This window comes from Manis javanica, chromosome 1 (assembly GCF_040802235.1).
Source record: "Manis javanica isolate MJ-LG chromosome 1, MJ_LKY, whole genome shotgun sequence".
In the NCBI taxonomy this organism is placed as follows: domain Eukaryota; kingdom Metazoa; phylum Chordata; class Mammalia; order Pholidota; family Manidae; genus Manis; species Manis javanica.
Window position 1 is genome coordinate 118,639,623 of NC_133156.1, and position 72,089 is coordinate 118,711,711.

Here is a 72,089-nt window from a genome sequence, read left to right on the forward strand (position 1 = left end):
CAAAGCTCTCTAGCCACTCTTTCAGAGCATGCTTCTCCTTTTTAGGATCCATAAACTAAAAATCTATAAGCATTAAAGAGGTGTATTCTCTTTAAAGATCTGGTTGTATTACAGGATCAAACCACATGTACTGTTTTAACTGGAATTCACCCATTACAATTACCGAGTTCCTATAATTTGGACATGTAGAATTTTGGTCACCTGAAAACACATCTAGCATGTGCAAGATCATTTTTTCCCACAAGAAAACTCGAAGACAAAAATACTGCCTCTGTGAGAACATTCCAATAAGGATAATCTACTAAAAAACAAAGAAATTCCCAAATCTTTGGAAATGATGGAGTCAGTTATGATAACTGTTTCCTGGTGCAGAGAAAGGGCTAAAGTTCAAATTATATTTAGGAAATTTCTCCATGCATTATGTATCAAGTCATTGCATTTCTTTGTGTTTAACAAATTAGAAACTTCCTTTTTCAGTTAATAAAATCTGGCTTTTGTTCTTAAGGTTTATTTTACAAAAAGTTAAATTTTAGTGTGTCATACTTAAAATTTTAACCAAAAAATGGCAAGCTTTCTTCCCACCACTCCTCTCTAGGGTATCCTGATGTCGGCATCAGGAAGAATGAGGTCATGTGCATTTAATAAAGCCAAGCGCCATCAAATATAGGAAATTATTTGGTTATTTCCTTTACTGGATACAAAATCTTATATTTATTAGTCATTTAATTATGAGTTCAGAAATGAATTTGTGATGTGGAAGAACAATATTCATTAAAATTAGGGAAATGAGCAATGCACAAAATTTGCTAATAGGTCCAACCCTTCTTTTTCCTGCATGGTGAAGGAAATATTTATGAAGGAAATATGTTTTAATAAGATAAGAGGTTTCAGTAGAGGCATATTTGTAACTTTTCCCTGAATAGATTCTGCATGAGACTGGCAACTGAAATATATTTAATCCTAGCTTATTATTATAATGTACTGGTTAGAACATGATCCTTGGCTTATGTTTCACAGCATTAAATTATGGGGCTCACTATAACTAAGACCCACTTGAGGAAATGATGAAGTCAGAAACCCAGAGAAACCTGTTTGTAGATCTGAGGGTAAAAAATAGTTCTCTTGATTTGTAAAGCAATGATCTTTCCCATAAAACTTTTTAGCATTTGATTTGTATCTGAACAATACATTTGTAAAAAGAAACTGGGATTTATGAAGAGTAAAGCTTTAAATATGCATGTGCTTCTGGTTCAGTGGTCCCATGTCAAGGCTTTTATCCTAAGGAAATACTCAATAATGTGTATAAAGATGTAGGTATAAGACTATTGCACTGCTGTAAAACATGAAAAAAATTAACCTCTAACTCTGACTTCGGTGTGGATCACATTAAATAATGAAAGATTTAGAAGGAAATCGAGCCCATTGTTTATATAAATTCACATACAAAAATGTCAAAAAGTCTAAGTTAGCCATTAATGATTTATGTCACAATACTGATTCTGGAAAATTCAAAAAGGTAAATCTAATATTGAGGAAAAGCCTCATAGCCTAGTGATGGGGAAACAGATGCTACCTTAAAACTGGAAGTCCCTGGTTATTTCATGAAATCTTGGCTCTTTCAGGCTGTAGAAATAGTGTCTTCAAGAAAACCAGTCTAAATCTTCGAGGATAAGAAGTTCTATTAAGTATCCGGTGTATGTGAATATTAGTAAAATATTCAGAGCAACTTAAACATTCAAATGTAGGTCATCAAACTGTGGTATAACTATTCAGTGGAATAGTGTTAGCCATTAAATTTCTTTTAGAAGAATGTTTAAAAACATGAGAATATTAGGTTTGGAAGAAAAAGATGTTAAACCTAACAGCATGAATTTAGGTTTGGAAGAAATGATGTTAAAAATAGTATCTAAAATTTATACCAATATATCTAGATATACATCCAAAGAAGGATAAAAGGACATACACTCAAATGCTTATAGTGATTATCCTTGAATGGCAGGTTTGGAAAGTCTTTATTTTATTGGGAGGTAGAATAGTATATTCATTGTCTCTGTTAGTATAACAAATTACTTCATGTTTACCAGCTTAACACAACAGAGGTTTATCATCTTACAGTTCCATAGGTCAGAAGCCCAACTGATTTCTCTGCTCTGGGTCCCACAAGGCCAAAATGAAGATGTCAGCCAGCCAGGCCTCTTACCTGAAGGCTTTGGAAGACAATGATCTTTCCGGTTGTTAAAAGAATTCAGCTGCATGTGGTTGGTTATAGGACTTGAAGTCCCCATTTCTTTGCTGGCTCTTTCCAGGAGTTCTTCTCATCCTCTAGATTCTGTCAGCATTTTCAGGTTTATGGTCCCCTTCATCTTCAAAGTCAGTAATATGCTTTACATTTCTCCTGCCTTTTTATTCCATGGCATCCCTCTGACTGGCTCCAGCTGGATAAACTTCTCTGCTTTTAAGTTATTGAGGGATTAGATAGGACCTACTTGGATAATCTTAGATTTTCTAAAATTTGACTGATTACCAACCTTAATTCCATCTTGAAAGTTCCTTTTTCCATTTAGCATAACATTCACAGGATTCATGGATTAGGGTATAGAGATCTTTGAGTGGCAATTTTCTGAACTGCAACAAAGAGTATGGTGGTTATTGGCACGGGAGCTGGAGACAAGGCGGTCATACCTTGTTTATATTTCAAAAGCTGACACTCAATATATGTAGACTATGGAAAAGTTAATCTATTCATATTCTAATTTTCTCATGTACAAAATGGGGATAATAATTATACCAATTTCATTGGACATTTATGAAGATTAAATGACACACTGCCGTGGTACACTTCTCAATATAGATTAACCATGATATTATCATTGTTACTCCTGATTCATTTCTATCTTTATTTAATTTATTGATTTATTTAAATAAGTAAACTTGGCTCTCAGTATGTGTGATGGGACTGGAGAGTTATGTTTCAATGTGTGATATGAATCCATCCAAAGCTGTTCATGAGCCCACCTCTGTCTAAAACTTCCCTATCTGCTTTCTTGTACCTGGAATTGCACAGTTGCATTTCCCTTAGTAGGAGTATTCACATTTTAACAGTGGATAATTTAGAGTGATGGAGTGTTATAAAGCCATGCTAGATGCATTTAATAAAATGGGAGAGAGAGGTAGAGAAAGGAGAAAAGGTGAAGAAGGGTGCTGTATGGAGAAGGGAGGGCTGGGACCATTAAGCAGAGGAAAGAGGTGAGAACAGGGCTGAAGGACTGTGCACTCTCAAAGACTCAATTCCCACTTTCATGTGTCTGGAGTTGTTCTTTTCTTAAGAAATCCATGAGTTAAAACTTGGAAATCTTAGTTTATACAAAATCCCACTCTGTCAATTGAGCCCAGAGCACAATAAAAGGATAGGTAATGAGACTGGTGTTTGGTGAAATTAAATGGTTGTGGGGAAATTCAAATGCCCTCTGTTAAGACTACCTATATGTGCTCTCTCAGGCTGGTTCACAGTGGGGAACAACCATGGAATAGCTGGAGATTCTGTTTCATGTGGTAGGTGATTATGGGAAATGTGTGACTAATGCACATTTAGTGATACAAATCACATTTAGGCAGCTAACAGCTTGGCTGAAGTGTCTACTCTGCATGTGTCTGATGACCTGAGTTGGGGATGTTGTATTATAAGCTTTGACTCAATCTTTACCAAGCCAAAGACTCATGAAAATAAAATAACCATTGAATACGTTTTTACAGATGAATGCAACAGACATGAAAGCCTGTCATTACAGTAAAAAGACGAAAATTCTAATAGTTTTGTAAAAAAAAAAAAAAACCATGATACATGGAAGAAGAAACTTGTTTTTAAAGAAAAACATGAAGCTGAATCATCTCTACTAGACCAGTGTTTTCAAACTTCATATATTCCCTTGGTAAATTGTGAAATAAATTTAGTGTGTTCCAACTAGAATTTTAAAAAAATGAACCGGGATAGAATGGAAAACAGACTGTGTTACATATAGGAAGGATAAGCATTGAAGCTTTAAACATTTTTTTCTTCTTTGTGTGTAATGTCAAAAGTGTATCTTATAGCAGGCAATGATCACAAATGTTTCAAATGCACCAGAAGACCAGGGGTCCTGAACCTGAGACCACAGAATATGTTCACAAACTTGAATGCAAAAAAAAAAATGCATGTTTATTTTTACTAAAATTTAGCACTGCCTTTAATTATGATTGCAGGCAGCAAACCACAGTAGTATTACTGTACTTATGACTTGTCACCAATACGTATGGTATTTTTATATCATATTATGATTATAATAGTATCTGAACATATTATTTGGGCCTCAACAGCACTCCTAAATTATAGTAGTTACTCTAATTGCCCCAAACCTTGTTATTTAATGTGATTATTAAGAAGCACATATATTACTATATCACAGTAGGTTCCTTTGTTATGTTGTTTGCTTTATTTTTTTGTAATTATAAAAATAATGTTTTAAGAAGGAAGTCATAGATTCACTGACTGTCCAAAGGTCCAGGGACCAAAAATGAAAAAAGAAAGAAACCTTGAAGTGGGTTATGAATGCTAAGGTGACAGCTGCAATTTATTCTTTGTAAATCCAGAATTTAATCTAATGCCCAGAATATATATTTTTTTCTAAATAATCATTGCTGGATGATTTCCTCCTGTAAAAATCTATAAAAACCTTAGGCAAGCCTGAAGCAATAAATTAAAACTCAGTGGAAAGATTGACCAGTGAGGTAATGTTTGAAAGAACTCGTAAAATGAGTAACAAGGGGACGTAGCAAATAGTACATATACACTGATCAGGAGAGAACATGACTGTTGTAAAAAAATAAATTTTGTATGGGTGAAAGATATATGTGAAAGGCAGAGCATAATGTGTTTATGGGACCATATAGGATAATATTTTCATGGATTTTTAGGGATGGATTTCTAAAACAAGACAAAAAAAGTACTAATAATAGGAAAAGTTTGGGAAATTTGGTTATATTAAATCTAAAACCATTTCCATCAAAAGTATTATTAGAAAGTAAAAAAGCAAGCCATAATGTGAGGACATTATTTTCAATGCATGTAACTAAACCAGAATATATAAAAAAATTATTAAAAAGCAATAGGAAAAAGAAAATCAACCCATATTAAGAAATAAGTAATACATTTTCCAATGGTAAAATAAGAATGGGTCTTGAATAGGAGCTTCATATAAAGATAAACCCAGGCGACCAATAAACAAATACAAGATACTGAAACTCATTAGTAATCAGGAAGATGGAAATTAAGATAAAAATGAGATACCAATTTATGCAACAAGCTTGGCAAAAATTAAAAAGTCTGGCAATACCAAGCATTGGTAAGGATGAGAAGTCTTGGGGAAGTCTCATCCACTCTTTGTAAAAGCACAAACTTGTACAACCACTTTGGAAAATAGTTTGGCATTTTCTATTTAAGTTTCTGGAGATAGGAGACTTGCAGTGCTCCATTATTTGATCTGGAAGAGAGCAGGCAAAAATAGGGACTACTGGTAAAAATTACTAAGGTAGAATTCACTTAAAATGTAGAAAGCTGCAAAGAGCACAACTCCCCAATTTATGACATGAAAAGCCCAGGGAATCTACAAATTATAACCTTTCTTGAATCCAGTTAGGAAGTAAGTTCATAGGGGAATCAATTAGCTTGAAATGTAAGAAAAGACACACATCTCCAAGCAGAAAGGGAATGCGAACAGTTGCTTACCAAAGCATAGCAGAGAAGAAAGGGACACCAGAAACCACACAAACATATTAGAATAATTCAGCTGAAGTTTTTATGAGTTGTTAAAAGCTGAATGTGAGCTAATGTGAGAGAGTAGTACCTCTGCGGCTGTAGACTCAAGAGACTTCTCCTTGGATGTTCACTTAGTGATTACAGAAGGTTTGAAATGGAGGTGGGGAGTATAGAAAAGCCTCCTTTATAGTGCAGGCCTAGGGGTGTGGAGCAGCAGCCATTATAGGAATGCATGAAACACCATATTATCTTTCACTCCTATCTCCACTAGGAAATAAAAGCCTTAAACCTCTAAGGGGAGATAGCAAACACTGTCTATCTCAGGCCACAGATAAGGACTATGGCTTCTGGGGGAAGAGAATAAGGAAAAAAATACAAATCAAGCTTGACACTCCTTCTTCTGGGAGTGAAGGAGGAATGAACCATAGGCATAAGCCACAGGAAATCACCCACCACTGGAAGAAGTGCAAAATTACTAAGAAGGCTGGTACCCCAGACTCAGGCACAGCATCTAAGATGAGGCTGACCCAGGACCACAGAGAAGAGAACTCCCAACCCCCTCACTCCTGCTAGGGGTGAGTCAAGAGCACGGAGAAAGAATTTCTCTGAGGTACACACTCACAGGAAAAGCCTAAACTATAAGAGCAACATTGAGAAAACTTTGGAAACTGGCCCTCACTTACAGGTAATGCTAAAGGAATCTGAAATTGGGTGGGTACTGAAGGTATTTATAGAAATAACAAAATTAAGATCAAGCTCATCTTCTGCGTAGATTTGAATCAACTCGCAAAACTAACAGCCAACCAAAGGGAAGTATGCCCATTTTTAGGCATAAGCCCTATCTACCTCAGGCTCTGCTGTCCTACACAAAACATCTAGGTTTCAACCCCAAATTGCAAAACACAAAGAAGAAAAATACTAATGCCCCTCTGACTGGCTCCGGCTGGATAAACACAAAGAAGAAAAATACAAACATTGTAAAGAGGTGAAACTATCAACTGAACCAAACATAGATATGACCCAGATGTTGAAGCTGTAGATGGGGAATTTAAAATACTCATGCTTAATCTGGAAAAGGACTCTAGTGTAAAAGGTGGACAGCATATTAGAATGGAGAGGAATTTCAGGAAAGAGATGGAAACCCAAAGAAAATCAAATAGAAAGGCTAGAAATGAAAAGCATAAACAAAGATGAAGATCAGTGTCAATGGACTTAGTAGAATGAACACTGCTGAGGAAAGAATCAGCAAACTTGAAGATGGGTCACTAGAAATTACTCAAACTGATATACAAAGAGAAAAAAAGTGAAGAAAACAAAATATAGTTTCCAAGAGTTGTGATATAATATCAAATGATCTAACACACATTTAATTGACATCCTAGGAGGAGAAGAAGGTAAAGCTTGGGCAGCAGAAATATTTGAAATCATAATGGCAAATAATTTTCCAAAAATAGTAAAAGTGTCAAACAGTAGATCCAAGAAAAATAGCACCGAACAGGCTAAATACCTAATTAATTAAAAAACACAACTAAACACATTATATATGTGTCTCTATATAATACATGTACACACATACACACACACACATATACAGGCATTTTAAATGCATTTCTCAAAAAATTAAAAGTAAATAAATTATGGGAAATGATTAACAATCTCAATGATAGATACATGAGTTTTGTTATGTTATTCTCTAAGTTTCTATGTTTGAAATATTTCGTGAACTTTTTTTAGAGAAAAAAGAGCTTGAAGTATCTGGGGACCTATATTCAGTTTTGATTACCAGAGCTTTAGGCACAAGAGGAGGGCTGGCAGAAGCACCTCGGAGCAGTGACAGTCTTATACGTAAAAGGGATGAGACCATGTCTGTCTTTCAGAAAATTAACTCTGATAAAAGTGGGACCAGTGAGACTAGAGCCAAGTCAAACCTTTACAGAATTTGTGGCAGGCATTCATTCAGCTGTTTAAAAGGTCCTGTTTTTTTTTTTCTTCCAATAGGGTTGCAATTTATGGCATCATTTAGTAGGCCTTGTTGTTTGGCAGAACTATATTGGAATTTTAGTAATGCCACTTCCTAAGTACGTAGTTTTGTGGCAGTCACTCTGAGCACTAAATTTCTCATCTTTAAAATAGTAATTCTGAATTCTAGAAAAACAGGCATTGAACTTACACCTGAGAAGTCAAAAATCTCCATGCTACCAATTTACACCATAATCTACAGTAAGGTCAGCTAAATAAGCTATTGGGCCCATACCCCGAAAATGTTGGATTATAACCTTCCCGTACTAATAAACCTCAGTTGGTTTGAGGTTTAGAAGGCTACGATCTTTTTTATCTCATAGATCACAAAGATTAAATGAAATAATGGACATGAAAGTATAGCCATGTCTGGTACATAGAAGGCATGCATTAAATATTAGCTGTCTTCATTATTCTTTGGTAAAGAATCAAACAAGGTTTAGTGTGCTGGGATGACATCTCCATTTGATCAACTCTGAAGGTTTTCCTTCTGGAAAAATCAAACAAGGACAGAGCTCTGTTTTTTCCTCTGCCTCTTCTTCATTATGAATTTGACTTTATCTCCTTGTGTAAGTTGGTTTTTGCTGCTTAACAAACTGCTCCAAAATTTAATGCCTTAAAACAACAGCTGTTTATTTAGTTCACAGTTCTACATATAGTAGCAATTTGGGCTGGGTTTATCTGTGATCACCCATGCTTCTGCACCCCAGTGGCAGCTGATGACCTTATACTTAGCAGCTGTCTCTGTCAGCTTGGATGACAGGTTGGGTGATGAGGGTAACTGGGCCATGTGTCTCTCCTTATCCATTGGGCCATTCCAGGCTTCTCTCCACATGGTGGCAGTTTCAGGGTTGACAAGATAGCAAAAGAGAGCGAAGCCCAATGTACAGCATTTTTGATGGCCCTGTTGCAACAGGGTTACCTATGTCTCATTGGTCAGTAAAGTTCATTTGACCAACTCGGACTCAAGGGGTAAGAAACGGATTTCACCTTTTGATGGGAGATGCTCAGTGTCAAATAACAAGGGCTTATGGAGGAAGGGAAGAACTTGGGGGCATTTTTACAATCTATCACACTGTTGAAATCATAAACAAAAGAAAGCAATAATTCTTTTTTATCTACTACTTCACAGGTAGATCCATTTTAATCCTCCAGAAGAGTCTAGTAATAGTCTTAAATGAGATTCTCCCCTAGACGATTAAAAAAGATGCTTCATAAGGAGAGATTATTGACTATTACATGTATCTTGGAAGTAATAGGACTCAGGGTTATGTGAGTATTGGGAATCCTTCAACTTCCATGTTTTAGTGCTTAGAAGTAACTTCTAGAATAAAACTGTTTCATTTTAACTAATTCTTTTTTTCTTGGAGTTCTTCTTGTTCAGACCCTTAAGCAATTAATTATTAAAAAAACATATTCCAGATTTCATGCTTACATGGTGAATAAAATTAATATTTATAAAACTCAACACATATTCTTTAAGAGAGAATGAGTTTAACCTTAGAGAAATGGTAAATCTTAAAATCTCTCTAAGAATAAAAAAACCATAAAGTTGCTCTAATGACCTAAAAAAAAGAAATAAAAAGAAAAAAATATATAGTATACATATAAGCCTATTAGATTATGGGAAGAAGATTAAGATATTTAACAAATATGTGTCTTAAATGACTAAAACTAATGTACTACAGTTCATATTTGACTTCTATCCTTCTTTCAGTAATTTATGAACCTAATTAAGTTGTTTCAGTATTAGAGAAGAGGGATTAAGTCACTTCAAACTAGAAATTATGTGCTTGAATCACTTTTTAATGGTCAGGAGGACCAGAAATAGAAATGGGGCATTTTAACTAAGTTTGTCTCCAGAGCACCATTCTGTAAGTGAAATTATGTGACTCAATTTATGGCAGTCACTGTTCCTCAAATAGTGGATTTTGATTTTAGATGGATTAAAGAATTTAACTTTTCCCAATGCATTTTTGATTGACTTTATTCACAGACTGCATCCTTTCTCACATTGTCTGCAAGTTTTATTCTCTCAGACAATAAATGTATATGATTTTTCCATGGATCCAGATATTTTCCTTTTTAATTGTTTCAATGGAAGAGAACTGCAGAAAAGTTTGAGTAGCTGTGGAAATTCAGTTGTTTAGATAACAATAGGAGATGTAGTCAGCCAGTTGTGCCACTCATTTTCCCTTTCTTATATTACTCTGACTTTTGGTCTTAAATAATGTTTGGATAAAATGCAGTAGAATTCAGTCTTTGTGCATTGAAGGCTTCATTAAGTAAGCACCATGTCCCACACATCATGCTATGGGATGGTCCTACCCAGCTGAAAAAATTAATCCTTCACAGCTACTTAATATGAAGAGATATATAGTATCTCAAATTTGGGAATCAAATCTGTAGCTACATGTTCATTATCAAGTCTGGTATCCCAAGTTCCTACCAAAGCTGGCTTGATATCAGAATAACCTCAGAAACTTTAAACACTACTTAGATTCCCGAGTTCCATATCCAGAGGTTATGATTCAATAACTCAGCAGCATAGTTGAGGATTTAGTCATTTTTTCAAAGCTCCCAAGATGATTCTGATGCAACTGGCCTCCTGCTGGTTCCAGGAAAGGCAGTTGGGGACCACCTGCCTTGATGAAGTGTCTTAGAATAAATATGATAGAAATAGCTTTGATGTGTATATTATTGTTGTGAATATTCTTCATTACTTAAAGAATGCATCTTTAAAAGATGTTTATACCTTGGTTTCTAAATCCCAAATTTGTTCTAATTGACCTCTGTGAATCCTACTGATTAGTAGGCCAGTAACATGCAATGGTTTTCATAGTTCTTGAGAAAAAAAGTCTAGATCACTAATTGCTGGATCATTACTTCATAACTTAAAGGAATCCACCCTCCCCTTGCTCCATATTTATTTGTGACAAAGGCTGGACAAGGAGTTCCAAGAAAATTAAAATATCAGGAAGGATTCAAAGACAGAAATTATGTCCCAGTGATGGAAGGAATGGATCATGAAACTGAAAGAGATGAGATTAGGTCTTGAAATCTATGAAAAGAACAGTGGGTTGAGAACACTAAGGAACAAATAGAATTCACTACCTTATTTTCTCTGATAGGAATTTAGGGACCAGCTGTAGCATGTCACTTGTATAGGGTGAACAAAGGCAATAGGCCAAGGATAGCAGGAAAGCAATCCAATAGTAAGTATTCATGCAGAAGGAGTTCCACTTTTCGAGAAATTGAAATCCAGTGATAAGAATAATCATTCATATGTTTGCATGATATTTACAGTTGAAAAATCCTTTATAAATGGGTTAACTCAACTTAATACACCCAAAAAAATCTATAAGGCAGAAACCATCTCTTCCTTTCATAAATTTAAGACGGAAGCTCATAGAAGTGAAGTGATTTTTCTGAGCTCACACAACTAATGAGTTGGGATTTGAATTAAAAAAAAAGGTTTCTAAATAAAGTATCTTTTTCATTCTTTTCCCCTAGAATGCATCTGCCACATAAAACATAAAATTTCACTCTAACAAAGTTTCTGTAAAGATTGACCAATACATGATTATGAGCTTTGGGCAAGGCTTTATAAGCCCCCCTTACTCATGGTGGTCCATCACCTGCCATTGCCAGCCCAACTTACCCAGACTCTGGTTTCTGCCCTTGAGCCCCAAAACTTGATACCTTTAGAATGTCATTTCATGTGAACTGTTTCTTTAGTTGTCAACTGTTGACTTCCTCCTTAACACCTTTTACAGTTTCCTTATTTACATATTCCACAGTCAGAAGACCTGGCTGGCCCCTACCCCAGTGTCTCTGAGCTCTTGCACAAATACAGAGGACACCTTCGAATTATACACCGAATTCATCTTCCACAAAGTTCATTGCAAATAATCCTAAAATGCCATATTAGGGATTCTTTTTTTCTTATCGCCTCATTTCATGTGAATGATCTTGAGTAACATCCTTGTAAATAGAGGAAGGAGAAGGCACTGATCCATTTACACCAGCCCATTGGCTCATAGAGCTTAGTAGAGTTGGAACTGAGGGCTTGTTTGCATTCTTGCTGTGATGTTTATGATGGCTGAGATGATTAGGTGGGTTCAGAGTCATAGGTTCAGTAGTTATCAAACTGGGTAACTGAAATCTAAATAAATGAATCAGGAAACCTAGAGACGTGTTACTGAATTTTAATACTGAGAGAGCTTTCAGGGGTAACTTAGGTAAATTTCTGCATTTTATGTGAGCAAATGGAGTTCCAGGGGCACAAATCCACATATTAATCTCAGGTCAATGATTCCTTGACAGAGATTTACTTTAGTGTCCTTAAATGCTCATGGTTTTTCCCAAGTATTGTATCTTAACTGACACCAACTGTTCTCAGATCTTTATATTTATGACTTTGATAAGATTTTTCATTTGTTTCTAAGCCAAGACAACAGGTGGGCTTAAGCCATGGAGGTAGGATTAGAATCCTGGAGTAGGGGAAACAGGGCTAAACTGAAAACAAAGAGTTGGGATACAGTCAAGGGAACAATTTGCCCACCCAACTATGGTATCAGGGAGAAGCATTTAACCTGATAATTGGCTGGTAATTAGGGGTCTAAGCGTGCCCAGAACAAAGCAGAGAGGAATTTTAAAATTTTGGACCTCCACCAAAAGCAAAAGCACTTAGAGGCAGTGAAATGCAGTGGTTAAGAGTTTTGGTTTTGGATTCAGCTGAGTTTGAATTCCACCTCTGTCCTTTAATAGCTATATGAGAAAATGGCTTTCTCTGCGACTCCATTAAAAAAATTTTTGAAACAAATGATAATAATAGAATTCAAATTCTTGTTAGGAGGATTGAGTAATGAGAGTACTTGTAATAGCAACAGGAAGAGAACAAATACTATATAAATGATTGCTAATAAATACCATGCAGAAATATATGTTTAAAGATGTTCATTGCAGCACATTTATATATTAAAGGATTGGAAACAGTGAAAATATTCCTTATGAGGGGTTGGTTAAATAGATTACATTATAGCCATACACAGGAATCTTAATTGCTGTTCAAGAGTATGGGGTGGTCCCATAGGCACCCCCACCCCCATTGATATATGGTTAAGTAGTTTAAGATATACAGCAGGATTATATGATTTTTATTGAAATGTTTAAAAATACATGTTCTGTGTGTGTGTGTCCTAAAGGACTTGGTGTTTTTATACTAATCTGTTGCGTGGTTTTCTCTGAGGACTGGTATTGTGGCAGCAGGGAGCCATGGGAAGAACTTACTATTTTCCTTTATTCACTTCTATAATGTTTGAATTATTTACCAACCAGAAAAAATATTTTAAAAAATAATTGTATATGTATAATAAAATCTGGGGTGAAAAGAACACAGGAGTTAGTAGGGTAAAGTTATGAGGAGTTAGAGGCAGGACACCAATTGCCTGCAGGAGCTTGTAGGTAATGAAGAGGGACTTTAATATTAACTGCTACCCATAGTATCTTGGATCTTTATCAAATGGGTCTTGGGAGCCCATGTACTTTCATCCTTAAGAAACAAAAGGACTCATGTTTCTTTCAGGCCACGAGCACATTTAAGTGACATTAAATAACCTGTAAGAGTAACCTTATCAGGAAATAAACATTATGTAAAAGGGAAGAAATCTGCCCTTATGTGTCACGTGCATTTGTAAAATGCCTTCTTTAACTGACTCTGAAATAATGACATGGCTAGACCCATTTACGAAGCTCTGGATATATTTCTCCAGGGCACCACCACAGAGTTGGAATCTGACATTAAGGCAATTGATGGATAAATTCATTACTGCCGTGTTCTTTCAAATGTGTGGAACACATTCTATTACACGTGAGGAATAGAAAAGCTTTAGTTGTGAGACATGAATGTGATTCAGTAGGAACTATGGTTTGCCTAGGGGAAAGAATCTGGTGGCAAACTGGTTGGGTGGTTGCAGGGCTTTGAAAATTGGAGCCTAAATGACTCCTCAAACATTGCAGACTAAGTAAACAATTCATTTGTTTATAATTATTTATGAACAGTCTAACCTCAGCAGTCCTCTTTAGTAATGCTTTTTGCGTCAGTTTGAAACACATCTTGTGATGGATTAAAGAAGTATGTTTGATAATATAAACCAGAAGCGTGGTTTCATAGAATCATCCCTGACCTGAATGTACCTTGTGTCCTAAATATTAGTGAGATTAAAAAAAAAAAAAAGACAGAGTAAGGAGAAAATGAGGAAAGGCAGAGAAAAGAAAGTAAAGCCTTAGTCTTCCTCCTTCACATTAATTCATTTATTAATTATATTTATTTGATTTTGTTTAACAAGCACATATAATACTTATCTTTGCATTAATCAACATTGGGAAGCTATGGTTTTCAAAATGTGGATGCTTATACAAATCATGAACAAATGACCCACCCATTTCAAGGTTAAGATAATTGATCTACTGAAGATAAATGATTCTCTAAACTTAGCCTTTGAGGATGTGGATGCCAGTTTAAAATCCTTCCACCTTGCCTGATCAGAATAGAAACCTTGATTATCCTTTGTATGCTTGTATTGACTCTATTCTTTACCCTTATCATATTACTCTTTCAGCACTAATTTCATGTATAGGGTTTACAAGAAACTGTAAAGCTAAGGAAACTCATGAAAATTCAAATGGGGAGAAAGGCATATATATAGCAATTTGTTTAAACATACTGTAGTATGAGTACAACATAGAGAATTAACCAATAATGTGATATCTTGGGATGGTAATGGCATAACTAAACTTATCAAGGCATCTAGTAATATGTGTAATTATCAAGTTACTATGTTGTATATCTGAAGCCAACATAATATTGAATATCAACTTTATTCCAATAAAAGTAAATAAAAAATAAACATACTGTAGTATACTACATATTTTTTTATTTCATGCCAGAATAATTTTTATCATCTTATAGTTACTTTAGATGAGTTAGAAAGTCTCAATAGGAGGCCAATTTATCCAAGTATGTCAGATTCAAAATATTTATTGCTATTAACAAAGTATAAATGTCTTCTTGGTATGCATCCTTCGTTGTACTTTAGTTTCAACATTCCTGATTTCATTCTATAGAGCTGAGATTCTAATTTGGAATGAACTTGGGTCCTGAGTGAGAACTCCAGCCTTCCCCTATACCATCCCACATATTTAGATTCTTAACATAGTCATTGGTGAGTATTTGAGGAAGAATTATTTAGGAAACAGAAGTGCTAGTTTCCTTTTCCTTCTCATATTCTTTCTTAAACATATTCTGTGATGTCAAATTAACACAACAATGAGAGTGAGGTTTATAGAAGAGCTTAGGAACTATTAATGTGCTCTATCAGCATCCTTTAAGTAGATAACAGTTAAGCAGAGAGAATACCTTGCGGTCAAGCAGAACATGAGAATTTTGAATGTTGTGTGTGCAAAAATGGCTTCTCCATTCATACTCAGTATTGGCTATGTTATTGTTTCACATTTTTTGAAAGAGCAATGGATTTTAAATCCTCACACACAGAATCAATATTTTGCCTTTTAATTACAGTTGAAAGTTTAATAATACGAAAATAATTCTATTATTTAAGAACTAGCCTTTCAGACTTCTATAAAACTTCATGGTCTAAAATCAAATTGAAAAAGTTTATTTCTGAGAGTCACGAATCCAAGATTATGATCTAAAGTAGCATTTGATAGATGAAATCATAATATACACTTGTAATAGATTTCTGTAGGATTTAAAATAATACTATGTTACAAGAGAAACAATATGAAAAATGTACACAATATGTCAGGGTAGGAAAGCTTTTTCTGTAAAAAGCCAGATAATAAATATTTTAGGCTTTGAAGGATTTGTAGTCTGTGTTGCAACCACTCAACTCTATCATTGTGTCAGGAAAATTGCCATAGATAATGCATAAATAAGTGAGCATGGTTCAACTTTATTTACAAACATAAGTAGCAGGCCAGATTTGCCAGTAAGCTGTAGGTTGTCTATACTGAAATACATTAGTATATGAATAAAGCTCATTATACATTGGTATATATAATGTAATTTTATTACATAAAAACTATGTGACTAAAGAGATACATAGAAAAATGTTAACATTGAAACTGATTATTGTTGGTGAAATCTTTTGTGATGCTGTACATATATGCATATATAAAGTACAAAATTAAATGATTTAAAAATAAAAATATTTAATATCAAGGAACAATTTAAAAACTAAAAATTTTACTAAGTGCATTTAGATGAAAAAGACATTCAAATAAGTGTTGAAATTTTCTTTATTTCTACATAATAGTCATATAAGATGTATGTAATTTCTTTTATGTAGTTTTATAACAGTCATCATGTCCATTTTGGTGGTTGCTATTGTTTTTGTTGTTTCTAATGATGACTGTTTTTTCATGTTACCAGTTATTACATGGGAATCTGTTCACTTTGGATTTTCTTAATTATTTTGGGGCCCTAGTTTCTGTGTTTTTTTTTAATTACATATATCTATGCACCCAACATAAGAGCACCTAAACATGTAAAACAAATACTGAAAGAATTAAAGGAGAAAAAAAATTCAACTCATTCATTTTAGGAGATGTTAACACACCGCTAACATCAATAGATACATCAACCAGACAGAAAATAAATAAGGAAACAGAGGCACTGAAAACTACATTATCAGATGGACTTAATAGATATCTACAGAACAGTCCACCAGAAGCAGCAGGATACGCATTCTTCTCAAGTGTATGTGGAACATTCTCCAACATAGATCACATATTAGGCCATAAGAAGAGCCTCAATAAATTAAAAAAGATTGAAATTTTATCAAGTAACTTTTCAGACCACGGTGGTATGAAACTAGAAATAAATTATATAAATAAAACAAAAAATCCTATTAACAAGAAGGCAAAAAATGCATGCTTCTGAATAATCAATGGGTCAATGAACATATTAAAACAAAAATCAAGCAATACATGGAACAAATGAAAACAAAAATTCAATGGTCCAAAATCTGTGGGATGCCGCAAAAACAGTTCTAAGAGGGAAGGCCATACCAATACAGACCTATCTCAGGAAATAAGAACAATCCAAATAAATAGTCTAAACTCACAATTAATGAAGCTAGGAAAAGAAGAACAAATGAATCCCAAAGTTAGTAGAAGGAGGGACATAATGTAGATCAGAGCAGAAATAAATAACATAAAGAAGAATAAAACAATAGAAAAAAATCAATGAAATCAAGAGCTGGTTCTTTGAGAAAATAAACAAAATAGAAAAAACCACTAGTCAGGCTTATCAAGAGAAAAGGAGAGTACACAAATGAACAATTCATAAATAAAAAGAAATAGTCACAAAGGATACCACAGAAATACAAAGAATTATTCATGAATTCTATGAAAAATTATGTGCCCATGTATTGAACAACCTAGAAGAAATGGACAAATTCCTAGAAAAACACAGTATCCCGATACTGAACTGGGAAGAAGCAGAAAATCTGAACAGACCAGTTACCAGCAATGAATTTGAATTGGTAATCAAAAACCTCCCTACAAACAAAACTCCAGGCCCAGATGGCTTCAATAGCTGAATTCTAGCAAACGTTTAAAGAAGAGCTAATATCCATCCTTCTTCAAGTATTCAAAAAGTAGAAGGACAACTTCCAAATTCATTCTGTGAGGCTAGCATCATTCTAATCCCAAAACCAGACAAAGATAATACAAAAAAGAAAATTATAGACCAATATCTCTGATGAACATAGATGCAAAAATTCTCAACAAAATACTAGCAAACCAGATTCAAAAAAACATCAGAAGGGTCATCAATCATAACCAAGTGGGATTTATTCCAAGGATATAAGGATGGTATACTAGTCATAAATCAAATGTCGTATGCCACATTAACAAAAAGGAAAAAATAAACATGATTATTTCAATTGATGCTGAAAGAGATATGACATCCATTCAGTATACATTCATGATAAGAACTCTCAACAAAATGGGTATAGAGGGTATATACCTCAACATAATAAAGGCCATATATGACAAACCTGCAGGTAACATCCTACTTAATGGTGAAAAGCTGAAAGCTTTTCCTCTAAGATCAGGAGCAAGACCAGATGCCCACTCTCCCCATTTTTATTCAACATAGTAATGGAGGTCCTAGCCATAGCAGTCAGACAGCACAAAGAGATAAAAGGCATCCAATTGTTAAGGAAGAACTTAAATTGTCACTATTTGCAGATGACATGATATTATACATAGAAAACCCTAAAAACGCCACCAAAAAACTCTTAGAACTAATAACTGACTTCAGCAAAGTTGCAAGATACAAAATTAATACACAGAAATCTGTTGCATTCCTATATACTAACAATGAACTAGCAGGAAGAGAAATCAGAAGAACAATTCCATTTATAATTGCATAAAAAAGAATAAAATTTCTAGGAATAAACTGAATGAAGGAGGTGAAAGACATGTACTCTCAAAACTGTAAGACACTCATGAGAGAAATTAAAGAAAACACCAATAATGGACATCTATCCTGTGCTCATGGATAGGAGAAATTAATATTGTCCAACTGGCCATCCTGCCCAAAGCAATTTACAGATTCAATGCAATCCCTAATAAAATGACAACAGCATTTTTCAGCAAATTAGAGCAAATAACCCTGAAATTCATATGGAATCACAGAAGATTCAGAATAGCCAACAACATCCTGAGAAAGAAGAACAAAGCTTCAGGTGTTACACTCCTCAACTTCAAGATATACTACAAATCTACAGTAACCAAAACAGTATGTTACTGGCACAAGAATAAACCCATAGATCAATGGAACAGAATAGAGAGCTCAGATATAAACCCACACATATAAAGTCAATTAATATGCAATAAAGGAACCATGAATATACAATGGGGGAAAGACCATCTCTTCAGTAACTGTTGTTGGGTAAACTGGACAGCTACATGGAAGAGAATGAAACTGGATTATTGTCTATCTCCATACACAAAAGTAAACTCGAAATGGGTCAAATATCTGAATCTAAGACATGAAATCATAAAACTCTTAGAAGAAAACATAGGCAAAGATATCTTGAACATACGTATGAGCAATGTTTTCCTAAACACATCTTCTCATGCAAGAGAAACAAAATAAAAAAGGAACACCTGGGACTACATTGAACTAAAAAGCTTCTGTATAGCAAAGGACATCAGCAGCAGAATAAAACTGTAACCTACAGTACAGGAGAATACATTTGTAAACAATTTATCTGATAAGGGGTTAACATCCAAAATATATAATGAACTCATATGCCTCAACACCAGAAAGATAAATAACCTGATTTAAAATGGGCAGAGGACTTGAATAGACATTTCTCTAAAGAAGAAATACAGATGGCCAACAGGCACATGGATAGATCCTCCACATTGCTCATCATCAGGGAAATGCAAATCAAAACCATAATGAGATATCACCTCACACCAGTTAGGATGGCCACCATCCAAACGACAAGAAATAACAAGTGTTGGTGAGGGTGTGGAGAAAAGGGAACCCTCCTATTGGTGCAGCCACTATGGAAAGCAGTATGGAGGCTCCTCAAAAAGCTAAAAATAGAAATATACTATACTACCCAGTAATTCTACTTGTAAGAATTTACCCAAAGAAAACAAAATCCCTGATTCAAAAGATATGTGTGCCCCTATGTTTAATGCTGCATTATTTACAATAGCCAACTTATTGAAGCAACCTAAGTGTCCATCAATAAATGAATGATAAAGAAGATATGCATATATAGAATGGAATATGATTCAGCCATAAAAACAAAATAAATCCTCTTATTTGCAACAACATGGATGGATCTAGAGGGTATAGATGCTGAAAGAGGATATGACAAAATTCAACATCCATTCATGATAAGTGAAATAGGCCAGGCAGAGAAAGACAAATACCATATGATTTCACTAATGTGTGGAATCTAAAAATAAAATCAAGTGAACAAAATAGCAGTAGATTCATAGACACTGAGAGTGACTGATGGTTACCATAGGAGAAGGGTTGGTGTGGGTGGTGGGGAGGGTGAGAGGGATAAAGGGGCACAAAAAAGTGTCTATCATAATATAAGCTGGTCACGGGGATGTTAGTACAGTATGGATAATGTTGTCAAAGAGGCTCTAAGATCTTCCTATATTGACAGATAGTAGCCGTACTAGTGGGGATGAGGATTTAATAGTATGGGTATTTGTTGAACTGCTGTGTTGTAAACTAGAAACCATTATAAGATTGTATATCAATGGTACTTCAAAAAAAAAAAGGTCGTCTTATTATTTAAGCATAACAAGGCCAACAGAGATGATAGCCATTGTAAAGGTAGCTTGTTATATTCACAGATCCAGAGTAGTGTCATGCTATGCAGTGGGGGGGGGCTACATATGGAAGCAACAGCGTCTGTAGACAGGTGTGTGTGTGGAGGTGGGAGGTATGGCAAGAACCAAAAGAAGGAACAAGTGATGCAGGGAGAGCAGGTTTAGGTTGGGTTGTCTGAATAATTTGACTGGGCTGTGGTTCGTAAGAGCCATCCCTAGTTGTTACCTGGCGCTGGGGTAATTAGTAAAGTGGATAGTGGCCCAGAGTGTGAGAGCCTAGTTAAGGAAGTGGTTGTTAAGGAAATTGGTTCTGAACTGGCTGGTTTGCATATGAAAGGCGTGCTCCAGGCAGGTAGTTTGCTTTCTTCAGGAATTAGCTAACCTGGGAGGGCAATACCTCCAGAGTCAGCAAAGCCCCAAGATTTCAAAGTGTCAGAATATAAAAGGAGTGGTTATACCCTGGTATACTAGGGGTTTGGATAAGCAATGATTACAAATGGATTAATAAGACTGAGACCACGTGGAGAGAAAATGGTCAGCATCTTACTTTTCATTTCACTAACCTACATGAAATGCACTAAGAACCGAGTTACTGGATTTCTCTTCAGAATGGTGTAGACTCCTTTTGCATTACCTGAGTAACATCTCAACTGATAATGTGTTCATGCTTCTTCATGGCAGCTCCGGGCATATGTGCTGCCTGTGCTAGGAGGCTCCAGGGTGCCAGCTCTGCCATGCACACAGTAGAATTTCTCATCACCATTCCTCAATTTTGAAAATTTGTAAATTGAGCGTAAATATAGTTTTCCTGGTTGCCTAATGGTGTTTTTGTGAGAATCAAATCAAGTAAGCACCTGGAAAACTGTATTGCATTATAAAAATTGAGCAATACTATTACTGGCTTTGACCGTTTCATCTCTTTAATGTGAATTCCTCATGGATATCCCTATGAGCATATCTGATCAGTGCCTGAAAGTTAATAAGTCTAAAACTATTTTTGCCCTCATATAAGGGGATTTCACTCTTTCCCTCAATACATCATCAGTACTTACAGCCACTCAAGTCAGACACTTGGTCAGTATCTTTATATCTTCACCTTTTTCTGACTTTACATATACCAATCAGTTGTCTAGTTATTTGACTGCATTATTACCGATTATCTCTGGATCTTATATCTTCCTTTCCATCTCTCCCATCTCTATCTATGCAAGAGCACATTGTTACTGGGGATGGGGTCTTGGTCTCGTGAGAAAGAATTCAAGAACAGATACAAAAAACAGTTGAGCATTCAGAGTTCATGTGGAGAATAAGCATTCAGAGAAAGACCAAAGTGCCTGTCTCAGAGTTGGGCTCAGGGGTACTGAGACTGAGAGGGAGTTGTGCAGAAGAAACAATAGAGCTTTTTTACCTAAGGGAAATGAATATTCACTAAGTGGGGTTAGGTTTCAAAGGGGGACAGGTGGAATTTTTTCTTTTACTTCAGGCTTGCTTCACCCTCATGTCAGGTGGAGGGGAGTTTTGGTTATATTTGGTTTTTAGTGGAACTGCCATGGTACACAGAGGCATCATTTCTACTATGTTAATGAATATATAATGTGTTTTGGGGTGCAAGTTCGGGTCAACTTCTCCATGTCGGAACAAACCAGTTTGGGCCAGTCTGTTATCTATGTTCTCACTCCTCTCATCCTGAGAGTATAGTTTACACAGAATGTATAGAATGTAAGCAGGCATCTAGCTGACTGTAAGCACCAGCCAAAGGTCTGCTCCCTCTCCCTGCTAATGTCCGGCTATCTATCTAATCTAGTGGCATTACAGACCATCCTCTAGGTAGCCTGTGGGAGCCATCTCCTAACCTCATTTACCTCTAATTCCTTACAATTTTTCACCTAAATGCTTGCCCGCCAGGGTGACTTTCCTGACCTACTGGATCAATATGTGCTCTTTCCTTGCCTCTGGGCTCTATAATGCTTATAATCATTTTCCCTAATTTTTTTTCTTTTTTTCCCATACAGTGTGAAGTTATAGGGAATATTTGGGGAAACTCAGAGAAAACCCTGAGTAGAGGTATTAAATTGTGGCCATCATTCTATGTAAAGTGAAGTAGCCACAGAGAAGGGTGATGAATAATGTATGCAAATACTCTCTTTGAACTCATGCTTCTTCATTTAGAGAGAAATTACTCCCTTTGCCCAAAATCTGATGGGATTACTTTGGGCAAGGCCTGGGAATTTCCCTGGGTAACCTCTTCTAAGATTAGCTTTAGGGGAGATTGGGCTCAGATTTCACTGTTAGCCCTCTGGGCTCAGACAAGCTTCTAAGGTCAAGGTCGGAACCCTGTTCTCCCTTGCTGGGATGGAAGATGGATCAAGTCCTCCATCTCTTCTGTACGGACCTGTGTACCATCATGACTATGTTGCAGTTATCAATGATTATCTTTGATCCACATTCACAGAAGTGAACAATGCCACACTTTTCTTAAAAGTAGTGTTACTAACATCAAGGGGCTGAAAACTGTGTGAATAATAGGGTAGTCCTTAGGATAAGTGGGATGTGAAACTCTTTGACTAGTTTCTGTTTTTTGGTGCCCTAAGATTTCTATTTTACTGTGCTTATAATATAATGATGTAACCAAGAACTGAGCATTCTTAAATATGGAAGTTCCTTCATTTTAGATAGATAGATGTAAATTTTATATATTTTATATAATTCATATAATATATGCATATAATGATAAGAAGCTCAAGCTTCAAAGACCTACTTTTTAAAAATTCAAATGTTGTACTGCTGGGCTGTGAATTCTTGGCAAATTCTCTGACAGATCTCTGTGTGACTCAGTTTTCTTTCATCTTACAGATGGGAATAATGAAAATTAAATGAGTGTATAAGGTGCATGAAGACTGCAGTTGAATCATAGGTAGTCAATAAATCTTTTACATGAAGTGAAAGAAAATGGAAGAGGAAGAGGAGGAAAGGGGGAAGAAAAGGAGAAATGATTTTCTTTATGGGTGGACCATGGAGATACTGAAAAGCAGAGTCTATGTATTATACACATTTATATGCCTTCCAGGATTTAGTTGGTAACGGGTACTCAATAATTGTTTAAGCATATGGGTGAATAAGTAAGTGACTACAGGAAACTACCAAGTTATTGTCAGTCATAGCTGACTGATGCTTTGTTTTCATTGCCTAAGCACTACTGCAGATTCATTTAGTCACTCTGGGTATTGTGAAAACTTAACCACAGATGTAAAAATGTGAACTCCCAGCCTTTGGAGCACATAAAGCATCTGGCAGTCATAATGGAGAATCTGGGGTGAAAAGCACCATTCCTCTCAGTGATATATTTCCTTTCATTGCCTACACACTGTACATATTTCTGATTTAAATAAAATCAGTATTAAATCCCATAGTATGACAGACCCAGCCTTCCCTTCTTATCCCTAAATCTAGAAGCCCTATGTCTTCTGGGGCTCCCTGAGAAATGTGTGTCAAGATTCTGGAGTAGGCAGAGGAAGCAAATCTAATTAACTATTCTTATGTATTAGGGAATAATGTGTTAACCCTTGGAAAAGCATTTGCATTTTACTGGATCAATGAGTATTAGAGGTTTCCTAGTGTTTCATTTATCCATTCATTCATCAAGACTGTGTGCCAGTGTTGAAAATTCAAAGATTAATAAAAATGGTCCATGGCTTCAAGGAACTTACAGGAACAAATAACCAATCATTACATTTTAGATATGAATAGGGTAGATATTTTGGTTCAGTTATTTCTTGGTAACCCTCAAATCACACCTCATGAGTAACTACTCACCACATGTTGCCATCCTAGAACACTATTATGGAATCTAAGCCAGCTCTGGAAGGTGAAATGTAAAGAAATAATTGTGCACCGGGATTAATCCTACAATGTCACAAACAAGGCTCAATAAATCTATTTTTATGCTCTTAAATAGAGCTATTCATACTGATTTTGCTTAGTTCTTATCAGATTGAAGCACATGAGCTCAGGTGTGGCCTAAAGAAATATCTGAAAACTGTATGTTTAAGATGAAATATTGATCACACAAAATAGTTATTTTACTCACTATAAAATTAATATTTTCTCGAAAAAGATATAGAAAATAGCCTGTCATAATCCATAAACTAATTGCTAATATTTTGACTCATATCTTTTTAGTATTTTGTTCACATATGAAAATTAACTCATATGGGAATATTAACACATGAACAGACAGCTACTTTATTATTATGTATTCTGATTTTGGCTTAATATTTATGGCATCACTGGTTTTTCTATAAGACTTTTAATAGTTGCCTAATAGTCCAGAAAAACCTTACCTTGTTTCATTATACTCTAATTTGTAGTACATTTCAGACTATTCCATTTATTTTGCAATTATATGTAATACTATGAAGAACATCCCAGAAGTGAAATAATTGGATCTTTATGATTTTTCCAGTTTAACAAATCTTTGCTGACTCAAAGGTTAAGAAAATGCTCTGTTTCTCTCTGCAGGGTTTGTCATTTACTGTTCACATTGAGCCTGCAATCACATGGAACTCATTTTTTGTTTATGGTGTGAATTAGAGGCCACAGTTTATTTTTTGCTCTGTACCTATCCAAATGATAGAATAAAATTTATTTAAAAGACCATTGTAAATGGTCTCATTACAATTCATTGTTACCTTTCTCAAAAATTGTTTTTTGTTAACTTTGCATGAATATACATTTGCATTTGTTTTCAGTTTAGAAATATTTTAGAACTCTAGTGTTCCATTTGTCACTTTGTCCACACTTGGGCCAAAATAATTGTGTCCTATTTACTATGTTGCTTATTACTTATTTTACTGTAGCTTTATCACAGATCTTGATGTCTGCTCAATAAGACTTCATCCTTGCTGTTCCAAAATGCCTTGGCTCTTCTTAGCCCTTTGTTCTTCTGTACGAATGTTTGAATCAGATAATCAGTTAAAGAAAAAAAACTGTGGCATTTATTAGAATTGCATTGAAAGTATTGATTAATTTGGAGAGAACTGTCATTTTCCAGTATTACTTCTTCTAATCCATGAAATGCTATATTCCTTATTTATTTTGTTTTTCTTTCATTTCAATCATTTATGTTTTGTAGTTTTGTAATTTTACGTGTAGAGATTTTGTACATTTTTACTTAGATATATTCCCATGCATTTGGCATTCAATGCTTAAGGCTAATGGCATCTTGTCTAAAACTCGGTTTTATCCATAGCTGTGGCTAGTATAGCAATGGAATGGATTTGGGTATGTTGATTAGGCATGTAGCTGGTAACTTTTCTAAGTTTACTATTTTTAATACTTATTTTGAAAAAAATTACAAAGAAGTTGCAAGAATTGTAGAAAGGGCTACTAAATATCCACCAATTGTTAACATTTGCCACATTTGTTTTATCAATTTTTCTATATATAAAATGTTAACATCTATTATTATTTAACATCCTGTTATTAATATTATTGTTGTTGAGGTATTTAAGAATGAACTTAGGAATTGGGGACATCTACATCTAAATAGTCCTGTATTTATCTCTTACAAATGAGAGCATTTTCTTACATAAAAAGAGAAAAATTATAAAGTTCAGTAAATTTAATTTTCATACAATACTCTCATCTAATTTTCAGTGTATTATCAAATTTCACCAATTAGCCATATAATATCCTTTTTAACAATTTTATTTTTACTGATCCTGAATCCAGTAAAATATATTTTACTGATCCTGGATCCAGTTAAGGATCACACATTGCATCTCCTTTGTCTCCTCTGACCTGAAATAGACTTTCTTTGTCTTTCATGACAATGGAATTTTTGAGGTGTACAGGCTGGTTGTTTTGTGGAATAGCCCTTAATTTTTGTTTGAATACTTCCTATGATTACGTACAGATTATTCATTTTTGGTAGGAAACTACATAAATTATGTAATATTTTATGTGGATAACAGTAGGGGAAATAAGATGCTTGTTTGTTGCAATATTGACTATATGAACTACATATTGATATATAGTATTGAATCAAAAATATATTGCTAACATTAACTTTACCTGTTTGTTTTTCATTTTAGTATGATTTCTAGATCATTTAAATCATGCACATGACTTGCATTATGTGTCTATTGAAAAGGGCTATTGAAAAGGGCTATTGAAAAGGGCTATCTTAGAGCATCCAACAAAAATATAGAACAAAGAGGTATACATAATAAACTAGTAAAACAAAACAAAAGCTAAATTTAAAAGAAGGTAGGGGAGGAATAAAAAGAGACAACATAAGTATGAGGAAATAGAAAACAAGTAGCAAGATGATAGATTCAAATTCAACCATAGTGTTAATTACATCAAATATAAATGCTCCAGTTCCTGCAATGAAAAGTCAGAGAATGTCAGGTTGGTGAAAAAAGTGTGAGCCACCTGTGTGTAGTCGGTAAGAGATCCACTTTAAATATAAAGAAACACTGTATAAAGGTAATGAAAAAGGAAATAATTTGCAAACCATAGGAAACCTGGAATAGCACTGTTAATATTAAAGAATTGAGGGCATCAAGACAAGTATTACTATCTGTCATAAAGGGAGGTGATCCATAATGACAGAGTCAATTCATTAGAAAAATATAATCATTCTAAAGGTGTACGTATCTACTAACAAAGCTTCAAAATATGAAACAGAATTTAACAGAACTGAAAGGAGAGAAAGAAATCCAGTTGTAGGTATGGAGATTGTAGTACTCTTCTTTCGGTGATTGATAGGCCAAGTAACCAGAAACAGAGAAAGCATATTGAGTACTTGAACAGAATTATCCACCAACTTGTCCTAATTGGCATTTTTAAGTCTTCTACCCAGCAACAGCAGAATCCTCATGCTTTTCAAATGCACATGGAATAATCATCATGATAGACCACATTCTGGCCTAGAAAGTGAGTCTTTTAGTAATTTTAATTTTTAGATTTTACCAGTAAGTAATTTTAAAGTAATTTTAAAGATTAAGATTACTACCTTTAAAATTAATTTTAAAGTAATTTTAAAGTAATTTTAAAGATTAAGATTACTACCTTTAAAAATATTCCGTAATTCCACAGACAATATCCTTTGATCAAGATTTAATTAAATAGAAATTAATAATGAAATGATATCTAAAAAATCTCAAATATTTGGAAATTAAATAAACCACTTCCAAATAACCTATGAGTCAAAGAAGAAATCACAAGAGAAATTAGTGAATATTTTTACCTTAATCAAAATGAAAACATGAAAATCAAATTGTGTAGAGTGTGACGAAAGCAGTGGTTAGAGATAAGCAAATAGCTTTAAATGCTTGTATTAGAAAAGAGGAAAGGAAAACTTTTTTTAAAAAAACAAATTACCAAAGCCAATCTTAAGGAACTAGAAAAAGAAGGGCAAATGAAACCAAAAATACATTAAAAGGAGGAAGGAATAAATGAGTGAAAATCAATAAATAAAAATCATTTGAATTAATGCAACTGAGAGATCAAACAATTATAAATTTCTAACTAGACCAACCAAGAAAGAAAAGAAAAGAGAATAGCACAAATTATCAGTATCAAAAATGAAAGAAGGGAAATCATTACAGCTCCTACAGAAATTGAAAGGATAATGAGAAAATTTAGGAACAGCTTTCTGGTAGGCAGAATCCTAAAATGAACCCCAAGATTCCCACCCTCTGATGTAATCCTCTCCCCTCAGATGCGGATGGGACCTGCGAATAGATGGGATAATCGCTCCCATGATTAATTATGTAAGACTCTGTCTTATTGGACTGGAGCTAGAGAATCTCCTGGTGGCTTGAAGAAGTAAACTGCCATGTTTCATGAAGGCCTGTGAGAGAGCTGCATGGCAAAGCAGGATGGGTAGCCTCCATGAGCTGACAGAGACCCCCAGCTGACAAGGAAGCAAGAAAATGAGGAACTTAGGAACTGGAGTCGGCCAATAATCACCTGACCTCAAACTCCAGGAAGCAGTGCAGCTCTGCAGATACGGAGACTGCAACTCTGTGAGGCCTTGAGCGAAAGACCTAGTTAAGCCCTGCCTGGTCTCCTGGCCACAGAATCTATGAGATAAGAAATGTGTGTTGTTTTAAGCTGCTAAATTTTTGGTAATTTGTTTTGTAGCAACAGAAAGTGAATACAAACTTCAAGCCAATAAATTTGACAACCTGGATGAAATGGAGAAATTTATTGACTCAAATTACCAAACCTGTGTGAAAATTAATTTAAGGAAGTCTCTCTGATGTGGTGATGGGAGGCCACTAGGGGAAGCTCTCATGCCCACTACTCCTCGTTAATCTCAGATCCTACTGGAAGAGACAGAGGCCATACTGTTTCAGCTACTTTACTACCCAGCTTGAGGAACAGCTCAGCCAATGAGAAGCCTTGATATGTGGAACTCCCAGTTTACTCCAAAAGACTTTTTGCTTAGAAACAGCTCTCCCCCACTTGGTCCTTTCCTCTATAAAAAAAATATTCCTATCTTTTGTTCTCTGGACATACCTGTGGTTTTGCTGTAGTTTCTGTGTTCCAGAATTGCAATTCTCTGCTATTCCCAAATAATCCCATTTTTGCTGGTAAAAAAACTTTTATTTTTAAGGTTAATACCTGGCAGGCAGGCAGGCAGGCAGGAAGGAAGAAAAAGAAAATCTGAATAGGTCTATGTCTTTTTAAAAGATTAAATTCATAAATTGAAAATTTCACAAGAGAAGCTTTACTAGGTCTTTATGGCTTTATTGGTAAAATCTAACAAACACTTAAGGAAGAAACTTTATCAATCTTACATATACTCTTTCAATATATATAGGAGGAGGACATATTTCCTATCTTATTTTATAAGACCAGATTACTCTGATACCAAAACCATACAAAGACATTGCAAGAAAACTACAGACCAATATACTTCATGAAAAAGACAAAAAAAATCATTTAAAAAATAATAAATCAAGTTCAACAATATATGAAAAGTATAACATACCATGATTAAGTGAGGTTAATCTTAGTAATGAAAGATTGATTTAACATTTGACTAAGTAAAATATATTTCTAGAATATGAATTTTGTTTAATATTGAAAAATCAATCAGTGTCTTGATCAATCAACTGTTGATCAATCAACCATTTACCATATCAATAGAAAAACAAAACAAAGACAAAACGTGATTATATCAATAGGCACCTAAAATTTTTTCTTTTAATATTGAAAATTATTCATAATAAAACTCAGCAAATAGGAAATTTCCTTAACTTACAGCCATTCCTAGCATCAAACTTAATTTTGAAATATTGAATGCTTTCTCTCTAAGATGGGGAGTAAGGCAAAGGTGACCTCTCATCATTTCTATTTGACATTGTACCTGAGGGCCTATCCAGTCAATTACATAAGAAAGAAAAAAAGGATATGAATTGGAAGGGAAGTAGTGAAACTGTATTCACAGATGACATAATCATGTGTGTAGAAAATCTCAAGTAATCTACAAAAACTAATTGGTCTAATAAGTGACTAGCAAAATTTTAAAATTCAAGCTCAGTGTACAAAAACCAATTATATTTCTATATTGTAGCCACAAACAATTGGATGATGAAATTCCTTTCCTTCTCTGTATGTGAAGAAGCCTTTCTAGACTTGGGGATTGTCAACAGAGTATATGGATGGATGGCTTAATCTCCATTTTTTGAATATTTTGCTGGCTATATCACTTGCTTGTATACACAATAGATTATAAATACATTTCTTTTCCCAACTTTATCATAAGAATTTAATGGGAAGTTAGGAGAAGCTGTGACATGGGGTGCTAGCTGAATGTCATTAAATCTTATTGTGCTTTTTAAAAGTAAAATAGTTATTCTTAAAATAATCTTGGTGAATATGTTTTTTTAAAATATGTAATTTTACAATAAACTTTGCCTCGTGGAATTTACTTGCCTAAGTAAGTGAAGTCTTTGTAAGTAGTCTTTGTAATTCAAAAGCTGGTAGAGCTGGCTGAGGACTAGGGCTATTGCTCTCTAAATGCTGGGATTGGGGCAATGAAAGAATATTAAAATAATTTATTAAAGACATGGCTATTTTGAATTGCATACAATTTATAATTACATAGAATTAGTAATGTGTCCTCTGTATTGCTGAAGTTGGGATTAGTGGCTATGTTAAGCAGATGGAACAATTACCAGATTGCTCTGGAAGAAAAAAGAAAATGACAATTTATTTCTCCATTTAAATACAAATTCCTCAAAGTAATTATTCTCAGATTAAATCTTTACGCCTTCATTACCATATAATAATTTGCCACCAAATAATAATCACGGTTGAGTTTCTGTTGGGAAAAGAGAGACTTGTATAACATATACATGCACCAACCAAAGTTCAGATGTAGAAATTAATTCCATGTGTGAATGTGTACCATGACAAGGCTGTAACTGCACTGAAGGCACCATCTGCTACAAAAACAACCAGCTCATCTGCTTGCACTCAGGCAGTAATGTCTTTTGTCCTTTGACTTAAAAGAGATATAAAATTATCTTCCAGGAATATTAAGATAATAAAATATTGAATCTGAGTAGAAAATTTCTTTTTGTAGAATGTAGTTACTGAGATTGTTATGTAGCTCCTAATATATTAGAAAAATAATGAATTACATTTGCGGAAATGATTTTCTAACATTAGTTTAGGAGTTCCATGCAAACTAAAATTAATTATGTAGTTGACAAACAGCAGGAGTCAGAGACCTTGAAGACTGTGATAGAAAACAAAACAAAGCAATCCAAACAACAACAAAATCTCTATAATCTCTGTACATCAGCACCATGACCAGTGACTGAAGCTCCCCCGGACCTGAGTGGTGAGGGATTGCACCAGCTTGTACTGATTTTTACTGTATGAGTATGCATAAATATTGTACCCAAGATGCCTAAATTCCTGAGGAATAACATAAGGCCATGAAGAGGAAGTCAGTTTTAGTCTCAGAATGAAGGAATGAATAGATCACCAGGGTTAACCAGAAAGTGCCAAGAGAAGAACTCAGTGCCAGCTAAACTGATGGAGACGCTGAATGAAATCTGATGGCATAACGGGGCAGCTGAAGGGAAGTCAGGAAAAACAAACATGGTATTAAGAGACTGTAAGGGAGTGGAGGTAGTGACAATGAAGCAAAAGTGAAAAGTGAACAGGTACAAAGCTGAAGGACCAAGGGATATGTAGGTAATTATTAGAAGATGACCAGATGTCAGGCAAGGACTGACTCTTCACTGGCAGCATTGTAGAAGTTGGCTGGGGGCATTCTGTGCAGTAAGTCTTGTGTTTTATGTGTGCTTGTTATTTTGAGTCTTATTTCTCTTTTAATGCCATAGTCAGGCATGGTGGAATATTAGTTCCTAGGAATAAAATCTTGAATGTCTTTGGTAAGTACTTTAATATCAGGGACACTTAAGGGTCCTAGACTGTGCTAGCAAATGAGTATCCTCAGATACTATGTTTGTTTATCTAGAATGTTGAAGTGAGTAGGTGAGAAATGAGGGGAAAAAATCCTGTATTGTCAAAGTTGGTTAATATTTTTAATGATTAAGAGTTCTAAGGAAAGCATTTGTAATTCTGAATGTACAACCCGATGTGAACAGCGTATCGAATATGACATTTACTTGGGATGCATATTGCTGAATATAATTCTGCTATTTAACATAATTTGTATATACAGATTAATTGTGGTTCATTAAGGCTTAAGAGAGAAGTTTCACTTGGGCTTACTCATGCTTTGGAAACACTACGAAGCAAGCAGGAAAGAAAGTCATTTTAGGAAGTCTTAAGAAGTAATAAATAGTAAAAGCTGCCTTTGGAAGCCAGGGAAGAAATACAGGACACCCACCTGCAGCAGGATTTTAATTCAACATCGCTAATGTTTTTCACGCGCAATGCTTTTTTCCCAATCCAGACTTTTGCTGTCTCTCCTAAGATGTTTTCCTTTGATGGTTGGCTCCAGTCTAATATAGAATGAACTTGATAAAAACATTTCCTGCTTAACATCCTTCAATTGTTCCTCAAAGCCATTGTCTAAACCAGCCTGGCATATGAGGAATCTCACAATATAGCCCTTCACTAACTCCGCAATCTAGTCATCACGAACCGAGCCAAGTTTCTCCAACGCTCTGCTTACTTTTCACTTTCTGAGTGTCTCCTTCATTCATCTGGAGCTCTTTCCGCACAGTCACTTTCCTCTTTCTCTGTCCCTAAGTTTGGCTCCTGTGGTACATGGGAAGATGACCTTGGCTTCTCCCTTTGCTCGCAGTTGGAGCGAACCGTAGCACTTATTTTATTGTGCTGCCATTGTCCTTCTGACCTGGTTCCCTGACTTGAATCAAGATTCCTTATAAGAACTCTTCTTTGTCTTTGCATTTCTATTGCTTGGCACAGTAATGGGCACTATAGGCCACCCAATAAAAGTTTATCAAATAAACAAATAGGTTATGTATGACCAGGCAAGAACCATATTTTGACTAGCAGACAGGGCCTTCTGGAGCCTGCATATGTTTTGAGTTAGGATCATCCTTAACAACCACCCTTCCGATTATTCCCTTGTTCAAATTAAGCCCCTGGGGTGGGGGGGGCATAGGAAGTTGGGAGAGTTGGGGAGGAGCTAGTAATGGAAGATTATACTTACTGCTTCTGCCTTTAAAAGTCCTTTATTTAAAGCCTGCAATGCAATCTCTCTCCTCTAAGCTATTTTTAAAAGGCATTTGAGTGTTTTTTTCTTAAGAAGTTGATTGATTGTAATGAATCATACCAGTTCTTTCCTCCCAGGAACCAGTAGCAGTTTAGCTCCGTGACGTGGAACTCCTCTCTGACAAGTACGTGGGCGAACACTCCATCTGCGGGATGCCTGTCAGATTAGGTGTTGATCTTGGGATTCACAATTGAAAATTTTCTAAGGAGCTATTGAAACTGTATAAAGCTCACGTGTATAATAATGGCTTTATTAGCAGTTAGTTTTGTTGATTTATGTTGCTCAGTCCAGACCAACATATATTAAATAGAAACCACAAAAGTGTGAAGAAAAGTCACAGTGAGAGAAAATTCTGTCATAAGGAATCGTTAATTTCTCTTGTCTCATTTGACATTTTGAGGATACTGAAATTGGGGGCCTGTCTTTACCATTATTGTGATACTTCTGTTATCTCATTTTTCTATCTGTTTGCTACCTAATTTTCTTGAAATTCATTTTATATAGAAACCAGAGACTGTATCTCCACATGTTTCATAATATATTTTTGCAGATGAAGAAAATTTGCAAAAAATGAAATAATGTACTGTTTTTTTTATCAGATTGATTATAAAAAAGATTCACTGCAAAGGGGAGTATTTCTTAGAAGAAAAAATAGACCAATAAATGTAAACCACTAATGCTTAACTTTTTTATAAGTCCAAGTCAGGGGAAACCAGAAGTTGTTTTCTTAGAATCCAACAACTGTATTAATAAGTCAAGGAGTTTAGTCATGAAGGGATAAGACTTAGTTCTATTACATTCTGTTAAAAGTCAGCATTCCTGAGTCAATTATATTCTCTGCTCCATCTCACACAGATTAATGAAGTGATAGCAGTAAGGAATTGGTACTTTCAATAAGGTTTTGTTTTTACAGGGACATTCAGTGACTGAGTTTCGATTTTACAGCAGATCATAAAAAGGACAAGCAAAAGATAAAGTTGTTGTTCTATAAAGACAATTTTCTGAGAGAACTGTAATTTGTAAGCTACCTCAAGTCTTATTCTGAGGTCAGGTTCTGAGGGTAAGACTTGGGAAAAACGAGTGTCCATTTTGATTATTTCAGGATAACCTGTAGAAATTAAGTCTGGAAGTAAGATTTGATTATTAAAATTAGAATTTATTACTAAAAGTAATTGTTAAATGGAACTAGTGATTATATTGCAAAATAATAGCATGACCCAGCACTTCCTTTATAAATTCCAAACTGAATTCAGTTGTCCATGAATTGTACTCCAGGCTGCAAAAATAATCAGCATATTGCTATTTGCATTCAGCAAATATTGATTCCATTCCTTTTTGTCTAAAACTGTATGTTTTATCTTTGCCTATGAACTCCCCAACACAGAACTGTTTTTCTTCTACTGTAACCCAGTTTAATAAAAGAAGAAATGATAGAAAATTTCCCTAAATATCTGTGTTTACAGCTTATGACAAGTCATTTTTTAATTCCTGGCCCTATGTATATGTCTTTGGAAATTGGATCTGAATGTATGGAATTCAGCTTGAGTTGTACAAATATTTTCTGTCAGCCCTGTGAGACTCTTAGAAGTCTAACCTAAGATGTGTAAATACATTTTTCAAAATTTCCCTTGACATGTAGTTGAAATATTGAATGAATTAAAAATTTATGAATTCTACTTTCTAACAAATGATAAACATATTTGAGGGTTAGGTGATGGAATACTTTAATAAAGATTTCAGATATGTATGTATGTATCCCTGATTTAGGAATTAAAATTTTTATACAAGGACACACTCAGAACACTACCAATCAACTGAGTATGAATTAGTCAATTTTAATTATTCAGACAGTGCTTTGGTTTCTTACTAGTCTTCTTGATATTGCCAGGGATGCTATTTGTCATTGTATTGTAAATTTTGGGAAACCACCAATTATAGTAGATTTCCAATTGAAAGAATTCCAGATAAACTTTGATGGTACTTTTACACATGCACACACTCCCACACCCACACCCACACACACATACACATGTTTATGTAAGCAGGCTAGAAAACGCAAATTAAGTTTACATTTGTTTTCATCATCCCTAACTACATCTTATGAATAACTATTAAGTAATTTGCCTCATAATAAATCCATCAATCAATAAGTCTAATTTCCTTAGGCCAATAGACATTGTCATAAGTAGTTGTTCATCATCCATCCATAAAATCAAGATTTCTCAAGCTATTAATCCCTAAAACATTAATGCCTTTATTATCTAATCATCTAGTGATGTTTACTCCTAGTTTTTGCCTTAGTAGCTTTCTATAACAGCACTCTTGGGCATAAGATTTCATTAAACAAGGAGAAAAGATACTTGATTCATATTTTCAAAAGCATCTTTTCCCTAAAAGATGATGCCGAGTAGTTTGGTGGACAAAGGGGAAATCAGATGAGTTTTTCTTGTGACAAGGCAGCCGCTGTTTGCTGATCCCCTAAGAGCTATGATCTCTTCAGTACTCTACAGAGAAAAACCCTTCTTCCCTCTCACGGACATGAAATACTTGCTACAACTAGCAGCGATCTTTGTTGTTAATTTTTTTTCATATATAAATGGATTTATTTTTAAAAATTGCTTGAGTGCTCAATGCTTGGTATCAGTTCAATTTTTTTAAATAAAATTGAGAATAAATTCTTTTTTTTCCTTTTTTTTTTTTGAGCGATGTGAAGGAAGGTGGATATAAGAACTTTAATCAAATTGTCAGGATGTTGTTTTTGCCTGTGTATGACTGGCCAAATAAACCAACTCTAAGTATGCCTGGTTGTATTTCCTAAAGCAGAACTGATTTCTATCGTGGAAATTAAGTCAGAGATCTTAGAATTATTTTAAGTTAAAGCAGCATTCCCTGCACCTTTTCTTCGAAGTATTAATTTTAATGCTTTGAAAGACTGCAGTCTTCCTGTGCCATTAAAACATTCATGAAATATTAAAATATTTATCAATCACAGGTACTTATTGTGAAATAGCATGTCCATTTATTGAGAGATTATTAAAAAAAAAACCCAAAGTCTTGGTTAAATAGTTGATAAAACTAGTTTTAGTAAAAACTCTATATCCTATTAATATTGAAATAATAGAACCTAGTACTCAATTGGCTCCTTCTTAATGCATTAGGAGGAATTACTTGTCCTGTTTTAGCATCATTGCTAACAGTAATGGTGTGGCTCCCTAGACCTCTGTCCTTCATTAACTTCTGTTCTGTGCAGCCATTTCTAATAGTGGGCCTTATTGTCCTCTTACTCACTGCTTCCCTCTCCTGCCTGTGCTGTTGGTTTATTCCCTCTGACTGAGACCTACAGTGGTCCCTATGCTGAAGTTCTGGTTTCCCTTGTTCTCTAGTGTTTGCCCATAATAAGAGCCACACCCTGAAGCCTAGCCCCACAACCAGTCACTCTACTCTTCTGCCTTGTTTCTGTTATTTTTTTCTTTCCAAAAACATAGTCCTGGTACTTGGAATCATAAACTTGAGACAGTCTCTTTCTCTAATATTTATCTGACCCTTAAGACCTGAATTGTCTATCTTGGTACCTTATCTATCCAATTAGAAACCTAGGTGCCAGGTGTTGCTTGAATTGGGGCCAGAATTCTGTGGTAAGCAAGGGGATGTCTCACTCAGATTCCCCTTTAAAAGAAGGTGTAGCTGCCATCTTCTTGAAGGTCAGCCTCATCTGTAAAGCTGCCTCATCCTAGGTCATGGCCTTCCTGGATTAGCCTGCATGTGGTGAGGTAGGCGCGTAACTATTGGACAATTTTGGCCTGATGCGGAATGACTCAGATGAGCAGCATTTGCTCCAGAACTCCCCTTCTCATTGGCTGAAGATTGCTGGTTTTGTGTTATAATTCAGTGTCTCTCTCTGTCCAATCTTTCGTCCTCCCCTTTCCACTCACAGGCCTTAATCCCAGTAAATGTCTTGTACCCCAGACATCTCTGCATCTGCTGCCATAGTACTTGACCTCCTATGCCCTTCAAAATAGTCATTCTCTTCAATGCCCCTCTCCCTACCTTCAGTGGTGTCCACAGACTCAATGTTAAGCCTCATTTCAGTGTTAATGGCTGACAGCTACTGCCCCAAGGAATGTACTCTTGAGTGAGGAAGACAAGGTAACATAGCAGAGGCCAATGGAAGTGTCACATGTCATGGAGGAGTCAGGCCTGTGGGAACACTGCGCCACAGGCTCTTAGGTGACGGCCGCAGAAGGTGATGGCATGATCAGGTCTGTGTCAGAGGCCCAGAAATGGGCTCCTGCAGTGTACCCCAGGAAACCAGACAGGAAGGGAGACACGCACAACCTTGGTGAAGGGCTCACCTTGAGGGAAGATGGAGCATAGCCTAGAAAGAGAAACCACCAGGACATACATGTGGCAGAATTGTATGTGAAGTAGTGACAGATGTGTACTCTGCCCTAGAACTCCCTCTACACATATAGATCGTAAACTTGGGCCTGGAAGCGTAATACGAAAAACAGTGCAGGGAGGGAATCAGAGGCCTACAGAAGAGAAACTTCAAATGTCTTGGGGTTTAACCACAAAAACATTACATTGTAAGGAAGGGAAGGTTAGAAAAATATTTAATCAAGCAGTGTCAATCATGCACATATTCCCCATCTCTGACCCTTTCCATACCTACATGAAAGTATATGAGCATGGAAGGGGGTGAAAATGAACCTGTGTGAGGTAGGGGGATAGTGTCCTTCTTCCCTTGGGCCTCAGTTTCCTAGTGGAGGCTGGAGGCCAAAAATCAACCTTTAATCTAAGGGCCAGGAGTAGAGGAGATACATGCAATACTCAGTATAGTCTTAGAAGAGGCTTAACATCCATTCTGTGCCACAACCACTGAGAGGCTGTAGGCAGAACAAGTATAGAGAAGGCCCAGTCACAGCCTCAGGGCTCCCCTGGAAGCTGGCAGAGGAGATGCATGCCATCTCAGACTGTTTTTTTTTTTTATTTCCTCAAAAGTATAACCTTGATAGTTGGAATCCTGAATAACACAGAAAGATTTCATACAATAATTATCTCAAACACTGAATTCGCATATTAGTATGTTGTCCCCCTAACTAGAAGCATGGATGTCCCACATTGCCTCAAGTGTGACTGGTTCTCCCAAGTCCCTCAAACACGGCGACTGGCCTCTTGCCTCCCATCTCAGGTAGTAGTCTCAGTGAACATTATTACTGAATGTGCCAGCAGATACCACCTGGGGAGTGGTTTCTCCTTCAGAATTGTGCTGTCCAGGATTTTTAGCCTGAGTCAGGCTAGTCTGAAGTGAGATAATGTTGTGCGTATAACACATGCCAGATTTCAAAGATTTAGTACTTTTCCTAATGTGTCACCTAAAATTTTTTGAATTACCATTGTGGCTTATACTAATTATACTCCTATTGACTAGCACTGGTCTGGGCATGCCATCAAGCAAGGTCCATGACAGAATTATTTTACATCTCAGCCTTGGTGAAGGACTCGCCTTGAGGAAAGATGGACTAGCTTGCAAAATAGAGACCATAAAGTGGACAGTCCTCCTAGCAATGCTTCAGCCTTGTAGAAGCCCCAGTGTTTTAGGCTCTAATATAAAGATAAGAGGGGTCAGAGAAGGAATTCTAGTTTTTGATTGAGTTTAAACCTGACATGACCAAAAAATCTCTTGAGTTACTGAGTTTAACTGGAAACTTTTAGGTAAACCTTTTCGTTTAAGTAGAAATGGATTTATAAACTAGAAAAGAAAAATAAGAAAGGTTGTATTTTTGCTGATCTAATTTGACTTATATACTATGGCCTGCAACTAGTATTTGCATGAGTTATTTGCAAAAGTTAGGCCATTTAACAGCAGAGTTAGAGTCTGATGGGTAAAATAAGAGAACAGACAATGACACAGACATAGGATTCATAAAACGAGTAATGTGATGTGAAAGAAAGGAGGACTAATCCACCAGGGTCAAGTGCAAGTGCATATCCAGGATTCAGGGCCCAGCAAGTAGAGTGGTCCTAGTCAATTTCATTTGCAGCATCAGCCGACACTGCCATGCAGAGCCCTAGCTGGCCAGAGGCGGCCGTCTCATTCACATTTAAAGGGCTGGTATTGGGGCCTGCCAAAAAGCGAATTAAAATCCATTATAATATGAACTCTCCAACTCTAAGTGGCCCTGAGAAATATAAAGTGAAGAATGACTAGTGGAGACTGAGGTTGGTGGTAATGAGGGTGTGTCTGATTCACACCCGCAATGTTTCAGATAAAAAAAGACAACAAAACTACCCCAGGGCTGTCAGGCTACAGAATCCCCCAAATAGGCTTAATCTTGATGAAATACCTAATCAAATTAAGTCAGTGAGAATGAAGCCAGGCAGGAAGTCCTGCTGAGTCTTATTTAGGTCAATCAGTCACGGTTCTTAAGACCTGGAGGGCAGAACTTGCTAATCACATAGGCAGGTACAGTGCTGTCCAGGTGAATATGGTGGCCCAGCAGAAAAGGGACCTGAAGACTGGTTACGCACTCATTTCAGAGAAATTGAATGGCTCTGTCAGTGGAATCCAGAAGTCTTGGCAGAGCAAGGTTAGCAGTATCTCAAGCCCCAGTCTTATACCTTAAATAAGATGTACAGGAGCTTTCAAACCCCATCTTTAAAGGGGAGGTGGGAGCTAAATTGAATTGAAACATTTGGTGACAGCTAAATTCTCATTCCAGTTTCAGAATGTTTCCATTAGTGGGGTTTACTTACTGGTAGAGTTGAAAATGGTTAAGGTGTCTGGATTTCCCAAGAATGGTAGGTTTACATGTTTTTAGGTTTCTCTACAACACTTTTATTCCCCATCTAGGCATAGTTCTTCATTTGGCCCAGTAATATTGGCACTAGTTCAGGCCACAGCCGTATACTGAAGTGTGTCCTAAGTGATGTCCCATTAACATACCTTAAAAACATTCTTCTCTGAAGACTGAAATGGATGTTTTCCTGGAAGTAAATGCATGTGCTTATAGTAAATCCATTTAGTGAGATGGGAATTTGACCACAGGTATTACATGCTGTAAATATTAATACTTGGTTTTGTTTATTAGATGAAAAAGGAGGGTAAGATACTGAAATGAGAAAAATCACACTTAGTCATTGGGGAATTTAATGAAAAATTGATACTTTGGGACTTCCTTAGGCTGAAAAATCGGAGAAGGCGAATGATACCCATGTTAGAAAAGAGTTACACTTGGTTACATTTAACAGCTAAGAGGCACATAAAATTGTGTCTCTGCCATTTGAAATTAGTCATAGTCAAAGAATTGTACTCCTGGAAGAGTCATATGCAATGATTTTATCTAGCTCTTACCTTACAGGCCTAAACAGCAAGGACTTAGTTTAATGTCCTCATGGTCGGATTAGTACCAGGCTCCCCTGTTCAGTGTGATGCTCTTCCTACAGCACTACAGGCTTTCCTTGGTTTTCTTATTTTTTATTTTTGAGAGGTTAGTTTTTCAAGTAGTAAACAGATAGGTACCACTTACAGAAAGCCAAAAGCATTCCAGGCACTGAAAGTGTTAAGAGTGTTCTTAACTCCATTGTGCTGACCAGGAAATGGTCACTAAGCTATTCAGTTACCTGCCCAAGGCCAGGCATAGGAAGGTGTGCACAGCAAGGGTCTCAAGGCATCTGTGTCAGCCTGGGTGGAGCGAGCAAATGCCCAGTGATGCATAAATGAGCAAAGTGCAATAGAATCCAGCTAGAAGAGGGGCATGACATGATGCATAGCTTTAAGTGTGGTTTTTTTAAATGAAAAAGGCTGTGTTCTAATATTTTGCAGGGAAAATAGAATCATGCGATAGAAAAAAACAAAATGAAAATAAAAGAGCCTGTTATGGCTTATAGCCCTGGAGTTGTTAGCCTTTTGCTCAGGGTATGGTACCACATTGTTTAGAGTTCTTCACTTTATTTGAATCACATTGGGAATGGTAAAACATCCCCCATCTTTTGGGCAGGGAAGTACTCATCTGCTCTTTTAAAGTACAAACTGTACTGAATCTAAGAGGATCTGAGGCTTTTACATTTGAAAACTAAATAGATCAGAAAGGAGCCAAGCCACTCTTTCAAATGTGGTTCAAGATAGTATGATGAACAGCTTATACAGAAGGAAGAAAATATAAAAGAAGAAATGTATGTCATTTTTAGTTTAATTATATAAGGTGATATAAAATAAAGTACATTTCCTTTTTGCCTTTCTTAATGTCATAGTAATTTTTATTGTTAGTAGTAATCTTCTTCATCCCCAAATCCTTCTTGGGAAAAAGATAAATGGAACAATTTTGTAGGTAAATGGAGGATGTGAGAAATGATTTTCCAAAGTTCACAACTGCATGTGTTTTTAGAGACAGGAAATATGCTCAGAGTATCCAAGTAATTCAGGAAGCCTAGTGGGCCAAAACATCCATGTCCCTTAATTATCTATGATGACTTAAAATCTGAAAGACAGGTGAGCACAGGCACTGTTAACCATATAGCAGACTGAAGTCTTTTCTGCCTTTATTAAATTAGAATTGCAAGCTTGCCTGGTTTTATGGTTATAGTCAGAGTGCTGTTTTTTTAGTTTGCTTGCTTTGTTATTGTTGTTTTGCTCATTTGTTTATTTTGCAGTTCTTATTTATACATCACCAGAATGTTCTCTTCTAAATTTAGAATCAGGCAAGATTCCAGTAGAGCTAAAAGGAAAAGCAAAAGAGCATGGTTTGACAATTTCACATATCACAGAAGCGTCATTACCTGTACTCCCTTCTGACTCCAAGTGCCTATTTTCTCTCCTTATTTATCATCCAGCTTGAAGCCTGAGTGGCAATGAATTTCTTAAAATTTGTAAGAAGGCAAGAACACTGTAAGGATTCTGAAAGCCTAAGGCAGATAAATGGATGTATAAAGGTAGATGTAAATGGATGAGTGCAGGTGGGTGGGTAGGTGGGGTAGGGGGTAGATAAGGAATGTGGTCATCAAAAGAGAAGAAGAAAACAGGGCAGTCTGGACACCATATCACCATAGTTAAAGAATAGAAAGGGAATTAGATATTTCAAAATGGGGGGGGACTTTATATAGCAACTTTGTAACAAAGTTCTAGAAGTGTTAGAGGAATAAAAAAGAGAAAAGGAGGAAAACTGGAGAAGCGTAAAGGAAGGGGTGATACCCTGAGATGCAGAAACAACTCAAACCCCTAGACTGGAGCTCAGGGGGCTGACCCGGCTGCTGCACTGGGAAAAGCTGGGACCTCAGAAAATCCTGCCACCGTGGGGGCCCATGAGCCTATAGTCTGAAAAGGAGTCTGGGAAATGTAGTTTCAGTCTTTCTTAGTCCCAGTTATTTAGAGTAAAGTATAGAAGGATTGGTGAGTGGCTGTACCTCTATTTGTAGTAAACTGCAAAATCACCATCAACTTGAATGCAAAATCTTCAGCAGGCATCCATTTCTCAGAAAAACTAGCATAAGCATTGCTTTTCAATTTTTCTTATATGTTTGACTAAGGGCATTTTGATCTATAGTCTATTTATTATAGGGCTCAGCAAACCTTTTTTTTTAAAGGTCCAGACAGCAAGTATTGCAGGCCTGACAGTCTCTGTAGAAACTACTACCTCTGTCACTACAGCATGAAACCCCCATAGACAAAACAAAAATTAAGGAACATAGTTCCAATAAAACTTTACATACAACAAGAGGTAGCTGACTTGTAGGTCATAGTTTGTGGATTCCTGACTTATTGAGTAACAGAGACCTAGCACCTGAAACTGTACAATGATTTGAAAAATGTGAACTTATTGTAAGCATAACTTAAATGTATTAATCTTAATTTAATTTGAAAACCTTTGAAGAATGTATGTATTATCAATATGAAAAACAAAATCTATGTTAAGTCCTATTTTACATTGTTGATGATTTCAATATACTTAAAAGGTATAATTCTTTTATTTTACTGGCAAATAGATAGCTGAGTGAAAGAATTCTGAGTATCTGAGACCAGTCACAGTTTTGTCTCAGAATGCCTTTATAAAGACAGCTTAGAACCTGTTATAGAAAAAGAAGACCTATGAAAAAAATCATAAATACTTCTGTCTGGGTGACAGAAGACGACACAGGTCAGCATTGTACCAGGCCATGGAGACCATCAAGGACTCTGTGAGGAGCCCAAAAGTATTAAGAAGGGTGTTAGTATTTGAGCTTCCAGAGGATTAAGGAAATCTGGCCCCAAACTATCTAAAACTTGAAAAGAGCTTAGACTATGCTTAAAACATTCCTGGTGATAGTTTATTACTGCAGCATAATCTGGAATATCCAGACTGATATATTAAATTACTAAATTAGTGTCTTGTGGACATTTTAAAAAATTTTTCCTATATAATAAATTTTGTTAAGGTAAAAAAGAGCTGATCTAATATTTAGCTCTTCACTCTAAATAAGGTGTCCACTAAGGAATGTTTTAATTATTGCCTTACCTGGTAAATTCTGGTTTAGAAGTAGAATAGCTTTTGTTTAAAAAAAGTTTGTGTCCAAGTCAATATTAGGCATGTTCCATTATTTCTTAATCTTTTGGCTCTAAAGCATGTAAGCACACCTACTCGTTACTCAGATTCTAAGTATTAGTGGAGGTAGATTCTTATGATACAGACTTAATGCCTTGGAAGAAAGAATAAGACTTTATAATCTTGCAACCTCAGAGACCCTTATTTTAGCAAAAGCATATGTTAGATAATACCTAAACATACATTTTTAGCATTTTCATTTGATGTTCTGAATACTTAGTAAAACATTAAATAGAACTATCCTGTGATCCAGCCATCCTACTTTTGGGTATATATCTGAAAGAATTGAAATCAGGATCTTGAAAAGATATTTGTATACATGTGTTCATTGCAGCATTATTCACAGTAGCCAAGATATGGGGAAAAAATGTCCTGATGGGTGAGTGGATAATGTGGTATATATATATATATATGCAATGAAATATGGTTAAACCTTAAAACACAAGGAAATCCTGCCATTTGTGACAACATGGATGAGCCTGGAGGATATTATGTTAAGTGAAATAAGCCAGTCACAGAAGGACAATACAACAGGATTCTATATGAGGTATTGAATATAATCAAACTCACAGAACTAGAGAGTAGAATGATGGTCGCCAGGGACTGAGCAAAAGGGAAAATGGGGAGTTGGTGCTCAATGCATATTAAGTTTCAGTTATGCAAGATAAGTAGATTCTAATGATCTACTGTATAACATTTTGCCTGTAGTTAATAACACTGTATGTGCACTTAAAAAATTTACTAAGAAGGTTAATTTCATATTAAATGTTCTTACTACAATAAAAAAACATCAAATAATTTATGTTCAAGGGTTACTAAATTCTTTGTCTTGGTCTAAAGACTATATTTTTACATAATAATTTTCTCAAATAATTTGGCTAATCTACTGAATCATTAAGAGTGTATAATAATAGGGCAGGTTTTGCTTATATAATAAAAATTCATTATATAGGAAAAATTTAAGAGATTTCCAAACTAATATGATATTATTCACTAAATGTATATCAGGATATGCCAGGTTACACCACAATAATACACAGTCACCAGGGATACTCTGAGTGCCCAAATCTCAAAATCCATTTCTGGAAGGAATAAAGTATTTTCTTCTTACCCAAGTATATAGACCCTTTTCTGATACCTTCTATTGCAAGATTTTTCTTTCCAGAATGTCTGCTCTCCTCAGAGAAATTGTCTCTTGCAGTTTTCACTATCTGTCTCAATGAAGATACCTTTACAGAACAGTAGTGTGTTCATTTCCAAAATTTACACATTTTGTGGTTCACCACCATACTATCATCAGTCTAACCATGTCTTTTTTCAGAAGTTTCACAGATTTCCTTCTGAAGATGAGAGGTAATACCTACATGTCTTTCCTACTTACCTTTAATCTCAACTCATCTTAAACAACTACTCAAAAAAAGAATATCCACAGTCCCACAAGAGCAGGCATTTGGAATTTATACAAAGCTCAGAAACATTTCTGACCCTGTCTTTTCAATTCCCACAGCCTTTAGCCTTTCTTCCACCCATATAACAAGTAAATAAATGAATAAATAATCCTTAATAGTTAGAAAGCTAGAATGTCTAAAAGATACAAATTTCTGTTCAACTATCTGCTACAATTTACATTGGTAACAAACACTTTGCATGCTGAAACAGGTGCATTCAAATTGATGGTAATTTTGCAGTTTATCAAAAAGTACAAGGAAGGAGTTCTTTTCTTCAAGCTTGTGTGGTTGAAGGGACAACACACAAGGGATTCTCTAGAACAAGGAAACATGAGTTTCTACAGGGACTATTAAAATCTTACTATTTGGGATGTAGAAAACTGTTCACAATGACTAAATGAGAAAGTTTTTAGTTCTGACCTTCAAGATATTTGAAATCATAAGCTAAAATTTCTGGCAGATTGTCCTCAAACACATATATACCTTGGAACACAGAATCATCCTATTTTAATTATTCTTTCTGAGAGCAAAGCAGTACTGAAAGTTGTAAAATTAGTTAGGTGAGCTCATACTTTCCATGACAAATTCTACTGTGGTTTTCTAGGAAGAAATATATTGAACCAAGTTGTTTAAAAACTAACCTATAGTGGTTGTACCACCTATGTACACCACTGACCCAAGCCAAAAAGGGGATGATTTTATGACCTACTAGAGTTCATTTACTTTCTCCATGTTAATTTTTAGAAAGCACTCATTTATACATGTTTTGATAAACTAAAAAAAATATTCCTTTTGTAAAATCCACTTGAAATGCTTAAAAATACTAAGCATACAATGTCATCTTAGGAGAAACTATGCCAGGAAATTATAGTAGTAGAATACTAAGTATAATACTAAAATGCTAAAATACTAAAAAGCTATACTACTAAATAAAAAACTCTATTCCTTATGTACAATTACACCAAGCTATACAACTTGTAGCTCTAGCTCTTATGAGTTCCATATATTATCTGTATAGACACATATGCATACACATATGTACACACATATATATTTTTAATATGTATTTTTTTCTTGTGTAATGTAAAGAAAATACAGAACAACAAAATTCAAGTGGTTTCAAGCTAGGGAAGGGAAATAGATGCAATTTATTGTTGTAATATTATTTCTTAAAGAGATTAATTGAAGGAGACACTTTAAACAAGGGAAAACTGCTTGAGGCTGTAGCCCAGTAACCAAGGAGAGACTGAGTAGCTGTCTTGTAATGATTTGGATGTTACTGTAAGATTCAATAAGACCCAGAGTAGTAGTTCATGTTTAATTCATGTGGTAAGGGTTAAATCACAGGTGGATGAAAAAGCTTCTATGCTTCATGCATTGAAGCATACTAACATAAAAAGTAGTACATTTTTAAGGAATGCATTTTTAATAATAATACAGTGAGGTGGTTGAATAAATAGTATTCATAGTACCAAAGTTGTGGTCTCTAGATTAGGGTATAATTCATTTAAAACTAAGTATGATTGGAGGGTAGAAAATCAGCTTCCCAAAAGGGAGAGAAAATATGTTTCTTGGATGGTTGGTAGAGCTGTGATCCAGAGAAAATATGTAATCTGGTCATTCTGGCATTTCTGCAGTATAAAACATATCCCAACATGGGAAAAATGAGGATGGTTCTATGTGTTTATTATGGTTAGTGTCACACTGAAGTGGCCAAGGCAGTGGCCTTCACTTTGCCTATAATCATTAATGGTTCTCTCTCATAATTTTAGGAAAGTCCAATGGGTAAGTAAAAAAAACAAAGCTGAGATTGCTGAAAACATTTTATTTGAGGAGTTAGTTAAGAGGTCTGATCTGTGACCATATTCAGGGGTTGAGCCTGCTAAATCCCTTAAGATTTAAAGTACTAAATGCTGATCCCCAAACCAAAAGTTTATAAAAGTCCTTGTAAGATTTCATTTCTGTTACTTTTTGCTCCTGAAAAAGGAAATATCAAACCATTTTCATCAAATATGATGTAAAGTTACTCTTGTAATACCCTAGGAAATATCAAGGTTTTTATAGTTGTTTCTATTGAAAATTATTATGGGTTTTCCCTGATCTTTTTCCTATATCCACTCTATTCTATAAACTTATCATGAAATTTACTTTGAAGAATTTTCTTAGTATTATCAATTTTGCCAGTAATATAAATAAAAATGAGTGGAGTATGTAAGCTTTGACATCTATTACACTGAGACATATTTGTGACAAAATAATGGGCAAGTGATTAACAGATATCTTTAGCAATTAATTAATGTAGAGATCTCTGAACCTTAGTCAATCTAGCAAATATAGCTAATAAAACCTACCTTGTATAAATATTATAAAGAAGTGATAAGTGCATAATATATCTAGCTCACATATATATTCAGTAAATGACAGCCCTTATTCAAAGTTCAAATTGCCCATTATAAATTTTGTTCCACTGCAGGTATTAAAGAGATGACTCATCAAATTAATCTGCTTAATACGTAGCTATCTATCAATAAATACCCTAGTAAATGGACTGAATGCACAATCAAAAGACACAGAGTTGCAGAATGGAAAAAAAAACAAGACCCATCTATATGCTGCCTACAAGAGACTCATTTCAAACCCAAAGACATACACGGACTAAAAGTGAAGGGATGGAAAAAGATATTTCATACAAATAATAGAAAGAAAAAAGCAGGAGTTACAATACTTGTATCAGACAATGTAGAGTTCAAAACAAAGAAAGTAACAAGAGACAAAGAAGGACAGTATATAATGATAATGGGGTCAATCTAACAAGAGGATTAAAACCATTATAAATATCTATGCACCCAACATAGGAGTACCTAATTATGTGAAACAAATACTAACAGAATTAAAGGGGGAAATAGAACAATGCATTCATTTTAGAAGATGTCAACACATGACTTACTTCAAAGGACAGATCAACCAGACAGAAAATAAGTAAGGGACAGAGGCCTTGAACAACACATGATAACAGATGGACCTAACAGATATCTGAAGAACACTCCACCCAAAAGCAGCAGGATACACATTCTTTTCAAGTGTACATGGAATATTTTCAAGAATAGATCACATACTAGGCCACAAAAAAAGCCTCAGTAAATTCAGAAGGATTGAAATTGTACCAAACAGCTTCTCAGACCACAAAGGTATGAAACTAGAAATAAATTATGCAAAGAAAACAAGGAAGCCAACAAACACATGGAGGCTAAACAACATGCTCCTAAATAACCAATGGGTCAATGATAAAATAAAAACAGAGATCAAGCAATATATGGAGACAAATGAAAACAATAACTCAACACCCCAAAACCTGTAGGATGCAGAGAAGGCAGTTGTAAGAGGAAAGTATATAGCAATACAGCTTACCTCAAGAAAGAGGAACAATCCCAAATGAACAGTCTAAACTCACAATTAATGAAACTAGAAAAAGAACAAATGAAGCCCAAAGTCAGTAGAAGGAGGGACACAATAAAGATCAGTGCAGAAATAAATAAAATTGAGAATAATAAAACAATAGAAAGAATCAATTAAAGCAGTAGCTGGTTCCTTGAGAAAATAAACAAAGTAGATAAACCCCAAGCTAGACTTATCAAGAAAAAAAGAAAGTCTTCACACATAAACAGAATGAGAAATAAGAAAGAAAAATCACTACAGACACCATAGAAATACAAGGAATTATTAGAGAATACTGTGAAAAATTATGTTAGCAAATTGGATAACCTAGAAGAAATGGAAAACTTTCTAGAAAAATAAAACTTTCCAAGACTGACACAGAAGGAAGAAACAGAAAATCTGAACAGACCAATTACCAGCAAAGAAATAGAATTGGTAATAAAAAACCTCCCTAAGAACAAAGCTCTTGGACCAGATGACTTCATCACTGAATTTTATCAAACATTTAGAGAAGACTTAATACACATCATCTGTAGTTTTCCAGAAAGTAGACATGGAGGGAATACTTCCAAACTCATTCTATGAGGCCAGCATCAATCTAATACCAAAACCAGGCAAAGACACCATAAAAATAAGAAAATTATAGACCAGTATCCCTGATGAATATAGATGCAAAAATACTCAACAAAATATTAGCAAGTCAAATTTAAAAATACATCAAAAAGATCATCCATCATGATCAAGTGGGATTTATTTTAGGGATGCAAGGATGGTACAATATTTGAAAATCCATCAACATCATCCACCACATCAACAAAAAAATGCACCAAAATCACATGATCATCTCCATAGATGCTAAAAAGCCATTTGACAAAATTCAACATCCATTCAGGATAAAAACTCTCAACAAAATGAATATAGAAGGCAAGTACCTTAACATAATAAAGGCCGTATATGACAAACCCACAGTCAGCATCATACTTAACAGTGAAAAGCTGAAAGCTTTTCCTCTAAGATTGGAAACAAGACAAGGATGCCCACTCTCCCACTTTTATTCAACATAGTACTGGAGGTCCTAGCTATGGCAATCAGACAATACCAAGAAATAAAAGACATCCATATTGGCAAGGAAGAAGTTAAACTGTCACTGTTTTCAGATGCCATGATATTGTTCATAAAAAACCCTAAAGAATTCACCCAAAAACAACTAGAACTAATAAGTGAATTCAGCAAAGTTACAGGATTCAAAATTAATACACAGAAATCTGTTGTATTCCTTTATACTAATGATGAACTAGCAGAAAGAGAAATCAGGAGAACAATTCTACTCATAATTGCATCAAAAAGAATAAAATACCTAGGAAATAAACCTAACCAAAGAGGTGAAAGACCCCCACCCTGTAAAACTACAAGACACTCATGAGAAATTAAAGAAGATACCAATAAATGGAAATGCATCCCATGCTCATGCATAGGAAGAATTAATATTGTCAAAATGGCCATCCTGCCTAAAGCTATCTACAGATTCAATGCAATCTATATCAAAATACTGACAGCATTCTTCAACAAACTAGAACAAATAGTTCTAAAATTCATGTGGAACCTCAAAAGACCCCAAATAGCCAAAGCAATCCTGAGAAGGACGAATAAAGCTGGGGGATTATGTTCCCTGACTTCAAGCTCCACTACAAAGCCACAGTAATCAAAACAATTTAGTACTGGCACAAGAATAGACCCATAGATCAATGGAACAGAATAGAGAATCCAGATGTAAACCCGCACATATATGGCCAATTAGTATATTACAAAGAAGGCATGGATACAATGGAGAAATGACAGCCTCTTCAACAGCTGGTGTTGGCAAAACTAGAGAGCTACATGTAAGAGAATGAAACTGGATTATTGCCTAACTCCATACACAAAAGTAAACTCAAAATGGATCAAAGACCTGAATGTAAGTCATGAAACCATAAAAGTCTTAGAAGAAAACATAGGCAAAAATCTTTTGAATGTAAAGATTAGCGACTTTTTCCTCAATGCATCTCCTTGGGCAAGGGAAACAAAAGCAAAAATGAACAAATGGGACTATATCAAACTAAAAAGCTTCTTTACAGCAAAGGACACCATCAGCAGAACAAAAAGTATCCTACAGTATGGGAGAATATGGTTGTAAATGATATATCTGATAGGGGGTTAACACCCAAAATATATAAAGAGCTCACACACCTCAACACCCAAAAAACAAATAACCCAATTAAAAAATGGGTGGAGTATCTGAACAGACAATTCTCCAAAGAACAAATTCAGATGGCCAACAGGTACATGAAAAGATGGTCCACATTACTACCAGGAAAATGTAAGTTAAAATCACAATGAGATATCACCTCACACCAGTTAGGATGGCCCACATCCAAAAGACAAGTAACAACAAATTCTGCAAGAATGTGGGGAAAGAGGATCCCTCTTAAACTTTTCGTGGAAATCTAAATTAGTTCAACCATTGTGGAAAGTAATATGGGCATTCCTCAAAAGACTAATGATTGAAATACCATTTGATCCAGGAATTCCACTCCTAAGAATTTACCCAAGGAAAACAAGATCCCTTATTCAAAGAGACATATGCACCCCTATGTTTATCACAGTACTATTTGCAATAGTCAAGATATGGAAGCAACCTAAGTGTCCATCAGTAGATGAATGGATAAAGAAGATGTGGTACGTATACATAATGGAACATTATTCAGTCATAAGAAGGAAACATTCCTGCCATTTGCCACAACATAGATGGAGCTGGAGGGTATTATGCTCAGTGAAATAAGCCAGGTGGAAGAAGACAAGTACCAAAGATTTCACTCATTTGTGGAGTATAATGATGCTAAACTGAAGGAACAAAACAGCAGCAGATTCACAGACTCTAAGAAGGGACTAGCAGTTACCAAAGGAAAGGGATTAGCAATGGTGGGTGGGGAGGGAGAAAGAAGGGGATAATGGGCATTATGATCAGCACACATAATGTAGGGGGGTCACAGGGAAGGCAGTAGGCACAGAGAAGACAATTAGTGACTCTATAGCATCTTACTATGTTGATGGACAATGATTGCAATGGGATATGTATGGGGGGGGCTAGATAATATGGGTGAATGTTGTAACCACTATGTTGTTCATGTGAAACCTTCATAAGATTGTATACTAATGATACCTTGATAAAAAATTAATTTTCTTGGTATGTCTGTCATAGAAAGCTTTAATATAGCTTTCATGTAGATTCAGTGAACTTTTTGTGCTTCATGAGTGTTCAACCCAACTATTGGACCTTGATAGATACTCCATCTACTTAAAGAAAAAAAACCCTAAGAACCTATTTTACTTTAGGTAGATGATGTTGTAGGCATCCTTAAAAAGATGGGTGGTGTTGGTTTGGGGGAGGCTCTAAAGGATGAGACAGTGTCTTGGTGAACAATTTGCTCTTGTTTTGTCCAAGGTTCATTTCCTTACCTGTATTTCAGGTTCCTTCTTCTGTTTCAAGGAATTGGGTTGAATTACTCTTGTCCTCACCTCCTTTATCTTTTCTTTTTCCCCCATTACTCATTTACTTGCATCTTTTCTATCTTAAAAACAGACCACAAATAGACCTTCATATCTGCTCATATCCTTTTTACCTAAAAAAGAAACCCTAAATAATACACCTTGATGTCAGCTGCCACCTCAACACATACACACGCAAACACACACACAGCTAGGTTGAAGGCATTTCGCAGATGCCGCTGCTCAAGGCGGATGTGTAGCCTTTTTCAAGTCCCAGAATTCTCTGAAGAGTTTTTGTGTTGGGCCCTAAGCCAGAGTTCCTGACTCACAAGTCCTCAGATGATGGTGCTGCTGCTAATCAAGGAGTCACCATGGAGTAAAGCTCATGAGGAAATCATTGAAAATGAGAAAAATGCTATTCATTAAACCTCTTTTCAGGGTGAGCACTGAATATATGTTGGGTAGGACTTCTCTTGCATTTCCTTTCCTCTAATATGAATTATAATAGACTGTGTGGTAATTAGACTGCCCCAAAATAAAATGGCCTGATTTGAAGCATTTGCTGATTTCTGTGGTGTGAATACTCCTACTCTGGCTTATTTCAAACTCTAAAGGTGACAACATAGAGCTAAAATTTGGGAATAGATACACACATTTATGTCTCTTGGAGGCAGGTTGCAGCCAGATCCAGCACATCATGATTAATATAAATATAGACATCTCCTGTTGACAAGAAGTGGTGATGGACATAGGTGAAACTTAGGTCGTCTCACTGCCTGTGGAATTTCCCTTCCTTACCTACCACCTTTCTCTATTTCTTCCTCCTTGCACCGATCTACTGTGACTTTCTGTCAAATGCCAGAAATTATGACTGTATGTAGATGCTACTTAAGGAAGAGGGGGTCTAATATCCCCTAATTAATGAAAATTTCCATTCCAGAGTCTAAAAAAAAGGTTTGATAGAAATGGTTGGAGATGGTCAGGGTGGGTGGATGTCACCATACTGTGAGGCTTTCAGGAGCTTCTGTATCAATCTGGTATTTGTTTGAATAAACCCAGAAGTTATGCAGCTAATGACTAAATGAAGCATTTTTTTTTTTTTTTTTTACCTGTAAGTTCTCTTCTGATCTCCCAATAGGCAGGAAGATAAGGAAAACTAAAGTCAGTGAGAATTGGCAGTGGTGATCATTCTCTTTCTCAACTACATGTCCATGGTTCAGGCTGCTCTCTGTAGTGGGGCTGATCGGGGAAACAGAAGGCAGACCAGTGCTGAAGGATGGGAGCTTGATAAGTGCTTTCAGGCCTACTGGCTATCCCATCATTATAACAGCAAGGTTGTGTTTTGATTATTTTATAAGATCACAGAACTGAGCCCAAAAAAGCACTGGAATCACATCTCTCTCTCAAATTTCAGATTCCTAGGACTAGTCAAAGTGCTCTATTTTTTCTGGAAGTGAAAAACAGAGAAAAACAAATTTAAATTATCTCTAAACACAATTTATTTAGAGGAGGAGGGGAGAATGAGAATAATTTTCTATAGAAAGTTTGTGATGATTTAAATTCAAAGGACTTAGATATTGTTTCTCATTTATTTTATATAAAGTGAAGACCGCAATAGGTGCCTAAACATGAACTTCTGGTTGGAAAAATAAAGGCCTGGCACTGGTTTGGAATTTCCCCTTGCTTCTACATTTGTCAATGGATTATCTTTATGGGAAGTGTTGAAGTTGGTACAAAGGTGAGAAATAATTGTGTAGGGTTTACTGAGATCAGTTGAAGATCCAGAAAAGGCTGACTCTCAATCTGGAGGAAAAAAAACAGGCCTAGCCTCGGTCATATTCTAATGAAGATAAGGCTACTGTGACTAATACAGTTCTTAGTCTCTGTAACTTCCTCAAGGTATATTGTGTGAATCAATCTTTCCCCATTAGTTATTTGAAGTAAAAAAAATTAGCAAAGATTTTGCTATAGGACATATAGATTCATCATAGGATGTGAGAAACCAGAGAAAAAGTATGCTTCAGTACCTAATTCCTCAAGAACATGGAATCCCAGGGAAGAAAATTTTGTAGTAGAAAAGAAGAGGAATAGATGAGCTAATCCCAGAAGACTCCAGAAGAAAATAACAAGGGGAAATTGACTTTAAGGAAGTGATAATGAGATCGTGTGTCCTGCTCAGAGTCCACGGGATTTTCCCCATCTTGTCGAGCCTTCATCATTTATACTCTTTCCCTTATTCACGTATACTGTCCCCAAATTTCTCAATATTTACTAAACCTCATCTCTCTGTTTAGCTGTTCCTTGTGAACCTTTTTCACTCTATGATGTGAAAGACTGATAGAAAGTTAATATGTAAGCCAGTTGCAGGAAAATTCCCACTTCAGGAAGATGTATTTCAGAGATTCTGTTAAGATAATACATCTATAGTCATGGAATTCCCAGATCAGTGACAGGTAGAAGGTTCTTCTTTTGGGTAAGGTTTTTGCAAAGCTTCTCAATTTATACCACATATTTCTAATGTTGAACTCAATTTGGACTTACAAACATCAGTATAAATGTTCTGATTAAATTTAACTTAATGAAAAAGAAAAGAAAAGGAAGATTTTCAAAAGATAACTAAAAATTCACCTTTTTCTTGTTTGTATAATGTAATAGTATTTAACCTTTTGAGTGATTTTTTTACTACACAGACTTCTAATTTATTTCCTCCAAACAATGCAAATATATATAAAAATGCATCTCATCTCAAAATAAGCTTTTCTTTCTTCCCTATAGAAAGTACAGATGGTGATATGATTCTGTCATTTAAACTCCTTCCCCAGACACCAGCCTGTAGGTCTTTTCCTCTTTTCAGTCTCTTCTCACTGTCCTTGTTCCTTACCATGGAATCTCATTGCCAGCAGCATTTCCCTGTTTCTAGACCCAAAAAATAATTACAGCTAATTTTCTCTTTTTTTTTATCTATTTATTGTGCTGGTACCAAGACTTAGAGAATCGCTGAGTCACGGGGTCACTGAGAGAACCTTTCTTCGTACATTTCACCAACTTTTCTCTGCTGGTTTTACTTATCAGCCATCCCAATTGTGCTATTGCTTCCCAAACTATATCTTAGAAAAATTTAGTTGTTCTTCTACTGAGTTTCTCATGTGTTGGCCTTTTCCCTCCTTTCTCTTTTTTGGAAAGTTAAATACTTAGATTTTATCCCCTGAGAGATAGCTACTTATCAAGACAAGTTCTGCATGAGAAACACCTAGTAACACCCTCCAATGTCAGTGGGATGAGAAAGCCTGATAGCAATTTCCCAGTGATCTTCTGGTTCTTTTTCTTTTAACTTGAAGAAAAACATGTTCATAAATTACCTATATACTTGGATTATATTACAGAATACTTTCAGCTTGTAAGAGGTCTAGACTGTGGTTAGCCACCTAAGATCATTTTTTTTATCCTAATAAAATGCTTAATATCTTTTCCAGCCTGGTATTGTCCGGGTAGTAGGGTGATATTGCAAAAATCATCTTTAGCAGTGCCACCCAGCTACCTCGGTCAGGTCCTCCCTTCATTTCCTTATGTCACATGACCGAGTCACTCTTAATCAAACCATGATTAAATTTTGAGGAATATCTGCCTCCTTTAGCCCTTCTGTTCATCCCATTTAGTTCATTGCTGGGTCCAGCTGAGTATCTCTTCACATGAGTACCCTTTTTTTATATCTGTGTCTCATTTACAGGCTCATTGTCATTGCCAGGATTTAGACTCTCACCTTCTCTTGCCAGAAATACTGTGAACTCACCTTCCTGCCTGCTCTCATCTCCTCTCTTCAAAATATCCTCTGCCTCTCTGCTGTCACAATAACTGTCTGAAGTACCTCTGTGAGCGTGTAGTTTTTCCATTATGTGCTTTGCATCAAAAATAATAATCACAATTTCATAAGCACAGTTAGCGAGAGTTTAACTTTCTGATCTGTTCTCTTGCTGTTGACTTACACAGTGGGATGAACTCATGGCTTTTGCCAGAACATGCCTTGGTGATGGTGCTCTTGTGGTTATCCTTCTCTATGACCTCTTGGCACTTTCCTCAAGGCTGTATCGAATCCTATCTCGTTTATGATGTCTCTGTGGCCACCACCTCTGCGTTGGCACTCCCATCACTCTCCAGAACCTCCTTTGGAGAGGCTGTACAGTATTGGTTCAGACAGACCTATTCAAACCTGTGGGTAAAACTGTAACATTTCCAGAGTATCTCTCCTGGCTTTGGTGTGTTTGCATATCCTCAGGGGTGGAGAGAAGTTCATCTCCAAGTCAATGGGTAAATACCTGGCCAACCAAGGGTGTGTCTGAACCTGAGAGGTTAAGGGGAGGGGCTGGCTTGCTTGCTTGCTGGCTTCTTCCAGAGCAGAGAGAGATGGCCCTGGACTGCAGTTTGTAAGCAATAAATGGGTTTTAAACTTTAGTTCTCCCTTTGACTGATTTTGGTTTTTAGAGGCATTTTGCCCCGGGATTTCCTCTCTCCGGACTTACAAAACCCTAACTCTATTACTCATTTCATGACTTTGAAGAAATTACATATCTTCTTTGAGCCCTGTTTTATTTTTTAAGTCCATAAAATGAAAATCATATTTTTCTTTTACTGTAAAGATTAAATGAAATAGTCTCTATGTAGTACATACATAGACCTGAAATATACTAAAGGTTTATATACATTGTTCTTTCTTAGTAATTATTCTTTGGTATTAACTACCCTCTTGCTCACATTCTAGCCATATGAGACCTTGGGCTATCCTTTAGTTAAATGTACATGCATGAGGGCATTATGTATTTGAGATCCATCATAGTGACAGCACAATACCTAAATCAGGAGATCATGAAGAGTGCTGAAACTGATTCTTTTAGGATGAGTTAGATCCCCAAATGGAGTTAACATCTATGAACAGAAGACTGCACATGGCCTGGCCATTCCAATCTCTCAGGGCAACTAGGGTTCTGTTAACTGCAACTGAAAGTGGTCACCTGAACTGATACCCTCTGTGAACTTATTTGATCAAGTATATAAGGAGAACCTGAGAACACAAAAATATAGGGCAACAACTAGAGAACTAGGAGAAATGAGAAATTATTATGGAGTTAGACAATTGTTCCTGCATGTTATCCTGAACATAAACATTCAGAATGAGTCCTAATGGGGAAAATAATGTAATTTAATTTTTTTAAGAATGGAAGTTCAAACAAAATTATTCACATTTTTAAACAAAATTATTTACAATTATTACATTATGCAGACAAAATAAAAATTTTAATGTGTAGTGATTAGAAATTCTGCTATTAGGGTTTCAGAGAGGGTCAGGGGCAGAGAGAGGTTGAGAGAGAGAACTACTTTAGGAGGACAAAAATAAGTTAATAACCTCATGTACAAATGCTCTCTGGAATGCAATTGTTGGGTAAGTATTATATCTCAAACATATACATTTCATATACCTTTGAAATTGGAAATTTTGGATTTTCATTACATAGAAATTTCTAGTTATCGTCAGGCTTTAGAGGAAAGAATGAAGCACTTTCCATGGATTTTCTTCACTCATCAAATTACTGAGGATATCTGGAGCTATTTTGTTTTCTACAATTTTTGTGAAAATTAAATTCTAGAATAAACTTTTACTATTATAGGTGTCAAATTATTGTAATCTTGATATGAAAGATTGAATAACACAGGATCTTTGATGGTCTCCTTGAAATCCTTGGCAGTAACAGAAATGTCTGAAAACTATGTCAGAATGAATCACACAAATAAATGAACTTTGGCTCTAGGAGTGAGAGGAAGGAGGTCTGTTTTTGTGTTGAGGGAGGTTCAGGTATACCCACAATAATTATTTTTCTGGTTATTTGTGAAGGGTGGCTTCCTAATCACATTAAAGTATATAAGCACATAAAGGTCACACTGAGTTTGTGATTCATTCAAAACAAGGAACTTCATAGAGTAAGAATCCTAAAGAGTTGTGCATTACTATCTTTTGGGTTGCAACGAGGTTTGCCTTTTCTATTTGTGGGTCTCAGATATTCCCTTCAAGTGTTTTAGCATTTGGTCAGTTAAAGACAGATCACCAAATGCTGAATCTAGGACAGCTCTTTTAGCAACTCTTATTTCTTTTGAAAAGGTTATCCTGAGCAAAGAAAAAATAAGTATGCCAAGAAGTGTGAAACTGTGGTTGTGATTTGGGTCCCTGGAGGATACAGTTTCTGTATCTCATTTCATTCTCTTAGAGTCAATAGTCGTGGAATCATCACATTCCCTTGTTTTTAATCTCTTTGTAATGAACAACTCTGTAGCTTTCTCTTTTTATTATTTCCTGGGAGAAAATATGGCCAATTTTTTTTTTTTTTGCTCATGAATCAAAGTCCCTTTTGATTTCTGAGAATTCAGATACTTCTTTAACCATCTTGTGTTTTATTCATCTTCAGACTTTTTCTTATTGCATCTTGCTGTGATCTGAGGTCCTATCACTAAGTAAATACAGGTTTGGCTTAATGTGGAATAAGGAAGATAACTGTGTCCTTGGGCATGCTGCTTAGATCTCTTGTCTTTGGTCTATTCCCATCTTAAAATGGAATTATAATTCTTCTGTCCATCTCTGTAACTATATGATAAAACCATAGATGTTAACATGTGTTGAAAAGCTGAAGACACAACATAAACATTAAGTCATTCTCTTTTATCCATTCATTTTAGCATTTAGTTTGAATGTTCTTCCATTACAAAGTTATTTTTATCACTGGACATTTCCCTCTTCCTTTTGCTGACTGACATAAAAATGTGCATCTTTGGCCAATATAAATCTTCTATGTTTATTTTCATATTGAATGTGTATAGCTAGAAAAGAATACATTCAATGCAGTAATTAAAACAAATATCCAACGACTTTAATAATAATCCCATTAACTGATCTGAAGACCAAAGTGGAAGTTCTGCTTCACACACACCACTTAGTTCTTCCTGCCCAACTCAACCCATGGCCCCTAGAATACAAATTTTGACTCACGCCAGGTGTAAGGTATATAGGGAGAATTAGAAGGATATGGACCTGGGCCTTTAATATGTGTGAGGGCTGGGATCTGGTAGCATACACTAGGATATTTCTTTAGCTTCTGTCTGGTTTTCTCAACCTCAGTATGATGAATATTTCATATACAATAATTCTTTGTGATCGGTGTGGTTATCTCTTGTGTATTGTAAGGTATTTGTAGGATATTTGTCAGCATTCTTGGACCTACCCACAATTTTCTAACAGCATCTTCTGCCATCCCACTAGAGACTGTCAAAAGACATTCCCAGACATTGCCAAAGATCCCTTGGAGGGCAAAATCTCAGACTGTGAACCTCTGCTTTAGGATAACTTTGCTGCAGTGAGAAATTACACATACTTTTTGCTTTCCAGCTGGGTTTGTGATTGATAAACAGAATACAACACTATTAAAGCTGATTACTTCTTATTAATTATAGAAGGTAATTGATGGCATATACTTCAGGGAAGACCCCACTATAACATTTTTACTATTGTCTACTATATACAGATAGCCTTGTGAAAACATATTTATACTATGATAGGAATTTACATTCCCAAGCCAATTCCTGTTCTGACTTCCCTTGAGTGGCTCTGAATTCAAGCATGAGCAGAGGTAAAGAGGTTTGACCGAGTGCTTGTGCAAGTTTGCCCGGGCTTTGGGTGATAAACCCCTGATAGAGACACGTTTGTTTGTTTCCAAAGTTGACAAACAGCTCTGTTTCAATTAGTGTGACACTACATTTGATGTCATTAGAGATAAAAGAGAAGTATTTTGCCCTGAGAGTGCTCGTAATTTCACTGGGAAGCCAAACCTCTAGACAGGATGTTCACCTTGAATATTGTGATTAAAATATGGCCGGCTTCCTTTTTGAAACTTCCTTGACTCTGCTGGATTTCAGTGTACTTTCTTTTACCATCATTACAACCTGGCCTTGTGCCTCACTTACATATTGCCTTATTTTACTTCCCAGGAGTACAATAAAGATTGATTTTGTTTCCCGGTGAGGTTACAAGTATTCTGAGAGCAAAATACTTGTCTTTTATCTCTAATGACAAAAATATAATGTTACACTAATCAAAACAGAGCTGTTTGTCAACTTCGGAGGCAAACAGATGTGGTTCTATCAGGGTTTTTCTACCCAAAGACTGGTAAACTTGCACAATCACTCATCTCTCCACGTGGAATACCTCTACATGCCACATGTTTGAATTTTGCACCTAACTTCAAGGGCATTTAAACTACCCATTTAATTAAAATTTAGCTTTCTATGTGATTTTCCAGTTTGCCTAGAGAGAAAGAGTACACTGGTCATGCCCTACCTGATTGTGTGGATCTATAATTGTCATAATACTGTGGATTAACAGGTAAACATCCTAATTGTGTACATTCATCTCTTATGAGCCTGGTTCATCTAAGACAGTGTTTAAGAGATGAACCACTCACATTATACTGACAAATATCAGATTTCTGAACCATAAAGCCGAGGACTTTAGAATGTGGAAATGACATAGTAAATATCACATTAGGAGGCTAGTTAGAGGGCTACTTGGAAACCACTAACCTCCTTACAGGGCCTCTTCAAATTTTAAGTCTGTTAGTAAACTGGATCTTGAAGGAGTACAAAAATGATTATAATATAGGATTTACCCTATAGCAGTTCATCATAAAGTAGTTTTAGGTTACATACTTGATAATTTTAGTCTGTTTTTTAAATACTCAGAAATCATTTAAAGTAGTACAATAAATGCTTATAACTTTGTTGATTTAAATAACTCAAGAGAATGGAAGTAGTATTGTATATACAGAATAATTTCATGTAGCTTGATTTCAATGCTTTACTCTTCAGTAAGCAAGACAAAAATTTCTCTGTATGACATTGTTAGCTTTATGGTGTTTTATCTAAGAACAAATTTGGGAGGATTTTGTGAGCTGCAAATACAATAATTTATTGCTCTGTATTTCAAAAGATAATCAATATTTAATAGAACTTGAAAATAATACTCCAAATAACTATTTGAATCTAGTATGTTAATAAAGATATTTTTGAAAGGAACATTTACAGAATTACATATTGTAATGGAAATATTTATTTGACTTTGGGTCTTCTTTACTATTTAGTAAGTGTTACCTTATTTTGGGTCCACAACTTAGGCAAACTGAGTTCTGTAAGAAATTTTTCCTCTCTTTTTATATGCCACATAAAGTCTGGTATGATATTTCTAATAATAACACAGCATATTTTTATTAGCAATAACACCTATGAAAATAATAATTGCCTGCATACTTACTTTATAAGATCCTACTCTAAATTCCCATAAATCATCTCATCACATTTTCAAAACAACTGTATAAGGTAGATATTGTCTGATTGTGCCTTCAAAGACACCAAGGCACAAGAATGTTAAGCAATGTGCACAATGACACATAGTGGTAGTAGCCTAAAAGAGAGTTTGACTATTCAAGCTCATGGAGCCATCTTTCACCAACACTGGGTCATTAGACTTCTAGGTCACAAGAAAATGTACCAATGCAGTAACTTGCTGGCTTTAGCTTTTAGGAAATAATATAATATTTCTGACCTTTACCTAAACTTGCTTTTATAATGAATTCCTTATTTTCTTTCCTCATCCAATTAATACTATCTTTTGTTTAGAATACATCTGAAATGATGTGAACTGAGGTGCCTTCTAAGCCAGGGTTTCCAAACTAAGTTCCCATGTTCTCTAGGGGTTCCATGGAAGTGGCGCTGTTGCTGCTGTGGTAAAGGAAGGTGAGGGGAGGAACTCTACTCCTGCCCACAATTTCCTTAAAAAGCTTCACTTCCCTCCATTTTTCAATACCTTCTATATTATTTCATTGAGGCAGGGTGAGAAACTAGCTATTTTTTAAAGAAAGTTTCACAATCTCTTATATGGTTGACCTCTGTTTTTAACAGAGAAAACTGAGGCCTGAGGAGTTTAAGCAATTGACCTCAAATCTCATACTTCATCAGAAGGAGAACCAGGGCTCCTAACTCACAGTCTAACCCACTTTCCACCAGCCCATATTGCTGGCCTGTAGGAATACAGTGCACATGTATTATTTGGTCCATCAGACCCTGGGCTGTCATTCTGCAGGCCCAGTCTAGGGTCACTTTGGGTCACAGTTATTTAACCTGCATTTCTTCTGGAACATTGAAGGCTCTGGAAATTTGTTCTTAGACTCATCTCCATTTTCAAAGGCCTGACATGCTCTATGCTCTGCCCTGTATTCCTTTAAGACCTCCTTGAGTTTCAACACTGTACCCACATGTCATTTAAGAGCAAGAGCAGCTGAAATATTTTATGATAACAGTTGAACTTGGGAATACAAGTAGGCAAACCACTTCATTCAAGAGATATTTTTTGGTGCCTACCATATGCCATCCTTGTTCTGATCACTGAGGATACACTAGGAAGCAAAACAAATAAAATTCCTGCTGTCAACGAACTTACAGACAATAAGGACCTAAGGGACAAATTGAGTAGAGAAGAGGGAATGGTAAATCCTGGGAAGGTGAACTGTTGTTTTACTTAGGGTGAGCAGGACATAAGGAAGATGATTTTTGGGTCAGGACCTCAGGGAGGTGAGGGAGCAAGGGACACAGATATCTGGGGGAAACAGTAGGTACAGCAGCATTGACGTAATGAGGGGTTTTAGTATGTTTTAGGAGCAACCAAGAAGCCAATGGACATGGAGTGAAGGGAACAGAGTGAGTGAGAAGGAAAGTAGTAGGAGATGATGGCAGAGAGGCAAGGAAGTCAGGGTAGCTACCATGGTGCCAATCCCACCTTTGTATAGACTGTGACTTTTAACTGCTTGTTTACGAATCAAAGTATTCATGCTTGTGTATAAAATATTTATTTGTCTCTGGTTGAAGTGATGATGGAGTAGCATAGTTGGTCTTTTATTTTGAGGCATATCCACAGGTAAATTACTGATGTTAGGTTAAAAATCTAGGAGAATAATTTCTTAGCTTCTATAAATGTATAACTAAGTATATATTTACTTAAGTCTAAAGATGTTGTGTAGGTATAGAATGAATGAAAACCTACCAGACTGTTTTTTCAAACAATCCTTATTAAGTCATTTATATTAATAAAAAGCATAATTAGAACCCACTTCCAAATTTAATTGAACTTCTCATGTTTCATGTTGTAAAATATCTTCTCTTGTCATGATTTTTGTTTGTCTCTAAAATACTGGGCTCTTTTTCAAAATGTTGGGTCCTTGTACCCTTTTCTTCTTGGCCTTCATCACTGACATGGTGAGTTTCAACAAATTATAAAGAATAGACATCCATTTAGACAACTAAAATTTTAATGGCACCGACTATATATAATCCAGCACCAACATATTTAATCCCTCTTTTTAAGAATTTATTTCATAATCAGGAGAAAATTTTGTATTAGGCAAGTCTCCTGTGACTGGGTTTGAAATAATATCCTAGAGTTATTTGAAGGTTCCAATCAAAGAAGAATTATTCAGCTTTGCTACAGCTGACCATGGTCATCTTCACACAGGGGGTAGGCACCAGGGGGGCCTTCTTCCTGGACACCCATGACAGAGACTAGCCATTAGAGACACTGAGGAAGACAGAAGTGAGTGGCAACTGGAAAAGGAGGGAGATTAGTGGTAAATAGCAGCTAGCAAAATTCTTTGCCCTGGTGAATGCAGCTCATAATATATCCTGCTACATCCTCATAAGGGGTGTTTGTTATTTACAAAAAATTGGACTTTGGAGAGGGGCATGCATGTGGAGTTTGAACTGTGTACTCTCTAACAGCATTTCATTAACACCAATTTAGATTTCAGTTAAAGGGGGATCATTTTTAGAAAAGAAAAATTTACAGGGAGTGGGGAGTTATAGTGCAGCTCAGGGAAATTCCCTGAGATGTATTCATGTTACTACCTGATGGATAACAATATTTTGTTCTCCAAAAGGAAATAGATATTTTCAAATTAGAAATGGTAGTTTTCAGAATCGCTATTATTAAGGAGAACATGTGTGTGTGTGTGTGTGTGTGTGTGTGTGTGTGTGTGTGTGTGTATAAGAGAACTTACTGAGTTTTAATCCTTTCTTAATTTCACTGTTGTTACAAATGACTGTTACTCATGCTTACAGATTAATAGAACTAGTCCCAAAGGGTAATTCATTCTGGATTCCTAAATAAAATTGGCTTGTATGTCTGAAGTAGCCAGTTATGCTCAAAATCCACTGCCTCATTTTGAAACAGTCTTGTGGAGTCTCCAGAAGGCAGCAGAACTGGACACTAAGTCCGTGTCCTATGGAGTCTGAATCCTAATCTAATTTGCATTCTGGATAATTCTCTGACCTCCGTTCTTCCAGTAGGCTGGTCTTGGACACTGATGATAATCCTCAGCCTGGAGAGGTCCCTCCAAAGCATATCTAATAGTTTTCCAGTGACTGCCCGATTTCACCACTAGCCTCCTGGATTGCTAGACTTCCATTAGTTCACAACAGAAATAAGAACTGAGATTGATCAGGAGATTACTATATACTAGATGCATTATATCCATGATTCCTTTAATAAGGGAAGTTAAATAATCCCATTTTATGGAGGAAAAAACTAAGGTTTTAGGTATCTTAGCTACTTTTCATGACTGTTAAATTAATGGGTCACTATTTGAACCTGTCTGTCTGATCTCAAAACCCAAGCTGAAGTTCCAGTGCAAGTTCACTGTGCAGAAGGCAGATGCTTAGTAAATGAAATTTTTCTCAGGATACTTGTTAAATTGTCCGGGACATTGCTACAGCTGAATGGTGAGTATCCGTTTTTTCATCAGATTTTTAATACTAACAAAGACAAGAACAGTCTGAGTGGCACATCTATTGATTTGAAAAGAACATAACATGGTGATGAACAAAAGCATTTTTTTCCCCTCCATTTGTAATCATGACTAACAGAGGAGTTTTTGTTCCATCTGGATAGATAGGAGGCTCTTGTAATGATTAAAGGTGCTTCTGTTTTCTGTACTCATTTAACCATAAGAGACTTATATTCTCTGGCTAGAAAGAAAGTTATAGTTTAGAGGATTAAAATGGGAAATAAATGAGACTCACAGCTTTGTTCGAGATGACTAATGGAATATTCTGTTCTTGAGACTGGTTTTCAAGTAAAGGGTAGATGGCATTTGCTGAAATTTCATGATGCAGTTTGTCCTTTTCCATCCTATTGCTCAAGGGCACTTACTTTTAGACTGACTTTCTATAACTAAGATTAAACAAAGGTAATTATTTTCAACAATCAAAAGAATAGCTCCTGTCCTACCCAACTTCCTGCCCCTGGAGCCACAAAGGTCTAGGCCCTATTTCCCAGAGATTCTAATCCATTAAATCTGCAGTTTAAAAAAGTCTCTACTAATGATTTGGTAAGTGGCAAGAACTGTTGCTGAAGAAAATCAGCTCCAGATTTCTTATCCATGCCTCTGTAAAATCCTAGGAATTTTTTTTAATTGCATTTAAATTCCTTGTGTTTTTCTTCTACCCAAACCCTGAATGTTCACCACAGACAAGTCTGCATACTGCCTTCTCTAGAATCAAAAAAGGTGGGGATGAATTATAAGCATTCTTTATATTCTGGCTTTTCTCAGCATTTAGCCAGCATTCCAGAAACACTTGAGTCCTGTAGAATCTGTGTTATCCACATGTCAGACATAGAGGAAGTATTTTAAAAGCTATGTTTATGATCCTGAGCCCAAGGACTGTGTGTGTGTGTGTGTGTGTGTGTGCTCATTTAATAGGGCTGAGATAACAAACTATCATATCTTTATGGTTTAAAATGACAGAAATCTATTCTCCCATAGTTTTGCAGGCCAGAAGTTCGAAATCAAGGTGTTGTCAGGGCCAAACTCCCTACAGAGTCTCTAGAAAGGGACCTATTTTTGCCCCTTCTAGCTTCTGCTGGATGCTTAGCATTCCTTGGCTTGTGGTTGTTGGACTCCAGTCTTGCCTCCACCTTCATGTTGCCTTCTCCTCTGTGTGCACTTACTCCCCCTCTGTGCTGCTCATATTAGGGCACTTGTGTTGGCTTTTGGGCCCACCTGGATAATTCAAGATAAACCTCTTATCTCAAGATCTTTAATTTAGTCACATCTTTTGCCATATAAAGTAATATTCACTTTTGTCACATAATAGTCATAGGTTCCAGGAATTAGAAAGTGAATTCATCTTTGAGCAGCCACTTTTTTTTTCAGCCTACAACAGTCACTCTTGGGATAAGAAGTCCTGCTTACAGAATTTGAGTGACTATATTGTTCTTCAGATTTCTATATAAATAAAATTAGTCATATTTCCTAAAAGGTAAAAACCTGGATTGATCCTAGGATGTTAATATGGAAAAAAAAATAAAATGTTCTTTTTCTCATTTTCACTGAATTCTTTATATGTTGTCACCTACATTGATGTAATTGTATAAATACATCATTCATTCATTTAGAAAACATCTATAGAGCAATAGCTGTGCTCTATAGAAAATGATGCTTGGCCCTGGGACACAGGCAGATCCTTTGTATTTGATAACAGCATTGATTTCCACGTGGCTTGTTCTGTAGTTTTTGCAGAAATCTTTTTTAAGATAGTGCATCTGAGAAGCTACTCTTCAATTCTCTTTTTTGCAATCTTGAGCCATCTACTTAAATAATACTAAATTTTCTTTAAATAACTGATACCTTGGGAAGTCTTTTCTTCTACAAATGTTTATTATGAACAGCAATATTCCTTCCTTCTCTATCAACCAGAAGGCCTGATGCAATAATAGATATTCAGTAACATTCAATAAATGTATTTCAAATTGTATTGATTGTTCATATAACAGTTTTAACAAGTACCAGATAACAAAAGAAAAGATGGTGGCTTTGGTGCAAAGGAATTTCCCAGTATACCTCCAAATGGACCAGCAATATCAGCAGGAGTTGGATAGCAAGTAACAGTGAAGAAAATGGTTCACTGGTATTAGCAGCAACTTTTAACTGTTCACTGTGGTTTTATCCAAGCCTGCACCAAGTGTGCATTTTAGGCAGCACAAATTTAGTGGTTGCCCCTCCTGTCCCTAACTGTTCTAGCCTCTAGGGACAGCTTGCACATTGGAAGCATCAGCCTAGATGATGCTATGATGGTGAGTTTTTGTTTTTTCAGCTGGTTCTGCCTGAAGTTGTCATATCCAGGGTAACAATATTTTATGCGTCTCCTAATAAAAATGTCAAGGAACTAACAGCTGTGCTATGTGGCTCATCATCAGGGCACACAGGGTGTTGTGTTTACCTTACTGGATACCTTACTTTAATTGTAATTGGAAGTAGTAAATAACTCACTTACTAATCCCCTCTTCAAATTATGTTTTCAGCTTTCCAGTCTCCGCTTCTCTCAAGAGCCTTCAACACCCTGTTTGATGTAGTCTGAAGGGGAGGGCTGGCTGGAATTCAAATTTTCTGCATTTGTGAAAACAACTCTCTTTGAATCTAGATACAGAAATGAAAGTGTGATCTGGTGCCATTAGTATATATTACGGCAATGTCACTAACTCCTCTGCAAGTATACTACTACATTTTCACTGAATATTTTTCTAGAACAGTGTCTTCCTGCTTTCAAGAATAAAGTGGTTCTGGATACTGGAACTTTTACTTTGGAAAATCCTATTCTCCTAGGTCCACAGGGAAACTTCCTCTCCAATCCCATGAGGAACTGTACTGGGGAAAATTCTAATCTCCCTCTCCATCCTCATCATTCATTCAGGAATGGAAAACTTTTCCTCCCTTTCTTATCATTTCCAGCTCCCTTTCTATTTTTACTGTCTCCTCCTTTCACTCTTCATTCTCTCCCTTACTCCCCACCGTCCACCACCACACACCAGCATGCTTTCAAGAAAAATCTGCTGCTTTTCTCTATTTCCAATCTATTGCGCAGAATACCACACAGGGATAAGGCCTCACCCATTTGAACCCTTCTGTCTGGAGGGTCCATCGCTGTCAGAGTTCTTTGGCTGCAACTGGGGAGTAAGTTGCATTTGGTTTGGGAAGTAGAGCTCCCCCATTTTCTACTCCAGCTTTACAAGAAAATGTGGTTGCTGTTACAGCTTGATTCCTCATTTCGACCCCTGGGTGTGTCCTTCAGTAGTTAGAGCCTATAGGCGATGAGGGGTGAAAAATCAGGCTTTCTACACTTGGAAGTGGCTTCCTGGAGAATGATTTGGGAGCCGTTTATTAATCTGGCCTCAAGGTATAGGTTTTATACATGGTTTATAAACAAAAGTCAACAATCAATCAAAAGGATATGCCTGAGTATACCATCCACAAACCTGTTCTTGAATTAGTACTTCTTTTTCAGTATAAAACTTCACATATGGAAGAGAGATTTCCTGTTGGTTATTTTAATGTGAAAATATGTAAAGCTCCTGTTGTTCCAAATTTACTCCACTTTCTATTGTCAGCTGCAACTGTGGCTATCTAGGATTAACAACCAAGCGGTTATATAATTCTAAAACCCCCATGTCTCCCCAGAGTGGTTAGCTTTAAGCCTTAGGCTAGTTAATTATCTTTTACTGACCAGATGTCTCTACAATTCATTTAGGGGTTAATTGTTAGGTCCCTACAAATCCTAGATCGTCAGTGATTTTACCAATCTTACCAAGTTTATTCTGAGATTATCTCCATATCTTTTCAAGAGAAAAAAAAATGACTTGAACCTATAAATCCAAACATATCAATAAGTTGTTAGTTTGGTTTATTTGATATAGAACTTGTCACTTCATGGTTAAATTCTATTATACACAAATCTTTTCTGAACAAATTTGGACAAGAAGCTTTGATGATTTAAGAGTAGCATCTATGGTTTGTGGTCACCCAATGGTTGGGATTAAAAATATGTAGTGGTGATGTTTTGGCTAGAGTTTGCTTGCCAAGTGGAATTGGACATGGTTATCCTATGTTACTTGTTTCTGCAAGGTCTTTCACCCATATTAGTTCTCCATAATGTGGCTTTTAATTATCTGCTAAGAATTGGTTGAGACATTTAGTATTCTTTCTCTACTTCAGAATCTCTGTTCTCTGTCTTGGGCAACACTTAACTATATCCTTTTTTATAATAACAGTAGAGATCATAGCAGTATGTATTGTTATTGCTGTATTGTATTCTGATAGTATTGTTGTTCAAAATACTTGCGTCTCTTCCCTGGAAGGATTATATTGTAAGGCTTTTCTCTGCAGGAGGATGTGTCTTTTCTGTCCTCTTGAATTCATGCTTGCTCCCAACAGTGAACTGTGAGTAGAATTGATGTGGCATATTTCCCACCAGAAGACTTCTGAATCAGCCCATAATTGTCAATTTCTTTTTCCCCTACAAGGTCCCAGATAGAGGCTATCCTCAGTCTGCGTGATCAAGATATAAACTGTTATAAGCCACTGACATCTTTAGAGTTGTTTGTTCCTGTAGAAAAATGTAGACTAAACGACTAATAAAACCCCACTGACAGCATTAGACTCATGGGAATTTATTCTCAGCAATAACTTCACAAGTGAAGAACACATGTGAAGTTATTTGCAATTGAATAAACACGCAGGGTTAGAGATGCTCATCACATTGTTGTAAAAATACTGAAAAATTAGAGCCAAAACAGATTGACAGTGATTTTGTTAAATGATGGCACAGGCATACAATGGAAAACTATACAGCCATTAAAGCTTCGATGACATAAATTTACACATATATACTTTCATATAATCATATACATATATATATACACACACACATAAATCTATATATAATATTATGGAAGGATATTCAGCATACATTTCTAAGTGAAAATTGAGGTTATAAAATGATACAGCATGAATGATTCTATTTTTGCAAAATGATACATTCATCAAAAGAATATATATTGAGTACCGGGAAATATTTAAAGGAGTAGAATCATTATAATATTATAATAAATATCAAAGACAGACAAAAAAAAGAGAAGTCATAGAACTGTGCGAGGAAGTTCTACTGTTTGCAAAGCAGCAAAATTCTCTTCCTTGTTTCCTGTTCATTGTTTACTATTTACTTGTTTACTACTTATTCTTCTTTATCATATTACCAAAATTAGAATCACAAAAGTTACTCAGTAAAACACTCGGATGAGCTACTGATGTGATTTTTTTCTTAACTTACATGTCTTGCTTTATACTTGCCAAAATCTTCTCAAATATGTGCTTCTGAATTTCATGACTTAATTGTCAATCACATAAACCACAACGTGAGACAGTGTGGTTGGTTACATGCAGTGCTTCTTCCCGTGTCTTGGACCTATCATGGGTCTGTTTGTCCTTAGATCCTTCCTTCTTTGGCTCTCTTCTGTATCTCAGAAAGTTGAACCTGCAGGCTGCAATTCCCAGGGCTCCTGTGACAGATGGCTTCTCACTGCGATTGTCTAAGAGGAGGCACCAACAGAATATTTGAGGGAGAACAAAGGAGAAAAGTCAGGGTACTCCTTCCCCTCCTATTTGTGCAGTATTTTGCTGTGTTACTCCAGCTTCTTTTCATCAAGCCTACTGGGTTCCGGATGCTACTGCGTGACTCAGGCTCTAGGATTCAAATAACATTATCTTCTCATGTTGAACCACCAGCCAAAGGATGTTGGTGGCCTCCTTCTTTGTTAACCTCTGTGTAGCTCCAGTCTTCCATTACCTGTGTAACCAATCCCCTGCATAAAATACCCTCCATTCTGAGTAATGAAAGTTGGTTCTATTTTCCTTTTGGGAACTTAACATAAAAATTAGTTATCAGTTGTTTAGTTTGAAATATGATATGTCATATAATGAGGCAGAAAGGAGATTTGATTTATAGTTTTCTTTTTATTTCAAAGATGTCATCTGCAGTAAAATCAGATTTTAAGGGCATGCTTTCTCAAGGTGTCAAAATTAACTTTTTTTTTTTTTCTGTGTGGTCACAGTGAGGATAGGAAAAGATTGTGCTTATAGATACTAAGTAAATAGAACTTCTCTATGTGAGCAAAACCAGTTTTGAGCCATTGCTGCTTTGGATATGATTGACTACATTTGAAATAGAGATGACCAATTTCCAGTGGCATAAAGGGCAACACTGTCTAAGAAAATAGCAGAGACCAATTTAGGCAAGATTCTCGATTCTGTGGTCCTTGCAAATCCATGAAGGGTAACTCTGCTAACCCTCGACTCTGACTGATCAGTACTCCAGGCTTCCAGTTGGAAAAATGGGAACTCCACACCTAGGGTGAACGTGGTCATATACTCTAGGTCACATCTCTGTTTTTAGCCACACCCATGAGAGGTTTCACTTCTGTGGAAATGAAGGAGCATTCCATTTCTGAAGTTCTTGAACTTCAGATTGTAATTAATATTTTCTCTGAAAATGAGATGAACATCAACGGGCTGGAGATAGGCCCTCTTTGTACACAGTGGACACTTTATGTGATGATCTTTCCTTCAAAGCTGTAATAATGTGTATCAGACTAAGAGTAATGAAATAAAGTACTATTTCTTTATACTTGGAAAAGCAATACTGTATAATAGTTAAGAACTTGGGCATGTGCATTCGGATCTCTATTTTGCCATGTAACTGGTTCTGGGAACTCAAGTAGTTACTTCAAGTCACCAAGTCTTCATTTAGGCATCTGTAAAATAGAGATGAAAAGATTTGCAATAACTATTAGGTATCTTTGAGGATTAAATCAAATGTTATATATGTAACTTGGCATAGTACTCGAAACATTGGAATATAGTAAACACTCAAGACTTGTGAGTTCTTACAATGGTGATGCTGATGCCAGTATAACAGTCAAATGAGGAGATGCATTAAAACTAGCTAGGTATGGCCAGGTATATTTAAGTCCTTTGCAGAACTGGCATGTATATATGAGCATATTTCTATATATGAGTTTTTATATACTGATCTTGTTATAGAATGAAGTCCACAGAATACTTAGGACCCTTGCAGAAGTAAGGTCCCATTTTCTCTTGCTTTTTTTTTTAAGTCAAGTAGGGATCTATCAGAGGACCTGGAAAACAGTAACAGAGCCAGGGGAATGCAACTTACAAGGTTCAAACCAA